We start from the raw sequence: 72089 nt of genomic DNA on the forward strand, positions 1-72089 counted from the left end.
ATGGGGCAAGCTTAGCCCTGAGGGCATCAAGGTATCATGGAAAACCTGAGGACTCGCTCCCCTTGGGAGGCAGTCACACGTCGCCAGTGTGACTTTCACTCAAAACTGTGTTTAAGGGTGTTAAGTGACAGTTATGTCATGATCAGAGTGTGTGGAGCATTAGGTAAGTGAGCACTGCTCCTGTGGTAACCTCTTGTGGGCACAAGAAGTGGTGCCAGGAGGTGAGAGCAAAGCAGAAGTGGGCACTGAATTCAAAATACTCACGATCAACTTAAGCTCTGAGTGTTCAAAGCTGGGCTCAGTGATGGTCCAGGAGACACCAAGGAGGGAAGGGAAGGCAGCCGGAGGGCTCAGGCTTATAATCAGGGTTCTCCAGGGGTCCAACTGTTCCTGCCACCACATGCCTCACTGACCAACACTGACAGTGATCGGCTATGTTTGCAATGCCCCTTCATGCACTGGGGCATCACAGCAACTCTGTGCCCAGGCCCCACTTGGCCAGCCCAATCGCCTCCTCTGCTGTCCAGATTTTCCCGCAGGTCCCTGGGGCTCCTAATGCAACACCTGCCTGGGGCTCGAGGCTGTGGCTGCTCTGCATGGAGGGGGGTGGCCAGGCTGGATCAGGAGGGCAGGGAGGCAGGGCTGGACTGGACTGCATCTGGTGTTGGCCCACAGCACCTGGTGCTGGGACGGCCAGTCTGTCCTTGCTCTGCCTTGTGGGCTCACCCGGGCTGTTGTCCTGGCTTCTTCCTGTGCCTGGGGGGCTGCTCTCCAAGGACAGGAAGAATGGCATCTTTCAGCTGGCCACCCAGGTGCTGGACACCTGGTGCTCCTTCTCTCACTTGCTCACAATGTTCCTGGGTCTGCAGCCCCATTTGCACCCACTGATGCTGCCTGGTGACCAGATCTAGGTCTGCACTGTAAGAGCCCTGGGTAGCCAAGGGTCCATGCAGAAGTGCCTGGGGAGGACAGGCAGGGCTCCCTGAGAGCTGGCTCCCTGCCAGGAAATGGGGTGGCTGCTCCTGACTCCCAGGTGTATCCTGTGGTGGACCAAGTGGCCCATGTGCCACTGGGGGCTGACTCATGCACAAGTTGGAAGGAATGCCACTGGCTGGCCCTCCCCACAGAAGGTAAGGATCAGCTGAGGTAGACCACAAGGGGCTGAAGTGGTCAGGCTGGGCCTCTCCTGCTCCCTGCTCTTCCCCCACTTCCACAGAGACCACTACTGGCTGGCTCTGGACATGAGATTCCCAAATGCTGTCCAAGGAATGGGTGCCACATGGGTTGGCAAAAGATGTGGAGTCTGAGGCATTTGGGGGCCCCTGACACTGACTACTCTATGAGGGTGTCCAGCGAAAGGATTCTTTGCAAAAATCCAGATTCCCAAAGCCTGGTTGAGCCAGGTGTCCAGGGACATTTTGTCCTAAAGGGAGTGAAAGTGCACAGTTTGACTGAAACCTCTGGGCTGACTGGCTCGAGCTGGAGGTCTCAGGCAGTGAGACGAGGTCAAATGGTGTTGGTTTCTTGAACATCCTCAAACTGAGAGGGGCCACCTGGCTGTGCTGAGGCTGCCACCATGGAGGGCTCTGGAGTGTGGAGCTGGAGGTGAGACAATGCTGGGTGTGCGCATGAAGGTAGCCAGGCACTGTGCCTCTGTTCTGAGGTAGAGTTACTGCCATGGCTGGCTGGCCTGCGTCCAGAGAAGATTGTGGCTTCGAGGTCTGTGGAGCAGTTGTGCTGGCTGGTAGGGGCGAGCCATGAAAAAGTGCCTCCTCCTTGCTGTGGGGGCCCCTTTCCTGGCTGGGAGGCCACCAGCAGCAGGTCTGAGACCCTGCAGTGGCTGAGTCTGCCCTCAGAAGGTTCTTTCCCCACAGACTCTGGTCAAGGTCTGTGACACCCAGATGCTGTAGGGTGGAGCAGAGGTCAAGTTGTTCTTCCACGTCCTTCTCTAGCAGGCTCTTGATGAGGGTCAGGAGGGAGCGGTCTTCCTCCTCCTCCTCTTTCTCCTGGTTGTCCTCACATTTGTCATGAGACTCCCACCTCTCCAAAACTGAGCCTTGAGAGGTTGGGGCCAGGCAGGACAAGTACTCAGATTCATCTTGCTGCCTCATAGCTCCAAGGAGAGAGCCTGTGCACACGGAATCCTGGTCAGTGGGGGGGGCCCTTCCTTGCCTTGGTCCTCTTCCTGGCTGGGGGGGCAGGCAGGGGGCTGGGGAGGCTGCTCTCGTACAGGATGGCCTCCCCTGTGGTGAAGGCGAATGGCCTCTGCAGGACTCACTTACGCAGGTGATCCTCCCCCTCTACATCCCTGTAGTTAAGAAAACACAAGACCTAATCTGGGAATCAGTGTACGAATGAGAAAGTGGGTAACCTGGCCAGAAGGCAGCAGCAGCCAAGCAACTAAACAGATGAACAACAGGCAGGGCATCCCCTGTTCTGGTTTTTACACCCAAGAAAGCAGCTCTAATATTGAACTTGCTTCTTTCTTGTATTTTTTGGAGTACAGTTTTGGATTCTGAAATACATGTGGTGTCAGAGGAAACTGCTCATTTCTGGGATGAATATTCTAGACATCCATGTACAATTCCCTAAACTTCAAGTTTACTTTGAAAAGAATAAAGCATTACACAAATACATACATACAACTTTTCTCACCAGGGAAAAATTTCCCTTTTCCTCCCTTTCCAAGAGACTCATGGTACATGTCTGCTCAAAGGCTGCCCCAACAGTCATGTAACACCACACTTAGCAAGGGGAGAGCCTTCCTTCAGTAGGCTGACTCCACCTGGAATCTCACATTTGGTTTGGAGTCCCACAAAAGAAAACTGACCAAACTAAAACAGAGTGTCTTTGGCAGAAGCTGACCAGCATGGCATGGGCACAGGCTGGAGAGACCTTTAGAGAAGCTAGTATCTCATCTAAAGATCTCTGCTCATACCCTTTGTCTACTTTGTCAGATATTACTAGTCACTCTGGCTTTCTGGTGCTTATTGTTTGTATTACATATCTTTTTTTTTTATGTCTGATTATTTCTAATGTATTCATGTCATTATTTTAAAATGTGTGTCTTGTAGAAGACATACAGTTCAGCGCTACTTTTTTGCCCATTCTGACAATCTTTGTCTTTTAATTGCAGTGTTTTATCCATTAACATTTAATAGATTGACTGACAGGCCTAATTTGGGTCTTCTATATTACTGTTTGCTTTCTGTTTGTACCCTCTTTTTTGGAAGGGAGTTGTTTCTTTGTTCATGCCTTTTCTGCATAGGCACATGAATTGTTTTAAAAGTTCATTTGGAGTACACTGGATTTTTTGCTTTATCTTTTGTACTGTATGTTTTATGGTTGCTCTAGGAATTACAATATACACTCTTAACATTTCAATGTCTACTTATAATCAATCTTGTGCCACTTTACATAAAATATATGCACCCTGCAACTGTATAGTTCACGTGCTCTCAACACTCCTCTTTCATGCTAACTTGTCATCTATATTATATCCACATGTAAAAAATTTCATACTATGTTTTCGACTTTAAGCAGTCAGATGTATTTTGAAAAAAAGAGAGAAATGATTTTATGTTTACTCGCATGTTTACTGTCTCCTGTTCTCTCTTCCTTTTCCAGTTTCAAGGCTCTGGCAGGTGTCATTTCCCTTCAGTCTGACAAATTTCCTTCATTTCTGGTAATAAATTCTTGGTTTTTTTTTTTTTTTAAAGGAAAATACCTTTACTAGCTACCATTCTTAAAGGGTATATTTACTGGTCACAGAATTCAGGGTTGAGATTTTAAAAAATACTTTAAAGATATTGTTCTAATGTCTTCAGATTATCGTTGTTTCTGGTGAGAAGTCCACAATAATTTAAATCACTGTTCCCCATATTTAATGTGCCCTCTATCTTAGATTGCTTTCAAAGTTTTCCCTTGATCTTTAGTGTGCAACAGTCTCACCAGAATATGCCTTATTGTGGTTTTCTTTGTACTTATACTGCTTGGAATTCACTGAAGTTCTTGAATCTGTAAAGTTAAAGCTTTCACAAAATTGGGGAGGTTTCTGGTTATTATTTCTTCTAATATGTGTATATATGTACATTATAAGTACTCAAATGAAAATTATATATACATATATATTTTTTCCTGCCCATTCTCTCTGTTACTTTTCAGAGATTTGATTTAACCATATGTTAGACCATTTGGCATTGTTGCACAGATCTCTGAGACTGTTTATATCTTTTTTCAATCTTTTTTCCTCTTTGTTACTCAGATTGGATAATTCTATCAATCTAGCTTTAAGTTCACAAATTCTCCTGTCATCTGAACTTTTACTTTAGACACTGTTAAAAACTTTCTGTTTTTTATAGTTTCTAATCTTCTGCTGAGAATTCTTATTTTTTCACTCATCATAAGCATATTTTCCTTTGTGTCCACAAGCATAAAGTTGCTATGAAATTCTTATCCAATAACTGAGTCATCTTAGGGTTGATCTCTATTACTTTTGAGACTTTCTTTCCTGTTTCTTCATATATCGAGTAATTGTGGACTTTATTCTTGACCAAACGATAAGCAATTTTGGATTTTATATGGACATTGTGATAACATATTGTAGATCTGGATTCTTCTATGTCCTTCCAAAGATTAGGGATATTTTTATTTAACTTGGCTAGACTGAAAATGTGAACTCTATTTCCTGTATGATGGCTGACAGCTGAAATCTTTCTTCAGTTCTTTTGGCCTTAGGTTGGCAGCTTGAATTCTAACCCACACATGCATGGTTCAGGGGCCAGCAGAGATTTGAACTGAGTTTATCCACAGAATTTGAGGGCTCCTCCTTTCTGGCCCTCTTTCTATTAGAAAGAAACTTTTAAAAATAGAAAGTTTTTATTTCTTCATTTGAAGATGCTGCAATTACTATTGTCTTTGTTGTTTGGTTTTAGTGTCATTAAAACCATAAGTTTTCTATTTGAGTTTTTAGCTGTCCAGCCCAAGTGCACTCTTCTTTAGAATGAAAGGAGTATAACCCAGGAAACTCACCCTGTGTCATTCCCTTCTTTCAATCACTGATTCTCCATGACTGAGGTTAATTGTTATTACTGTTGTTAACATTTTGCCCAGAGGTTTCAGTTATAGGTGTTGCTATAGTTTTACTTATGGGAAGGTTGATGCAAAAAGAGCAACTTTACCATTACCAGCAGCAGAACTGTTTCAGGAAATTTAAACAAAAACAAATCAAAACTGGGTAAATTCTCACTGTAAACAGTATGAGGTAGATATTTCATTTTCCCCATCCTCCAAATGGCTAATCTGTTACTGCAACCTCACTACTTTGTTCTGTCCTTTTGGATTTAAAACGCCTCTTTAACTGTACTTTGTGTCCAACTCTTTGTGACCCCATGGACTGTAGCCTGCCAGGTTTCTCTGTTCATGGGATTCTCCAGGCAAAAATACTGGAGTAGGTGGTTGTGCCCTTCTCCTGGGGAATCTTCCTGACCCAGGGATTGAACCCGCAGTCTCTTAAGTCTTCTGCATTCGCAGGCAGGTTCTTTACCAATAGTGCCACCTGGGGAGCCCAAATTGTACTTCATTTTCCATATGTCCATCCAGATCTGTTTCTTGCCACCCTGTCTCTTCATTGCTCTGTCTATCTGATTCTAGGACAACTCTTTGCTAAAACTGGTGTAGCATTAAGCCTGGCCAGAGAATAATTTGGTACAACCTTTTTGAAAAGCAATTTGACAATATTATCAAGAGCCTTTGAAATGTTTAAACACTTTGACCTAAAAATTCTACTCTTGAGAATCCTTCTAAGGAAGTCAGACTAGCAACCAGATATTTATATACAGACATTTCACCACAATATCTCCATAATAATGAAAAACTCTCCTAAGTTTTAATATTTAATGAAAGGCCATGATGTATTCATGTATTATGTTATCATGATAATTATGGATACTTCTGATATGAGAAATTGCTTTTAATTTATTCTTATGTGGAAAAATCAGGACATAAAACTATACAGAGGATATAATTTCAAGTATGAAATTTAAATATGTGCCAAATATACCAGAAGGAAATGCACCAACAGACTGACAATATTCCCTTAATAGGATGACAGCTGATTTTTATATCACTTTTGCAATGTTTTTCATCTTCTACAAGAACAAGTGTTACACACAGCGAAACAAACGTTACTAAATGAACTGCTGGTTACTGAACTTCTTGCTTAGTGAATCCAAAGAATAACATAAAAGTCACAGAAAATGCACACTAAGACCTTCTTATTTTTGCAAGGCAGCAAATTGAGATACATTTACTAAGTGCTTTTCTGAGGCCAGGGTGGAATCAGGCTCAGAATCCAAGTTGTTGGACACATCTTGGAATTTCCCAATGACCTAAATATTACTCAGTGACGCTGCAAGCTCAGAGGCCGAAGAGTTTGTTATATGTGGCATATTTTGGCATTACTAGATCTCTGATCCAGAATACAGTGCTAATGAAACCTGGGCCAGATAACTTATTTGGGCTCTTTCATCATTCCCTACATTTTGAATCCTGACCATCCATTTTATACAAGTATGCCACAGACCCAAATGGGGTCCAGCCATGCAGATTCACAAACTGGAAGAGAACTTTCTGTTGTCTGATATGCTAGCAACATAAAAAAAACCAAAGAAGCCAAAAAACTAGACTTTTATTTGTATGCACATTGCAAAGTATGTTGTGGATCAACAAAGAGGTGGGCACAGAGGATTAAACGTGAAACCCTGGTCTTCTGGAAGTGAAGGGGCAGATGCTGTGTTACTCAGGAAGTGTCCTGGACTTGTACTCAGCCTGCCCCACTGAAGAGCCTTTGATTCCCCTCTTCCCCCCAAAGCCACGCATCACAGATTCACAGAAGCAGGGAAGCAGGGGGTGGAGAAAGCAGGTTGAAGGAATGGCATTTCTGAGGAGAGGCAAGTAGCTTTCTGCACAGTGCAATGGAGCACAGTAACATCCTTTCAGTATAGCTGATGGCAGATTCTATATGAAACTGAATTCTGGGAAAATAGATTCCAAGAATTCTCTGAAACTAGTATTCAGGGCCTCAGTGTGAGCAGCCATTTTGGTACTGGCATGAAGAGACATGAGAGTGAGAACTGGTGATCAAGGAAGATGAGGAGAAAGCCCATCTGGGGGAGCAGACGCAGAGAAGGCCCTCTGTGGGGTTCCTTCAGGGGGAAAAGCATCTGTGTACATGCTTCGATTTACTGTTCAATGGAGAGGCATCCAAAGCCACGCACAAGTTCTCGTGCCAAACTCTGCTTCCCAGACTCCACCGGCCGGCATCCCAACCCTGGCTGGTTCCTATGCATTCACCCCCATGACCACCCGCAGTGGAGTACTCTATCTACTCTACACTTGGAGAAACTGAGGGCCATGCTAGCCTCTCGTCCAAAGTCAAACAGCTGGAGAAAAGCTGCAGGATGCGGAGCACCTCAGAGGTGGCCGGACTCACTGCAGGAGAAAGAGCCCAGCTCACAGGGCACATGGCCCTCACTTCCGGCAAGGCCCGCACTTCCGGCCCTCCTTAGGACAGAGGCCTCCCCTACCTCTGGGTCTTAACTTACTCTCGTGTCCCGCTTTCTCGAATATTTGGGCCTCGTTTACTACGGGCCTCTCATTTACGTCAGGGACCGCTGTCGCGCGACGATGCATTCGGGTCGGCCGCCGCAGAACACCAAGTGGGCATTGGACTGCACCCACAGCCAGCCGGCCCGCTTGGTGAGCAGCCGGAACACCGTGAGCCCGCTCTCGCCGGTCCCCATCACTGCAGAGAGAGAGACACACTCGCTGAGGAGCTGGGCCACACCCTGCCCGCCCCAGGACCCTGGGAACCCGCCCCGCGCAAGGGTCAGTGGGCGGCCAGGAGCCCCTCCAGCTTGCCCGGTCCGGGATGAGCTGGGGGCGCCTCCAAAACTCACTGCGCACGTGATTCTCGGCGCAGTACATGGCGTCGGCCACGTGGATGAACTGGTAGCTGGATACCTGCCTGCAGAGTTCGCTGTCGGTGTAGCCCAGGACCACCTTGCCTCTGCAGAGGAGACGCCACAGTCTGACCTCACAATCTCGAAGTGGAAAGGAACATTTACTGCCCTACCTGGTCCTCTGAAGCAAGACCTGTGTTCGCCCAGCGGATCTCACCCTGGACTCAAGTGCCAAGGACACTCTGGGTTCAGAGAGGGCAGCTCTCCTACAGCAGGGCTGGGGCAGGACCTGTAAGCAGCTTCTACACTGAAAAGGCTGTGGTGCCCTTTTAGAGCCTTGTGCCACACAGGTATTCCAAAATTGTTCTAAGCCTATGTTTTTTTGCCTCGCTGGATCTAAAATTCATAAACGATTCATAAAAATTCAGGGCCGGGGCAATGGGATGACCCAGAGGGATGGGATGGGGAGGGAGGTGGGTGGGGGGTCCAGGAAGGGGAACACATGTAAACCCATGGCTGATTCATGTCAATGTATGGCAAAAACTATTACAATATTGTAAAGTAATTAGCCCCCAACTAAAATAAATAAATTTATAATAAAATAAAATAAAATTCATAAACGAGAATCAGTGGACTTTTTGTTAAGTTCCACAACTTTCATCAGAGGGCTCTGTGACTCCCCTAAAACTTGCAAGTCATAGTACTAAGGATATATTGGGTCACATGTTCTTAAACCAATGCTTTCTAGAACTTTTTCAAAGAGGCATTGATACTGGAGCAGGTTGATTGATGTTTACCCAAAAAAGATCAATGGTCAAATAAATTTGGGAACATCTGAGTCAAACCTAGTTAATTAGATTTCATAGTGGGACCTCGAGGAGTTTCACTATGATCTGTTTCTGGAAGTCTCTGAGGGATTGTCCAGGATTTGCTGTGTGCATCACTCTGACCCAAACCCCATATTCCTGTGTGAAAATTTGCTACATTGCCCCTATAAACAGAGTATTTCCTACTGACTCACTTTGCAGAACCCATTTGGACAAGATTGGACAATTGTTCTTGCCTTTCCTTTGGTTCTAGACCTAGGATTTTGCCTATAACTAGTCGAAGCACTCTCAGGTCTCTGTGAGTCATGATTTCTGGTCACAGGGATGTACCTGGAATCACAGGCTATAGGTGTGAGGTCCAATTTGTGTTTTGTTTGGAAAAATACAGTTTTGTTTTGGAGCTCCTGGATGGTGAATGGCTGGCGAGGTGTTGCAACAGCAAACAGGGTGAGTTGAGGAGATGTGGGGATGCCATCTTCTGAGCTATTGTTCTTTCCAGGGAGGAATTTAAGATGGCCATGGAAATTCAACTCCTAGAAAAAGAAGACTCCCCCCAAACATAATGAGCAGGGAGAAGAGAATGTTAAGTAGCTAAAACAGTGGACATAAATTCCCCCTATGGAACTCAGAGTATCCAGTATCCTTGGGGTTGAACAGGCAGGATCCCTTCCTCCTTCCTCCCCTTTCCACAGAGCACAGGCATGCTCAGTTTTGGAGCCTCCTCAATCTTCTGCTCTGCTCATCAGGTCCTGATCATTTTTCATGGCTTCTTTGTCCTCCCTCAGTGCCCTGACTCATGCAGTCTCTTTAAAAAAAAAAAAAAAGAAAGAACAGAGCTGCATAATATATAGTTAATTGAGCTGTGAGAGGGTATTCAGTTCCAGGAGTTGGTAGCCATTGTTAGCTTATTTTGGTGATGGTGAAGAAGGTGGATGTTAATATCCTGAGTTCACCTGAGCTTCCTCACTTTGGGCTGTACTAGAGGTAACATGCGTGTGTGCTAAGTCGCTTCAGTCGTGTCTGACTCTGCGACCCTATGGACTCGAGTCTGCCAGACTCCTCTGTCTGTGGGATTCTCCAGGCAAGAATACTGGAGCAGATTGCTGTTCTCTCCTCCAGGAGATCTTCCTGACCCAGGAATGGAACCTCTGTCTCTTGCATTGGCAGGTGGGTTCTTTACCACTAGTGCCACCTGGGAAGCCCTACCAGAGGTAACAAGTGTAAATCCCAAGCAAATATATCCCAAGTCTTAACTAGGCAGAGGAAGTTTCAGAAGACAACTGCATCTTAAACAGTCTGACCCTCTGAAATGTTAGTGAGCTGAAGGCCAGAAGGCCTTCCTGGGATAGTGAGGAAGCCTGGCCCAACCCTTGGGCAGTGTTCCATCCAAACAGAGCCATGCATCCGTTTAAGAAGTTCCTGACACTTTAAGTACAGTGTGATTACCAGAAACCCGGAAGAATTGTCCAGCAGGCAGCAGAACCGACAGACAAAGCTTCTCTCAAGGTAAGAGGGTTCCTCCAAGGACAGATGCTGCAGGCTGTCACTGGAGGAGCCACCAAGTAGACAAAACTTCTTCCCAGGTAGAGCTGGGAAGACAGAGACAAATGAAGTCTTCATCAGAAAAGTTACTATCACAGAGCTGAGACATCTGTAGTCTTGGAAGAAGCTGGTGGGTAGAGACAATGCGGAGTCACAAGCCCTGTGGCTAAGTGAAGCTTCCCCTTCCCCAGTAGACTGACCTTGATCAGCCATTCAGGCTGGCTTTCTCTCATCAGATGATCCTAGCACTCCTGCAGGCTTACCTGCCTTATACTGTCATGAGAATCAAGATAAAACTGGGATGATGCACCTAAGTATTAGTTGCTCAGTCATGCCCGACTCTGCAATCCCATGGACTGTAGCCCGCCAGGCTCCTCTGTTCATAGAATTCTCCAGGCAAGAATACTGGAGTGGGTTGTCATTTCCTTCTCCACAGGATCTTCCCAACCTAGGGATCAAACTGGGGTCTCCTGCATTGCAGGCAGATTCTTTACCGTTTGAACCACCAGGGAAGCACATAACATACATCCAGCAACCTTATTGGATCAACTGTTGAAATACACCTTGGAAACAACTACTTCTCACCACTTCCACTTTTATTGTGCTGGGCAGTCATTGTCTGGGAATACATCTCCCCCTTATCAGCTGGGGAAAAACCTTGGTTGTCAAGAGCATGAAGACTGAAGCCTCACCTGTTTTGTGACCCTGGGAGAGTTATTTAACCTCTCTGTGGGCCTTAGTTTTCTTATCTGACTTAACAAGGTTGTAATGAGAATTAAACACATTTATGTATGTAAAGCACTTGGAATGATGCCTGGCATGTTGTAACCTCTATATATAAATTGGCTGCTACGTTCATCATTTTTTCCCTGTTTTAACTTTGCCTCGGCCTTCGAACTGGTGTCCCTGCTTCCACTCTTGCCTACTATGGTCTGTCCTCCACTCAGCACAATAGGTCAGATCATGCCACTTCTCTGCTCAGAACTCTCCACTGACTTCTTACCTCAAAGTCTAGGGTGGCCTGCATGGTCTGTCTGCTCCTCCATCTCCTTCTGTTCTCCCCTTTGCTCTCTCTGCCCTTCTCAGTGGCCTCCTTACCACTCCTCAGCTATGCTGAGCGCACTTCTGCCTCAGGGCCATTGCACCTCTGCTGTTCTTTCACCTGCACTGCTCACTCCCATTTATCCATACCTCTTTAAATGGCAGCATGCCCACCTGATAACTTTTGTCTCTCCTTACTTAATTTTAGTTTCTTCTTGGCACTATATCCCATCAGAAATGGTACAGAGCTATTCATTAAATTTAAGCTCCACTGGAAGAGGAGCTTTGTCTCTTTTGCTCACTACTTTATGCCTAATGCCTGGAACATAGCCTGGCACATAATGGGCACTCATAACACATTAGTTGAATGAAGGGATCAACCAAGTGGAGTAGAAATGATCATTTTTCTCATTCTTATTTTCTTCAGTGAATGTCAGTTACTGCCACTTGTAAGGAAAAGAAAATGCTGTGCACAAAAAAGTGACATGATCATATAACCTACCAGGAAAAAGCACTTTCTGCTTTTCACCTTTTCTTGGTGGGGGCTAGTTCAGCCTCATCTCTTTCCTGTCCCAGGAGTTTTCAGGCAAGTCTTCTCAAAGGGTAATAAGAAGATACTCTTGGGGTTAAAAATCCATCTAAGAACCATCTAAGCTTCATTAGGAAGTCAAGGATGAAAACCCCAAGTCTGTTCTATTTTTCTGTAATTCTTAACCTGGCAAGTCAGATTATATTTATACTGGTAATACTAGTTTTCCCTATGTCACATGAAAATTGATTTATCTAGACTTAAATTCTGCAGAAGAGTAAGAATAGTTTAGCAATAGTCCAGAAACTTAAATGTTTAATGGGAAGAATGAAGGGAAAGGCTTAATCAGAGTGTGATCTGATAAATTTTACTACTGTTCTTTCTTAATCTCATTTGATAAAAGTCCCTAGTCCAGTGCCTAGCACATGGTGGTGTTTTAGTTGCTAAGATGTGTCCAACTCTTTTTGCGACCTACAGACTATAGCCCGCCAGGCTCCTCTGTACATGAGATTTCCCAGGCAAGAATACTGGAGTGGGTTGCTACTTCCACCTCCAGCAGATCTTCCCGACCCAGGGATCGAACCCACGTCTCCTGCATTGGCAGGTGGATTCTTTACCACTGAGCCACCTGGGAAGCCCTAGTACATGGTACACCCTTAGTATACATACATGTATAAAGCATACATCCACTTGAATTTGTTTTAGGTGGGTGGTCTTTAGGCATTTTTCTGGCATATTTATAGCACTGTTATTAAAGTAAGAGCTTCCCTGGTGGCTCAGCTGGCAAAAAATCTGCCTGCAATGCAGGAGACCTGGGTTCGATCCCTGGGTTAGGAAGATCCCCTGGAGGAGGAAACAGCTACCCACTCCAGTATTCTGGTCTGGAGAATTTCATGGACTGTATAGTCCATGGGGTCACAAAGAGTTGGACACGACTGAGTGACTTTCAGTTTATTAAAGTACTACCGTATTTTGTTTTAAATTTAATTTTGGATGCCTTAGATCTCTTGCTGCATGTGGGCTTTCCCCAGTTGTGGTGAGCAAGGGCTACTCCCTTGTTGTGGGGCACAGGCTCTAGGGTGCATGGGCTTAGTTGCCTCTGGGCATATGGGATCTTTCAGACCAGGGATTGAATTTGTGTCCCCTGCACTGGCAGCCAGATTCTTAATCACTGGACCACCAGGGAAGTCCTTTATCTGTATTTTGAAGAATATTGCCATGCATATATTTATAAACATGGGTAGAATGCTGGACAGGGAAGCCTGGCATGCTGCAGTCCATGGGGTCACAAAGAGTCAGACATGACTGAGCGACTGAACTGAGACCACTGTATGGTTTCTGCTACTTCAAGGATGTAAGGGATTAAAAGAAAATTTAAAGGATGAAGTTATATGAAAACTTTCAGAGTATTCATTGTTAAGGGCATAATTTAAGCTTGGCAGTATCAGGAAATATACAAAGTATGAACTTCAGACCTTTGTTCCTTGTCCTCGTGATCCTTGCCAGTCAGAATGGACAGAGGTAGAGACATAGAAGGAGCCCACACAGAGGCATGAAGCTCAGTACTGAGGACAAGATTCCTCCCTTCAAGGAGCTGATAACCTGATGGGAAAGAGAAAAAAAATAGAGATGTATTTCATCAAGTGACTTTAGCTCCTGGACTTAGGCTGGTGGAGATGGAGTCTATGTGGACTGTCTTAGGTGGAGGCTGGCTTCGACGAGAGCAGGACTAGGATCAGAGCAGCCAAAGCTGAATTGAAATAAAGCTGCATGTCGCAAGGTTGTACAACCATACTTGTAAGTTCATTCCTGTTTAGTATTTTAGGCTGTCTACTGCAAAAAGGAAGTCATTATTACTGTGCAAACACTGGCGCATGGCTTCATTCTTTTCTCAAGTGAAACATCTGTCTTTTGAATATTTCTTTCTTTTCTGGCCACACTTCACAACAAAACAGAAGAGCCTTGTGTGCTGGGTGAATGCATTAAATGTGCTCTAAATCCTTGGAGAGTAGACCTGTATGTGGATTTACAAAATGGCATTGACTTGTGAACAACAGTGTTGCCTTTTGCCTATGGTATCCCATCAGTCAGAAGTATGACATGTGGCCAGGCACAGATATGAGCCCCCCACCAGCTCGATCGTTGTTCAGGGATGCACCTTCCTGGGCAGCAGGATGTTCACTCCAGGTTGAGTCTTGTCACTCACAGTTGGATCCATCTGGGCAAACCTCAGTCTCATCCGTACGTTCATTTGTTTAAGGGACTAACCCTTACTGAATTCTACTGTCTCAGGCACTGTTCTAGGCCTTGGGGATACACAGGGGAACCAAACAGTAGGATATCCCTTCCTGCATCATCCTGGTGTAAAGACAACAGAAAGTCACACCCTGTGCATGTTTTCCAGTCGCTCAGAGGATCAGATGAGGCCACAGGTATGAGAAGGTGTAGAAGATGCAGAGTCCTGTGCCAGCATGCTACCTGATTCCCATACAGGTCCTGGCCCTATCCCCCACTCCATCCCTCATGTACCTGAGGCATAGTAGATACGTGATCAGTACTATGAGCTGAGAAAGTCTAAATTCCTGGTCCTATTTCTTCATCAGGGACTACTGAAACACACACAGGGTTGATTTCAGATTCTAGCCCTTCTCCTGAGCCGTGGTAACTTACAGTGGGTGTCCTGCTGCTCTGCTCTGCTGATGGGAGTGGTGTCTGGAGGCCAGAGGAACTGGCTCTGGAACGTGGCTCTGTCCTCCTTGTGGATCAGCTCAAACACGCTCTGATAGATGACGTCTGACTGCAAAGACCAAGAATCCCCGTCACCCTCCTGGGGCTGCTTCCTGCCTTCCTGAGACTAGGAGTGACCTATTCGCTTCCCATGTCCCTGAGCCATGCCAGCCCCTCTGACATCCTCCTAGGCCTCCTTGCCTCACCTGCTCATGCCCCTTCCTGAGTTGGCGGCTGGCCATGTGCTCCCTCACCCTAACCCTCTTCCCTCTTCTGATCTTGCTCAGCCCGTCTTCCTAGGCTGCTGCTGTTCCCAGATCCAGAAAACATCACCCATAGTGTTGGAGGCCAACCCTGTATTGTGTCTTGAAAGGGTGGCAGTTCCTGGGGTCAGTGGGAAGGAGTGATTGGTGAGGAGATGAGTCACAAACCAGCAGCAGGGGGATGCCTGAGGTGGAGCACCTGCAGTAGCCACTGAAACAGCACCGAGAGCTGGCCTGAAGCTCTGTGGAAGTAGAACACTGAGCTTTCCTGGAAGCCAGCTCTTCTGGATGACCAAGTCCAACTGAATTTGAACAAAAATTTCATTTCCAGGGAGATCCAAGTTTGTTCCATCACTTGTTAAAAGAGATGAGGGGATATAAATGCCAATCTAATTTCAAAAGAAATGAGTCAAGAAGCAACAGTTAGAACCGGACACGGAACAATAGACTGGTTCCAAATCGGGAAAGGAATACATCAAGACTATATATTGTCACCCTGCTTATTTAAATTATAGGCAGAGTACATCATGAAAAATGCCGGACTGGATAAAGCACAAGCTGGAATCAAGATTGCCAGGAGAAATATTAATAACCTCAAATATGCAGATGACACCACCCTTATGGCAGAAAGTGAAAAAGAACTAAAGAGCCTCTTGATGAAAGTGAAAGAAGAGAGTGAAAAAGTTTGCTCAACATTAAAAAACTAAGATCATGGCATCCGGTCCCATCACTTCATGGCAAATAGATGGGGAAATAATGGAAACAGTGAGAGACTTTATTTTGGGGGGCTCCAAAATCACTGTAGATGGTGACTGCAGCCATGAGATTAAAAGACGCCTGCTCCTTGGAAGGAAAGTTGTGACCAACCTAGACAGCATATTGAAAAGTAGAGACATTCCTTTGCCAGCAAAGTTCTGTCTGGTCAAAGCTATGGCTTTTCCAGTAGTCATGTATGGATGTGAGAGTTGGACTATAAAGAAAGCTGAGCGCCAAAGAATTAATGCTTTTGAAACTGTGGTGTTGGAGAAGACTCTGAGAGTCCCTTGGATTGCAAGGAGATCCAACCAGTCCATCCTAAAGGAGATCCTAAGTATTCATTGGAAGGACTGATGCTGAAGCTGAAGCTCCAATACTTTGGCCACCTGGTGTGAAGAACTGACTCATTGGAAAAGACCCTGATGCTAGGCAAGATTGAAGGCAGGAGGAGAAGGGGATGACAGAGGATGAGATGGTTGGATGACATCACTGACTCTATGGACATGAGTTTGAGCAAGCTCTGGGAGTTGGTGATGGACAGGGAGGCCTGGCGAGCTGTAGTCCATGGGGTTGCAAAGAGTCAGACACGACTGAGCAACTGAACTGAACTGGTATGGTGACTTGAACAGGAAAGCGAATTAACGTATCCTGTCTCCATATAGATTTTGGAAGTATTTTACACATAGAGAGAATGTTCATCTCCAAGCCAGTTTGCCTTGAGAAGTCTTATGTATTCCTTGAAAATAAAATAGGTTTGATTAAACTTTAGTGAGTCTCTCTACCCTTTGTTGTTGCTGTTCAGTTGGTAAGTCATATCTGACTCTTTGCCACTCCATGGATTACAGCACGACAGGCTTTCTTGTCCTTCAGTCTACTCTTGCCTGTGGTTAATAATTTATTCAACTTATGTTATCTTTAGGTATACTTTGGAATTATTCTTGACCTTTGAGAGGAATTAAGTGCAATTGAAAGTTTTCTGTCAACAGTAAAAATTTTTGCTGAGCCAACTTCTATCCGAAATAAATTACATACTTTTCCCTTTTCCTCCTGCACTCCCACTGCCTACACAGTGTGATTGCCAGCAGCTGCTTGTATGTAACTGCTGTCTGCTATGAAACTCTGTGAAAAAAACTTTGCAGGACCATCTCCACCCAGTATGTGGTATGGTGACAAATATTACAAAGATCTAGTCTAATCTCTGAAAGGACAGAGACAAGGAAGGGCCTGGCAAAAGGGCCTTCAGGCTGGCAGACGGGAAACTCAGGTAGGGGAAGACCCAGGTAACAGGAAAGCCTGAGGGGAGCTAATGGAGAAAGAGGTTTCTGAGATCTTGACCAATGGCAGCCTGGGGCTGAGGCCGAGGGAGGCTTCAGAGACTTCAGGGCAGAACAGAAAAGCACCTGGAGGAGTGAATGGGCCCTGGGAAAGCACAGCCCCACCCCCTCACTTGTGCTCCTTCCTTTAGAAAAACCAGCACTGGTGTTGGGGGGCTCTGCACAGAGGCAGGGGCCACTCCTTCCCCACTGCCCTGCTTGCCCTCCTGTCTGCCTGTGGCTGTCACTCGTCCTGCCATCTGCTCTCTGCTCCTGCAGGCTCTAGGGAGGAAGGCCTTTCAGCAAGGCACCACTCCACCCTCAACATTCCCTGCGCCAAGCGAGGTGTTTCTCTGAGATCAAGGGCTTTACCCAGGTTTGATTTTTTTCTTTCCTTTGGAAGCCTTTTATTTTATAAGGGTCCCTGTTCCTATACCTTCCCCAATCATGCTTGTCCTCAGTGAGGACAAGTGCATCAGAAAGCTGCACATGGATGGTGTGGGTGTGCTGAGCTCAGGGTCTCAGTTCTGTTTTGTCGAATAAAACTCCTTCTCAGAGTTTCAGCTGAGAACCAGCCACCACAGACTGGAATGGACTGACACTTTTTCGAAAGGAAAAGTGAAAAGACTAAAAATTCTCTAGTGTCTTTTCATCAAAGGTAGGGGGTGGGTGCTCCCAGATCCACTGGTGGGCAGGCTGTGCCCTGCATGGGAATGTGCTGGGGTGAAGAGCGGGATCCGGAGTCCTCTTGCTGCCTGGCTTTCAGAAAACCGTCTGTTGCCACGGCATTTATCAAGCCCCTCACTTGCTCCTGGTGAGTAAGGCATTAGCCATGTGGGTTTTCAGGCTGCAGAACAGGTCTGTGAGGCATGGAATGTCTTCCTTCAGTGGGGCTGTGGGGACAGCCCTCAGGTCTCCCACTGGCCCTCAGGTCTCTGTTCACTCAAGTCCATGGGGCAGTGGCTCTGAGGCAAATGTGTCCTGGGAGACAGGGCTCCTCCAAGGGGCAGCTGGGCCTCCACACACTTCCTTGGAGCCACTCCATAGGCTTACCTATTTCCTCCTAGTGGTCAGATCAGAATTTTCAGAACACAGAATTTCACACCCTGGCAAGGACCCCAAGAAATGGGATGAACTTATTGTTGGGAGCAGGGGGGCTCTTAGAAGCTGGAAAAAGCCAATGGCCAGTGAGGTGGCAGAGGGCAGTGTGTGCTCAGTCATGTCTGACTCTTGGCGACCGTATGGACTGTGGTTCACCAGGCTCCTCTGTCCATGGGATTTTCCAGGCAAGAATACTGGAGTGGGTTGCCATTTCCTTCTCTGGGCAGAGGAAGGGACAAAAAGGCTGAGGGAAACAGGTCCAGAGGTGACATGCCATGGGAGGCCAGGGCCAGTGCTTCCCAAGGCCATGGAGGTGCACCAGTGGAGGGCCCAGCATCACTGAGAAGCTTGGCGACTGTGCTCTGTGGTCAGAGCTGATGGCAGAGAGGAAGGCACTGGGTTGGGCTCATTAACATCCATCAGGATGATGGAGCCATGAGGTACCAGAGGCCAGGTGGCAGCACTTATTGATCAGAAGTCAGTGGGCTTTAGTCAGTGACAACCAGCAAGGCCAGAGGGGTACCTTGGGTCTTGGGGGCTGTGGAGATGGTTGCAGAGCACAATGTCCTTAGGGAAAAGTGATGGGCAGCCAACAACGATGCTGCTTAACATGTATAAAAGAAAATGAGGATGGAGGCCCAGGAGGCTGAGAGCCATCACCTCCACGAGAAATGATCATCCTTTGCTCAGTTTCTGAACTTGAGACAGTTTTAAGGTCTGGAGCCCACTGACTGGAGAAGTGGCAGGGTCCCTAGGAGATACTCAGGTGACCACACCTTCTGTCCAACAGACCTCAAAATGCCTGGTCATTCTCCTTTCCCCAGAGTGTGGTAACCTTCCACCAAGTGAGGAAGCCAGTGTTTTGGGAAGGCTCAGGTGGGGACATGCAGTGTGTATGTGTGGGATTGAAACCTTGGTTCCCACAGTCACCCCACCGAGATTAGCATAACATGGCCCCACCTACCCCCTAACTACTCAACTGAAAGATAACCACTCACCTGATGGAAACCCAGGTAGTCTTGGACCGTGGGAGAGCATAGAAAACACAGGCGTCTTCTGTGACCGCAAGGAGGAAGCCGACGAGGGCCTGGCTAGAGGCAGAGAGGGCTCAGTTCACTGAGTGTGCAGGCAGGTGGCGCTCCTGAGGCCAGGTCCAGGTCCGGAGGGGCTTCGGCTGAGCTTCCTTTTGGTGTGGGAGTCGCACACATACTGAATTGTCACTTTGTAAGCAGGGCCCAGGATATCCTGCTGGGCTGCTCAGTGCAAATACCCCTCACTCACTTGGGCTCTGGAGGAAAGGCGCGCGTGTGTGCATATGTGTGGGTGTGTGGGTGTGCACAAGTGTGCACATGCATGTCTGAGACAGCAGAGTCAAATTCCAACTTCCGTCAGTTGAGAACACTGCAAACTGAACAGCAAATAAACAAACACACACACATTTTTGTTTGTTTGTTCTCTCCTCATCTGTCTTCTTGGCTAAACTGATCCATTCAGTGCCCTCGTCAGGAGACAGACAGAGCAGACTAGTGCTCTCCACCCACTGACGCCGTGGCTGGGTTCGCCTGGCAGGTGGCAAAAATGGAGCTCATCACCCTCCCAGCCCTCCTGGAGCCACCCAGTTGGAAACTCCAGGAATACAAAATTTTAACCATTTTCCCAGGAGAGTCTGAAGAGGCATCAAGCCTCAGGAAAAACATTTTTTTGGTTGTGGTTGCGATGAGTTTTAATTTTAAGCTTTCAGTTGGAAACAGTTTTTTATACTTATATTAAGGAAACATGTGGTGTTGGAGAAGACTCTTGAGAGTCTCTTGGACTGCAAGAAGATCCAACTAGTCCATCCTAAAGGAGATCATTCCTGGGTGTTCATTGGAAGGACTGATGCTGAAGCTGAAACTCCAATACTTTGGCCACCTCATGCGAAGAGTTGACTCATTGGAAAAGACCCTGATGCTGGGAAAGATTGGGGGTGGGAGGAGAAGGGGACGACAGAGGATGAGATGGTTGGTTGGCATCACCGACTTGATGAACATGGGTTTGGGTAAACTCTGGGAGTTGGTGATGGACAGGGAGGCCTGGCGTGCTGCGATTCATGGGATCGCAAAGAGTCGGACACGACTGAGCGACTGAACTGAAGGAAACATGTACCTATGGCTTTAAGCCACCCCTCACTGCCCCCAGCATTTCCAAGTAAATGACAGTGATAATGACAACAACAGTGGTAATCGTAATACTGCTGGAGGATGCCATATTCTCCTTGCTCCTTATCACACCTTTACTATATGCTAATATCAATTATTGTAATGGTTGCTTCGTGTACACTCTCCAGTTCTGTACTCCTCTCTTGATTCATTGAGCTCAACTGGGTGAGTTCCAAACCTGGCTAAATTCAGCCTTCTGTTCACTCCATGTCTGCACCCTTACAGCTGAGCACGACGTTTCCACATGACATTCCTGACTGTGAATCTTATATGATCCCAGATGCTGCTTAAGCATTCTGTTACATTTTCCTTGGTCTATTCAGTCTCTGGTTCTCTTAGATGACCGTTTCACACCCCTCTCTCTCCCCTCACATCTCTGACACCTCCTCCCCTGTCATCACGTTCAGCCTTGCTACATTGCACTGAAAATAAAGAGCAGTGGGAAGAGGACTTCTACAGGGTCCCGCCACCCTGCAACCTATGTTTGCATGCTCAGTCATTCAGCATCCGACTCTCTGCAACCCCATGGACAGTAGCCTGCCAGGCTCCTCTGTCCATGGGATTTCCCAGGCAAGAATACTGGAGTGGGTTGCCATTTTCTACTCTAGGGGATCTTGCCAACCCATGGATCAAACCTGAATCTCCTTCAGTTCAGTTCAGTTCAGTCGCTCAGTCATGTCCAACTCTTTGCGACCCCATGAACCCCAGCACGCCATGCCTCCCTGTCTATCACCAACTCCCGGAGTCCACCCAAACCCATGTCCATCGAGTCAATGATGCCATCCAGCCATCTTACCCTCTGTCGTTCCCTTCTTCTCCTGCCCTCAATCTTTCCCAGCATCAGGGTCTTTTCCAATGAGTCAGCTCTTCACATCAGGTGGCCAAAGTATTGGAGTTTCAGCTTCAACATCAGTCTTTCCAATGAACACCCAGGACTGATTTCCTTTAGGATGGACTGGTTGGATCTCCTTACAGTCCAAGGGACTCTCAAGAGTCTTCTCTAACACCACAGTTCAAAAGCATCAATTCTTCTGCGCTCAGCTTTCTTTATAGTTCAACTCTCACATTCATACATGACCACTGGAGAAACCATAGCCTTGACTAGATGGATCTTTGTTGGCAAAGTAATGTCTCTGCTTTATAATATGCTGTCTAGATTGGTCATAACTTTCCTTCCAAGGAGTAAGTGTCTTTTAATTTCACGGCTGCAATCACCATCTGCAGTGATTTTGGAGCCCAGGAAAATAAAGTCAGCCACTGTTTCCACTGTTGTCCCATCTATCTGCCATGAAGTGATGGGACCGGATGCCATGATCTTAGTTTTCTGAATGTTGAGCTTTAAGCCAACTGTTTCACTCTCCTCTTTCACTTTCATCAAGAGGCTCTTTAGTTCTTCTTCACTTTCTGCCATAAGGGTGGTGTCATCTGCACATCTGAGGTTATTGATATTTCTCCTGGCAATCTTGATTCCAGCTTGTGCTTCCTTCAGCCCAGTGTTTCTCATGATGTACTCTGCATATAAGTTAAATAAGCAGGGTGGCAATATACAGCCTTGATGTACACCTTTTCCTATTTGGAACCAGTCTGTTGTTCCATGTCCAGTTCTAACTGCTGCTTCCTGACCTGCATACAGGTTTCTCAAGAGGCAGGTCAGGTGGTCTGGTATTCCCATCTCTTTCAGAATTTTCCACAGTTTATTGTGATCCACACAGTCAAATGCATTGGCATAGTCAATAAAGCAGAAATAGATGTTTTTCTGGAACTCTCTTGCTTTTTCAATGATCCATTGGATGTTGGCAATTTGATCTCTGATTCCTCTGCCTTTTCTAAAACCAGCCTGAACATCTGGAAGTTCACGGTTCACATATTACTGAAGCCTGGCTTGGAGAATTTTAAGCATTACTTTGCAGGATTTTTTTTACCACTGCACCCCCTGGGGGTCTCGCAGCATATGTTTATCTGGTTCCATAAACTTTGCTTTTCTGCTGGTTAAAATGGGTGAACTCTTCAGCTTGCAAACCAAGCCCAGCCCCTCCACCCACTGATACACTAGATTCCACCCCCATTTCTTGGGCAATCAAACAACATGGAAATACGTCTTAATGTACCATTATTCTAGTAACATGGATCAGTGGAAGTAAAATTCAAACAATTAAGCAGTTATTATAGAAACCCTGGAGTATGAAGTCAAGTGGGCCTTAGGAAGCATTACTACGAACAAAGCTAGTGGAGGTGATGGAATTCCAGCTATTTCAAATCCTAAAAGATGATACTTTTACAGTGCTGCACTCAATATGACAGCAAATTTGGAAAACTTAGCTGTGGCCATGGAACTAGAAAAGGTCAGTTTTCATTCCAATCCCAAAGAAAGGCAATGCTAAAGAATGTTCAAACTACCATACAATTGCGCTCATTTCACATGCTAGCAAGGTAATGCTCAAAACCTTTCAAGCTAGGCTTCAATAGTATGTGAACCAAGAACTTCCAGATGTACAATCTGGATTTAGAAAAGGCAGAGGAACCAGGAATCAAATTGCCAACATTCTTTGGATCATAGAGAAAGCAAGGGAATTTCAGAAAAACGTCTACTTATGCTTCATTGACAATGATAAAGCCTTTGACTGTGTGGATCACAACAAACTGTGGAAAATTCTTCAAGAGATAGGTATATCAGATCACCTTACTTGTCTCCTGAGAAACCTGTATGGAGGTCAAGAAGCAATAGTTAGAACTGGACATGGAACAATGGACTGTTGAAAATTGGGAAAGGAGTACATCAAGACTATATATTGTCACCCTGCTTATTTAACTTATATGCAGAGTACATCATGCAAAATGTTGGGCTGGATGAATCACAAGCTGAAATCAAGATTGCCAGAAGAAGTATCAGCAACCTCAGATATGCAAATGATAACACTCTGATGGCAGAAAGGAAAAGGAACTAAAGGCCTCTTGATGAGAGCAAAAGAGGAGAGTGAAAAAGCTGGCTTAAAACTCAACATTAAAAAACTAAGATCATGGCATCTGGTCCCATGATATTCCTTCCTATCTCTTTTCTAAGAATTTTCCAGTTTGTTGTGACCCACACAGTCAAAGCTTTTAATACAGTCACGGAAGCAAAAGTAGATGTTTTTCTGGAATTCCCTTGCTTTCTCTATGATCCAACAAACGTTGGCAATTTGATTCCTGGTTCCTCTGCCTTCTCTAAACCCAGCTTGTACATCTGGAAGTTCTCGGTTCACATATTGCTAAAGTCTAGCTTGAAGAATTTTGAGCATAATCTTGAGTGTGATCCAGTTACAGTTGAATCCTTTCCAGGAGCAGGATTTTGCTGTTTTGAGGCTTGTTCTGACTCCAGGCTTTTTCTAAGCTGTCTGTTTCTCTGGTTTTCTCTGTTAAACTTTAGCTGTTATACTATTTCACCCCTCTGAATTGGTAACTATCAAAATTACCATCATTTTTGAGAGTGCCATTATACTGAACTTCCCCAAGCTCTGTTCCAAACTAATTTGGTCCCCTTAGGGAGAGCTTCAGAACTCCCTATGCTTATGGCCTATTTCTCTCCAGAGCCCCTGTATTGGAGCTGGGAGCATGGTTGGTGGCCACTTCTCTGGAATTATATCTTTTCTCTATGAGTGAGTCCTAGGCAAGGATGGTAATCTCTGGTCATCTTGACTAGACCCTTTGAGTATGGATCCTCTTCAACTAAAAGGGAACTGAGTTAGGGAAATTTTCAGCCTGCCATTTCTGTGACAGACTTTCTACCCTATAAATGGGGCCTTGATGTGGGAAGGGAAGCCCAGGATTTTGGGCCATACTTTCTTAGAACAGAGCTTTGGCAACATGAGCTGGGGTGATACGAGCTGACAGAAGCCTGCCACTCCCAGAGTGAAACCACAACCATAGATTGGGAACTGAGGAGAGAAGGAGCCTTGTCTTACTTGCTGCACGCATCCAGAGTAGAGCCTCTGGCGCACTGAACTGGGGCCGGAGGGCCATCTGCCAAGCTCTTTCCACTGCCAGTCTAGAAGTCCCAATTCTCCATACACAACCAAAGAAACAGAGAAAACATCAGTTATTCTATTTGGATAGCATTAGATTTTTACCATTTATTATTTTTTATATTTTATGCCTGGTCTTACTGCATCCTTTCTTTGTCTAGCGTATTTTTAGAAAATGGAATTATTTAAATTTGATTTGTTCTTGAATGCCAAACATCTTAAAGGGCACCTACAAAATGTCAAATATTTCTTCACCAACTGAAACAAGTTTTTTTCCTTCAGTAACTGAAACTGATTCTTACTGGCAGTCATTTAAAATGTTATTAAATATGAAGCTGTGATGGTTCATTTTTATGTATCAACTTGGCTAGGTATGGTGCCCAAGAGTTTGATCAAATACTAATCTAGATGTTGCTGTGAAAGTATTCATTTTTGAGATGTGAGAGTAAAAGTGAAAGTTGCTCAGTCCTATCTGACTCTTTGTGACCCCATGGACTACAGTCCATGGAATTTTCCTGGAGTGGGTAGCCTTTCCCTCCTCCAGGGGATCTTCCCAACCCAGGGATCAAACTCAGGTCTCCTGCATTGCAGGCGAATCTTTACCAGCTGAGCCACCAGGGAAGCCCAAGAATACTGGAGTGGGCAGCCTATCCCTTCTCCAGTGGATCTTCCTGACCCAGGAATCAAACCGGAGTCTCCTGCATTACAGGTGGATTCTTTACCAACTGAGCTATCAGGGAAGCCCCTTTGAGATGTGAATAACGTTTAAATAAATAGACTCTGAGTAACGCAGATTGCCCTCCATAAGGTGAGTGGGTCACAACCAATTAGTTAAAGGACTTAAAGGAAAAAGTTTGAAATCTCTAAGAAAAAATTCTGTTTTCAGAATTTTTGGACTTTAGCCTTTGAACTGAAGATTGTAACATTAACTTTGGCCTGGGTCTATCAGCTTCTAGCCTTCCTGCTAATTTCAGATTTGCTACACTCCACATTCACATGAACCAATTTCTTAAAATCTTTCTCTCTCTCTCCACACACACATCCTACTGGTTCTGTTTCTCTGGGGAACTGTGACTAATACAGAATTTTGGTAATTTTCAATTAAACAAGCTAATTTAAAATTATTCTTTAGGCATTTCATTTCAAGAGATTTTTGGTTAAAATTCCTATTTTAAAGGTATAGATACAAAGCAGTTCAAATTCACTACAAAGTAAAGTAATCAATGTAATCAACCATCATACATCCAGATTTATGGTAACATTTTTACAGAGCTTTTGTAGCAGGTCTCTTTCTAAGTTTTTTAAAGTATGAAGTATTAAAAAAATTGTACTCTTCAGTGGAGAGAATAACTGACTTTTAAGATTTTAAGATAGAGTGAATGTGCTGAGACTGAATCCTCAGCAGATAAAGAAGCCAACACCATATAAATAAGGATGCAGTGATCTCTTCTTCACTGAAGAAGAGGCCCAACTGCTTCTATGGCCAGTTGCCCAGGGTCCTGCATGTTCTCCACGCTCAGGGCCTAAGAAGCTCGGATGGGGAACTCCTCTTCGGGAGAGGCATCCACACTTGACTAGCAAGTGGCCACCAGGGCCTGGCATCCATGGTTCCCAACTCTTCCTGCCCATATGTGGCTCCCACCCATATGACAATATGAGTATAGAACTGTCCAAAGTGGAAAACTAGATATAGAATACTCACACAGGATTTTGACACAATAATTAAAGACAAATTCAACAAGAGTTGAAACAGTGTTTTCTGGAAAACTCTGGAGCTTGATTCTGTTACAATTAATAACCACTGATACAAAGTAGAGATGTCAATTCATACAATACCTGAAGAAGCAAGTCCACTTCAGAAAACAATTCTCCATGGACCTGTGCAAAAGGGTGCTCTCTTCTGGGGTTCATGGATGGGTCAGCAGAGCAGTTCACACTGCTGTCCTTTAGGGTGGCTGAGAAAGAGAATAGGTGTTATTATGAATATGTTCTGTCCACCTGGGATAGACAGGAGGACCCAGGTGATCCTGGTTCTCAGCTCAGAATGGCAGATGTGGCTCTGTACCCTGGCACCTTGTGCTCTTCTCCAAAGGTTCCAGCGAGAGTGACCATGTAATTAAAACCTGCCCCTCCACCTGAGAATAGGGCATCATTTCACTCTTTGAACAGTTCTTACTGAAAGCTTCTCTGCAGGCAAAGTATTAATTCAATTCCAAATGCTGCCTCCTCTGAGGAAGACTTGCCATTTCTCCTGATGAAAGTTACTTGCTCCTCCGTTTCCTGGTAGCATGCAGATATCGTGTGCTGTTTCTGCCTGACCCGTAAGACCAGGCGGAAGCAACTGACACAGCCTGTGATAAGAAGCTGCCTTTGTTTCATCACCTCCACCTATCTTGGTCTGAAACACCAGCTCTCGCTGGACCAAGACACCAGCCTCCTCACTGGTCTCCCTACTTCTACTTTTCTCCCAGGCAATCAAGCTTCTGAACAGCAGCTGATGTAGCATCTCTTGCACTTGCACAGCACATGACGCCACTTCCCTGCTCAGAAGCATCCAGAAGCCTCACATCACAGGACAAAATCATAATCCGGACCATGATGTATCAGTTTGATTTTGAGTAATCGGAGTTACCAAGGAAACGGCTTCTCTTGTACAATCTCAGAGGTTGCAGTCAGGACTGTGCGCGGCTGTGTTCCATGAGGTTTCCTGGGACCGGCTCCTTGGAGCTCACCTTCTGCCTTTCTGGGCCCCAGTCTTTTCACTGTTTCCAGAACAGTCCATGCTCCTCCTGTGCCAGGAACCCTGCAGGCACTGCCCTCTGCCAGAGGGCTCCTTCTTCACGTCCTGTATGGGCCCAGCTGTCCTCCTCAAGTGGCCTCCCCCTCCACAGCGTTGATCAGCAGCACCTGACACACTCTGCTCTGGCCCCCTCAGAGCCCCTCTGAACCTGCATCTGATGTCATATTGTGCATCTTTCTCTGGATTCAGTCTGCGTCCTCCACTCCATCCAACCTCTGTGTTGACAGGTCTTTGCTCCCCTTGAGCCCCAGCACCTGCAGAAGAGCCCAAGGTATGATGTGCCTCCATGTGCTCTGCAGGGTGAGGCGGGCAGGCAGATGTCACATGCTAGGCCTTTATCCTGGCACTGCCAAGGGCTGAGATCATTGTCATGTTTGTACACAAGGAAAGCAATGGGACTTGGGTTCAGGGGTCACAGGCAAGGGAAGGAGCAGCTTCCCTGGACAGGCCTCAGGGTTTGGGGGTCACCTTTTCTCTATCTTTGTCCTCTATTCCACAAATCTAAGATGAGTGTCATCCAACCATAAATTCCAAACCCCGTTTCCCTGTATCTGTAAAAACAAAGAGAACCCCATGAGGTACACAGCTCCATTCTATACAAACCACCCTGAATTCTAGCAGTGAGCCAGAAAAATGAGCCAAGATTTTTCCATTTCACATTTCTTGGTGTTCTCTTTAGGTAAGACTGACTGTATGAGTCCCAGAGATATTTAGCTGGGTAAACACAAGATTTATTACTAATGCAGATAAGGAAGTAATTTCACGATTTTTTTTGACAGTGAATGACTCACCAGTGCAAACTCTGGAAAATCCTCCCCTTAGAATCATCAGCAATATTGGTGACTGTATTTTTTTACCTCAGAGACGAAGTCTGAAATCAAAAAAGCCTTATCTAAAAAACCCTATTGGACCAGAACATGCATAAGTAGTGGAACAGTGTCTGACAGAAACACAGGTCTGTACTTGCCTCATAAACAAGTCGTCCTTTAGTTTACACAGAAAACAGCATCACATGTGAACTTCTAAAGTCTTTAGGAAAGTGGCAAAGATGCACTAGCAAGCTTGTTAAAAATCCTCAGGAAGAGGGCTTTCCTTTTATTACATGGACTTGGCCGCAGAACGCCAACACGACAGCTTCTGGACATCAGAGCAACATGGACTGATACAAGGCATGGTTTGTATAGCATGGAGCTGTGTACCTCGTGGGGCCGTGTTCTCTTTGTTTTTACAGATATAGGGAAATGGGGTTTGGAATTTATGGTTGGATGACACTCATCTTAGATTTGTGGAATAGAGGACAAGGACAGAGAAAAGGTGACCCCCAAACCCTGGGGCCTGTCCAGGGAAGCTGCTCCTTCCCTTGCCTGTGACCCCCGAACCCAAGTCCTGTCAGAGGCAGGACAGATGGCTGCCTTGTTCCCCAGACTCTGAAGACTGTTTTTGTAATCAAGGTTTTTAAGGCTCAAAATGCCCACTAGTCCAGGTATCACTGTATTATGTTCATATGTAAGTATTATTCCTCAGGGACAAGAGCTTCCTGAAGGAGAGAAAACCTGGCCCCCGTAGATAAGCCCCTTCCCACCCTTCTTTTTCCTCTGTTCCTCTCATTAAGCTTCTTCCAGCCAAAGAGTCAACACATTCCTCTTTATCTACAAACTTAATGTCTTGACAGATTTTTTTTTTCCTTCCCCAAACCTCCTGAAGCACCTGAAATTTGGTAAGACAAACTACTATTAAGTTGTCTGGCTTTCGTTGGCCAGATATTTCACTCAAGCCTCCAAATGATTTCCCTCCGTTCCTCTCAAATGTTTACCAAAGACGGGCTGTGCTTAAGGCTACGTGAAGAACACGGGAATGGCAAGAGAGGCACTGTTGGGCTTGGAGGTGGTGGGTAGAGAGCACCACCTGAAGTGTTGTGGCCTGAGGTGCCCCATCCAGCGGAAGGGGCCCCGAGAGCCAGGATGTCTTCTTGGAAGAAACAGCATTGTGAAATAGACCTTGAATGATGGGCAAGATGCCGACTGCCTGTGCTTTCTGTCAGAGCTCACCCCAGGATGTCCCCAAATGCACGGCTTGTGTGCACCTCCCTGCTGTGCGCTCAGGGTCCCGTTCTTCGTCACGGGGCCTAGAACCTTCCTCCTGTTCCAGTCTCTGAGGCCACACACAGCCTGAAGGGGGTGAAAAGCTGCTCCCATTTCCATCCTTTTGTCTCCAGGTGAGTCCCACCCCAGCCCAAGGTTTCACCAATCCTTCCCAAGGAGACCCAGGCTGTTGCCTGCAAACATAGAAGGAAGCGAGAGATGAATAAAAATCCAAACTGTAGGAAGGGGCCTCGAAGACACATCTCTCTGGTGAACTGCACTTAGTGCCTTTCAGATTTCAGGAAATATGGGGGAAAAGCAAGATGAAAATCCAAAAGCCACAGAGAGATCTTACACTTCACTGTTTTGGTAGCATTTTCTTTTCGGTATCAAATGAGAGGGGGTGATGGGCTGTTAACAACTGGTGCAGAAATCATCCTTCATTGGGGTGGCTCAGCCCATCCCAAAGTCCCCAAGCTCCTGTGCTCTGCTGAGGATTCGGGGTGGTGGTTCATGTCACTCACAGAGCGAACTGCTGGTGATGTGGGAACTGCTGGAGAGCAGTGATGGCAGGGACTGAAAAAAGCGGGAAACTTGGTCCTGAGGGGTCAGCTGAGCAGCTGCATATCACACGCTCTGCTTCAGGATGTTCAGAAAAAAGGAAAGTATGTCCTGGTCAAGAAACAATGGAAGGGTGAAGGGACTTGAGGACAGGATGCCACAGGCAGCTGGAGGCGGAGTAGACGCACCGGGGAGGAGATGCCAGGGTCTTGGGTCACAGGAACACATAAGATTCCAGCCTCTCAGAACACATACCGATCGCATGAGTCCTCTAGCAGAGCAGAAGCCCTCAGTGATGCTCCAAGCCTCTTTTCTACTTTCAAGGGATGGATCACCACCTCTATGTTTGTAGTGAACACCTCTTCAGAAATATTTGATAAGAAAAAAGATCCAAAGAATAAAATTAAATAAACAAATGTTTAATGATCTCATTGGCATCACTGTCAGATGAAATACCTGCACAGAAGGCCTGGTTCAGAGGGGATGCTCAGAAATGGCATTTCTTTTTCATGGATGCTGAGTCACAAAGAGTAAGAAACTGGACTGATGAGCATGTATCAGGTAACAAGGGCTAACCTTTACTCATGACATTGTTGGCACATGGCACTTCTGGAGGTGAGGGCACAGGGAAATGCCCCCCGAAGCAGGTGGACACATGTACTCCACTTACTGACCATCCAGTGGCTGGACAGAGAAATGGCATAAGGGGAGGTGGTACTGAGGGTGGGAGAGGAAGATCATGATTGACACGACACAGTCAGAATAAATCACAATATTCCCAGAGCCACACAGATCTCGAGTCAAAGCCCATTACATCAACTTCAGACTTTAGGTCAGCGACTTCATTAGAGAGGTCAGAAGAAGAAATGTGCCAGTGAGGGAGCTCTCCTTGTGGTGGGAGGTGGCTCCCCTTGTGCTGGGAGGGGTGCCACAGGAACGTGAAGAGACTCTGCTCATACCCCTTGCTCCCGGGAAGCTCTGCACTCTCTGCCAGCTTCTGGGGCCTTGGGGCAAGGTCGTGGGAGGGGAGTAGGGAGTGAGAGGAGGGAAATCCCCCAGCCACGTCCAAGCAGATGGTTGCTCTGCAGTCCTGGTCTGCAGAGCCTCTCCTGGCATCTCCACAGTCCCTGGGGGGATGAGTGTCTGTCTAATTGCAGGACTAGAGGTCCAGGCCCATCTTAGCTTTTATTATTGCTGCTTCTCAAGTGACCAGCAAAAGGCTGGGTGTGGACCCTCGATGCTCAAGGTGTGGTCTGGGGCTGGGCCCCGAGAGCCTGTCTGAGATGCAGGTGCAAAGCCAACACCCCACACCCCCATGGTGACTGAGATCTGTCCCATGGGCAAGTGCATGTCACAGTCTGGGACATTGTGTGTACTTGGCCTACTCCTCTACCCTGCTGCCTACCTTCCCACCTCCTGGGGTTTGCACGCTCCTCATTGCCCACCTGGTGAACAGCCTCTGCAGGAGGGAGCACATTTAGGGTCCCCTCCTCTCTGCCCCCAGTGAACAAGTCTCCTCATTGCTGGTCCCAGTCTGGGACTGAGTTGACATCCAGCCCAGAGCAGTTGGAGTTGTGGTTTCTGCTACTGGCAGCCCAGAGTGTCCTGACTGAAATGCACCTACTGATTGTTGTTCAGCTGTTAAGTCATGTCTGATTCTTTGCAACAACCTCGACTGCAGCACACCAGGCTCCCTGTCCTTCACTATCACCCAGAGTTAGCTCAAACTCAGGTCCATTAAATTGGTGATGCCATCAAACTATCTTACGTTCTGCCGCCCTCTTCTCTTGCCCTCATTTTTTTCCCCAGCATCAGGGTCTTTTCAAATGACTCACCTCTTCGCACCAGGTGGCCAAAGTATTGGAGCTTCAGCATCAGCATCAGGCCTTCCAATCTATATTCAGAGTTGACTTCCTTTAGGACTGCTGGTTTGATCTCCTTGCAGTCCAAGGGACTCTCAAGAGTCTTATCCAACACCACAATTCAAAAGCATCAATTCTTCGGTGCTCAGCTTTCTTCCTAGTCCAAATCTCACATCCATACATGACTACTGGAAAAACCATAACTTTGACCAGACAGACCTTTATTGGCAAAGTGATGTCTCTGCTTTTTAATACACTGTCTAGGTTTGTCAAAGTTTTCCTTCCAAGGAGCAAGGGTCTTTCAAATTCATGGTTGCAATCACCGTCCACAGTGATTTTGGAAAACAAAATCTGTCACTGTTTCCACTTTTTCCTCTTCTACTTTCCGTGAAGTGATGGGACTGGATGCCATGATCTTAGTTGTTTGAATGTTGAATTTTAAGCCAGCTTTTTCACTCTCCTCTTTCACCTTCATCAAGAAGCTCTTTAGTTCCTCTTTGCTTTCTGCCATTAAAGTAGTATTATTTGCATATCTGAGGTTGCTGATATTTTCCCCAGCAATCTCGATTCCAGCTTGTGCTTCATCCAGCCTGGCATTGAGCATGATGTTCTCTGCATCTAAGTTAAATAAACAGCCAATGACAATATACAGCCTTGACGAATTCCTTTCCCAGTTTGGAACCAGTCCGTTGTTCCATGTCCGGTTCTAACTGTTGTTTCTTGACCTGCATAGAGGTTTCTCAAAAGGCAGGTACCGTGGTCTGGTATTTCCATCTTTTAAAGAATTTTCCAGTTTGTTGCGATCCACACAGTCAAAGAATTTAGCATAGTCAGTGAAGCAGAAGTAGATGTTTTTCTGGAATTCCCTTGCTTTCTCTATAGTTTGATGAATATTGGCAATTTGATTCCTGGTTCCTCTGCATCTTCTAAACCCAACTTGTACATCTGGAAGTTCTTGGTTCACATACTGTTGAAGCCTGACTTGGAGAATTTTGAGCATTACTTCACTAGCATCTGAAATGAGTGCAATTGTATGGTAGTTTGAACATTCCTTGACTCTGACTTTCTTTGGAATTGAAATGAAAACTGACCTTTTCCAGTCCTGTGACTACTGCTGAGTTTTCCAAATTTGCTGATATATTGAGTGAAACACTTTCATAGCATCATCTTTTAGGATTTGAAACAGCTCAGCTGGAATTCCATCACCTCCACTAGCTTTGTTTGTAGTAATGCTTCCTAATGCCCACTTGACTTCACACTCCAGGATGTCTGGCTCTAGGTGAGTGACCACTCCATTGTGGTTATCCTGGTCATTAAGACCTTTTGTATAGTTCTTCTGTGTACTCCTGCCACCTCTTCTTAATTTCTTTGCCTCTGTTAGGTCCTTACTTTTTCTGTCCTGTATTGTGCCCATCCTTACATGAAATATTCCCTTGATATCTCCAATTTTCTTGAAGAGATCTCTAGTCTTTCCCATTATGTTGTTTTCCCCTCTCGCTACGACAAGGCCATGATCCACGAAGAGGCTCTCTTTGTTTACTGTGGACAGTAAATGATGAAGGCAAACTAGCCACTGCTCTTTCAGGCATCTTGGGAAGAACACAAGGACAGTCACAGAATCTTCTTGGCTGCATGGCCAGAGCCATCAAGGATGTCAGAAAGGGCCAGGAGGCAGGAGAGGAGGAGAAGAGGAAGTACGAGGCGAGGAGGGCAGGGGACTCTGGGGGTGCTGGGGTAAGGCAGGGGATGAAGACAAGAGGTCACAGCCATGAGCAGTCTGGAGGTGGGGGACAGGAGAAAGGCCAGGCGACGCCTTGAAGGGCAGGCTTTTACGTAATCCAGAATGGGAAAGAGGGCCCTAGCCCCCGGTCTCAGGCCATGGTAGGAAGATGCTAGGCTCTTAGAGTGGCAGCCAAGTGGATTGCATAGCTGGCGTGGGCCAGGACCCAGTGGACAGCGACATGTCCTCAAAGGAACCCCTGTAGGTGTGGATCCTGGGCCCAGCCCTCCCGCCCTCTTGAGGGTCCAGCAGGAGTGAGGACTGTTTTCCCAGGCTGGCTCCTGAGATGACACACCTGTCTCCCAGGCTCTCCCACTCCTGCCTGGATGAGAAACGGCTGTCCCCTCGCCATTCGGATGAGGGATCCAGGGAAGAATGTGCACTTAGTGGGAGAGCCAGGAACTGGACACAGAGCTCTGAGCAGACCAGATTTGGTCTAGGGTAACGACCATGGTGTCTCACGTGAAAACAGTTCACAACACGTGACACTATGAAGACCCGCGGGGAGGTCAGACCCAGGGCAGAGTTGGGTCTGTAGCTGTTGGCAGCCTGCCACAGGGCTGAGTGGGTGAGGACCATCCCCCATGCTCCTTGGCCCCTCCTGGGGATGTCTGGAGGTGGACAGGCCCTGGCACTGCAGCCTGGAGATGGAGAGAGGTGAGCAGAGGGCAAGACATTCAGGGCCTTCAAGTGCCTCATGAGAGGGCTGGGCCCTCTGCCTCTCTCTCTACAAAGAATTCCAGCCCTCTTGGAATTCACATGACATGAAATGAGCCAACTTAAACTAGCAGTTCAGTGGCATTTAGCACATTCAAAACACCGCAACCACTACTGCTATCTAGTCCTCAAACACTGTCAGCACCCAAATGAAAGCTGCTACCTCCTCAGCAGCACCTGCAGCCACTGCCCCAGCCCGTGGCCACCACCTCAAAGGTGGGTGACCGTGGTGTGGACATTCCACATCATTATTGTACAGCATTAAACAGTTACTCCCTGGAGGAGAAAATGGCAACCCGCTCCAGTATTCTTGCCTGGAGAATCCCATGGACAGGGGAGCCTGGCTGGCTACAGTCCATGGGGTTGCAAAGAGTCGGACACGACTTAGCAACTATACAGAAATAGTTACCCCTGCATTTTGGGTAAAGTTTCATAATTCTCAGTGTATTATCAAGGTCAACCAGATCTAATCAATTTTTGAGTTTCACTTTTGAGCAGCTGTAACAATTCATACTCTTGCCTGGAAAATCCCATGGACAGAGGAGCCTGGCGGGCTGCAGTCCATGGGGTCACTGAGTCGGACACGACTGAGCGACTCCACTTTCACTTTTCACTTTCATGCCCTGGAGAAGGAAATGGCAACCCACTCCAGTACTCTTGCCTGGAGAATCCCAGGGACGGGGGAGCCTAGTGGGCTGCCGTCTATGGGGTTGCACAGAGTCGGACATGACTGACGCGACTTAGCAGCAGCAGCAACAATTCATAACACATCATCCTATCCAAGAAGTTCTCTGTTCATTTTCCCAGAACTTGGCTCCCAGAGTAGGAAGGGCACACATTCTCCTCCAGAGGACATGGGAACAACAACCTTGTCTGTGCTCACCCACATCACCCAATCCCTGGAACACAAGTTTCATTTGCAGGAAGGGGTTAAGACCACCTTGTCTTTCAGCAACAGCACACAGAAGTGAATGGGCAGTGGGTCCAGGAGCAGGACACTGTGCCCACCACATGATAGAGAAGTTTAGAAGAGTAAGTTGCCCAGAAGACAAGAAAAAATATCCTGGTTTCAGAAGAATGAGCCCTTCTTTCTGAGCCAAAGTGCTGCAAGGTGGTGGAACACTTGGATTCTCACAAGAAATGACAAAGCAGAGGAAGGATAGAAGACAGGTGTCCACTCAGGCTGCTCTGCAGAAGACAGCTAGGCGAGGACCCTGCATGCCTCTTCTGTGGGCGGCCTGAGACATGATGTGGAGCCTGGGATTCGCACATCAGGTTGGACACTGACACACCTGTGTTCTGGTTCACCCATCACACCTGTGTTGGGCATGGTGCCTCCCACCTCCATCTGAGATTCAAAGCCAATGATGCAGCTTTTGCCTGGACAGAAGGCTAACCCCAAGTGCTAGTGTCCATGGCCTCTTCTCATGTCTTGTCTTGGAATCACAGCTGCCACCTACCTGTGAAGTAGGTCTTTACCTTCCGGTAGCCCACGATCAGCCTGAGGACAGAGAGCTTGTCAAGTCCGGCTCACACATCTTCCGGGAAGGGCAGCAAGCTGCTGAGTTTGCCCAGCTCTTGATTGAGGCGGTCCCTGTGTCGTTTAGAAGGGTTGGACTTAGCACCCTCTGGAGGTTGTGGCCTAGGACTTGCAGAAAGAGAAAAGTGATCATTGTCCCATCCTCCTCTGCAATTTATTTAAAAAAAAATAAATTTTTATTGGAGTGTAGTTGATTGACAATGTTGTATTAGTTTCAAATGTACAGCAAAGTGAATCAGTTACACATGTACATATATCCACTCTTTTTTAGATTTTATTAGGTCATTACGGAGTGTTGAGTAGAGTTCCCTGTGTATTAAGTTATCTCCTTTATGTACAGTTGTGTGTATGCCTCCCAATTTATCCTTCCCCCTTGCGATTTCACTTCTGCATTAGCCACGAGACTCCTGGAATTCTAAAATCCCTGGAGTTTCTGAGGCAGGAGCCCTGTCTATAGTTTCAGGTTCTGTTGGTCTATGAAGCCCTGTTGCAGCTCTGCCCACTGCCCTCACAGCCTTGGTCACAGACGGGGCTGCCTCACATGGTGCATGCAGGTTAGACCTGGTGGCCCTCAGAGCACCAGGACGGGTGCTTTGATTATTTGTCCCTCCTCATTCCCCGTGGCCTGACACATTTGCATTCATATTAAACTAGGAAATCTCTATATTGCAATCAACACAGAGAAGGTGGAAACTCCATTTGGAAATCATACTTTATTAATAATTGAGCCACACACACAAGCATATAGTCTGTATCTATATCCATCAATATGTAGACTTTCTTTACACACACACACACACACACACACACACACACACACACCCCAGATCAAAATACATCATAATCAAATTGCTGAAAACCAGTGATGGAGAGAAAATTCTTAAAAGCAGCCAGTGGAAAAAGATTACACACAGATGAATAAAGAGAATGGATGCTGGCTTATCATCAGGAAGTACGTGCTCCAGAAGGCAACACCCTGGGAGAAGGAGATAACCCAGAATTCCAATCTGGAGAAGATCATTCAAAAGTGAGGGCAAAGTAAAGACATTCTCGGACAAATAAAAATGTAAAGAATGTATCTACAGAATATCTGAGCTACAATAATACTAAAGAATATCTTAAACTGAAGGGAAATGTTACTAGACAAAAATGTGGATCTACGTGTAAGAATGTACAATGCTGCTGATGATAAAAATGAGGTTAAGAACTAGACTAATTTAATTTAAAAGATACTTGACTGCTCAAAGAAAAATTAATAGTGTTACCTGTGGGGTAGAAGGGAAACGTATCAAAACAACAGCACAAAGACTGGGACAGGAAACAGCAGGTTACTGAGTGAGGTGTGTACAACACCCATGGAGGTATTTAGTAATAAGATTTACATTTAAACCTTATGGCAACCACTGAAAAATAAAGTATAGTTGATAAGTCACAAAAAGACATGAAGTGCTAACAGCATTAAATCCAGAGGAAGAAAGGAAAGAGGACAGTTACCAAAGTACTGTGGATAGAGATAACTTTACCACATTGAATTTTAACCTTTCTTCTAGCTTTGTATCTGGTCGATTTACTACCATTACTGTATATTTACCTTTACCAAGAAGATTTTTCCTTTTGTAACTTTCATATATCTTGTTGTGTCCTTTACTGTTCTGCTTGGAGAAGCCCCTTTCACATTTTTTACAAAACTGGTTTGATGGTGGTTAGCTCTTAGTTTCTGCTTGTCTGTAAACTTTTGATCTCTCCATCAAATCCAAATGAGAGCCTTGCCAAGTTGAGTATTGAATATAGGTCCTTCCCTTTCATGATTTTATCTATATTGTGCCACTCCCTTCTGGTTTGCAGGGTTTTTGCTGAAAAAGTCACCTAATAGCCTCATGGGGGTTTCTTGTATGTTACTTGTTGCTTTTCCCTGCTGCTTATAACCCCTATATTTAACTTTTGCCATTTTAAGTACAGGGTGTCTTGGCATGGTCTTGTTTGGGTTGATCTTGTTTGGGACTCTCTGAGCCTCCTGGACTTGAGTATTTCTCTCTTTTCCCAGGTTAGGCAAGTTTTCAGCTATCATGTTTTCACATGTGTTCTCTGTCCCTTATTCTCTCTTTTTTCCTTTTCATACCCCTATAATGTGAATGTTAGTACCTTTGATGTTGTCCCAGAAGTCTCTTAAATTGTCCTCACTTCTTTTTATTTTTTTCTTCTTTTTTTCTGTTCAGCTTCAGTGATTTCTACTACTCTGTCTTCCAGTTCATTGATCTGTCCCCTGTATCATCTAATCTACTGTTGATTCCTTCTAGTGTATTTTTATTTCAGTTATTGTATTCTTCATCTCTCTTCTTTATATTTTCTAATCCTTTGTTAAAACTCTTAACTTCTCTTTTATTCTTCTCCCCAGTTCTTTGCCCATCTTTGATCATTACCTTGAACTCTTCAGCAGGTAGATTTTTCATCTCCATTTCACTGCCACTGAACATTCATTGTCCAAGCTCAGAGTAAAATATAGATAATCTGTGTTTCTCGCTCATATGACAAGCTTACAAGGCTGAGTACTTTCATTTGGAATAGATTCCTCTGTCACCCCATGTTTTCAATTTTATGCATTTCATAAGTTGGTTATGTTTGCTGACCTTGAATAAGTGGTCTTTTGTAGGAGATGTCCTATGTGTCCCAGAGGTGCACTCCCCTCTGGCCCAAGGATACCAACTGTGGGCTGCATGGGTCCTTCTGTTGTGGTGGGCTGTGTGGGAGGTCTGGTAGACTTGACTGGTCCCTCGTCTGGTTGACTGCCAGACCCTGCCTTGTGTTGAGGCTGCTGGCTACTGGCATGTGGAGTTAGATTCTGAGATTCCTGGATCTAGTGTCCACCTGCTGGTGGGCTGGGCTGGTTCCTGACACAGCTGGCTCTGGGTTCAGGAGTATCCCAAAGATGGTGTTGGTACTCTGGTGGGTGAGTTCAGATCCTAGGGCAGTTGGTTGAGGGTCCAAGGTGCCCCACCATTGAAGTTTGTCTGCTGGTGGGTGGGCTGTGTCCTATGCAGCAGGCTTATACTGAGGCTCCCAGTATTGGTTCCAACAGGCTGGTGTGTGGGACTGGTCCTAGCACTACTAAGCTAGAGGGAGGATTCCACAATGGTACTTGTCGGTACCAGTGCTAGAGCAAACTCCCCAAAATGGCTGCTCCCTTGTCTGTGTCCCCAGGGTGAGTTGCAGTTGCTTTCTGTCTTTCCAGGAGACTCTCTAAGACCAGCAGGTGGGTCTGACCAAGTGTCCTTCAAATGACTGCTCCTGTCTAGGGTCCTGGAGTGTACAAGACTTTTTGTGTGCCCTTTGAGAGTGGGGTCTCTATTTTCTATAGCCCTCTGGCTCTCCTGAAAGTAAATCCTGCTGGCCTTCAAAGCTAAACTTCTGGAAGCTTGTCTGCCCAGTGCAGGAGCCCCAGGACTCCTCACTCCTTAGGGAGAACCTCTTGCAACTGCAATTATCCTCCCATATGTGAGCTGCCGACCTGGGATGTTGGACTTGACTAAACCCCGACTCTGACTCCTCACATCTTGTTGTGGTTCCTTCTTTATATCTTTAGTTGTAGAAGATATTTTCTGCTAGCCTTCAGACCTTTCTTATCAATAGCTGCTCTGTAAACAGTTGTAACTTTGGTGTTCCTGTGGGAGAAGGTGAGCTTAGGGTCTTCCTACTCTGCCATCTTGGCCACCCCCTAAAGCAACTGGAATTCTCATTCATTGGAAATCTATTTCACAGTTTCTTAAAATGTTAAATATGACCTAACAATTATACTCCTGGGTACTTATTGGAATGAAACAAAAACATATGTCCACAAAAGCCTTATACAAGAATGTTCATAGCAGTTTATTCATATTGGCCCCAAGCTTGAGTCAGTCCAGATGTCAAACTATAAAAAAATGGATCTTAAAACTCTAAGACATTAATGAAATAAAATAATTGACCATGGAAAGGAGCAAATCACCTATACTCACAGCAACACAGATGAAATTTAATTGTAAAAGAAGTCAGACTCAAAAAGTACACATTGTATGATTCTACTTCTAGGAAATTCTAGATTGGGAAAAACCTAATCGCTTGTGGTAAGAGCCAGATCAAAGGTTACTCTGAGGAGCTGGAAGAACTTTCTGGGGTTAAGGAAATGTTCTATATTTTGATATCTTTTCATTAAGTTGACTGAATGGTTAACTTTGCTGCTGCTGCTGCTAAGTCACGTCAGTCGTGTCCGACTCTGTGAGACCCCATAGACAGCAGCCTACCAGGCTCCATTGTCTCTGGGATTCTCTAGGCAAGAACACTGGAGTGGGTTGCCATGTCCTTCTCCAATGCATGAAAGTGAAAAGTGAAAGTGAAGTCGCTCAGTCGTGTCCGACTCTTTGTGACCCCATGGACTGCAGCCCACCAGGCTCCTCCGTCCATGGGATTTTCCAGGCAAGAGTACTGGAGTGGGTTGCCATTGCCTTCTCCGATGGTTAACTCAGATCTGACCATTTCTCCATAGGTAAATCACATCAATAAAAATGATAGATAGGAAAACATTTTAAAATTCTTACTCAAAAAACATTCTTCCCACAAAGAATTCCTAGGCTTGGATGTCTCAAAGGTGAATTCTGTCAGCTACCTAAGGAATGCATGTGTGTGTTAGTTGCTTAGTTATGTCCGACTCTTTGCCACCCCATGGACTGTAGCCTGTCAGGCTCCTCGGTCCATGGGATTTTCCAGGCAAGAGTACTGGAGTGGGTTGCCATTCCCTTCTCCAGGGGATCTTCCCAACACAGGTATAAAACCCATGTCTCCTGCATTGCAAGCAGACTCTTTACTGTCTGAGCCACCATGAATACCTAAGGAATAAAGGTCCAAATTTACACAAACATGGAGAATTGAAAAGAGCAAATATCCCCAAATGGTTTTTATGAGGCTAGCATAACCTTCATCCCTAAATTTAACAGAACAGTTCAAGAAACAAAAGTACAGGCAAATCTCATTAACAAACAGACAAGTTGAATCATAAGTTTAAAAGTAATAAACCAGGACTAGCACAGTGGTCCAGTGGTTAAGAATCTGCCTGCCAGTGTAGAGGATGTGGGTTCATTCCCTGATCCAGAAGATTCCACATGCCACAGAGCAACTAAGCCCAGGCACCAAAACTGTGGAAGCCTGTGCTCTGCAACAAGAGAAGCCACTGCAATAAGAAGTCCGCACACGGCAACTGGAGATTAGCCCCTGCTTGCAACAGCTAGAGAAAGCCCTTGTGCAGCAACGAAGGCCCAGCACAGCCAAAAATAAATAAATAAATAAGAAATAACAAACCAAATGCACCAATATATGAAAAAACAATGCCTTGTGATCAGATTGAACTTATCTCAAGATGCAATTTGGTTCAACACCAGAAATCATTAAGGTAGTTCATTATATTAAAAAGTTAAAGTATAATTGCCTCAAGAGATGAAGGAAAGTATTTGATAAAGTGTGACATCCCTTAGTAACACAAAACTATTAACAAAGTTGGGATAGAGGGGAACGCCCACCTCCCCACACAGCGTACAAAGGGCACTTCCAAAAAACTTACACCAAATAGCACAGTTAGTGGTTAAACACTAAGACACCAGAGCATAAGAATGCCTGCCACCCTCACTGTCTCAATGCTGCACTGAAGGACCTAGCCCGTTCAGTGGAGAAGAAACACAGACGATGATGACTGAGGTGGAAAAAGAAAAGCAGCCACTAGAGCAGATTATCTCTTGTGCCCACAGGCAGAGCCAAATGCCATCTTTGGGTGAGTGGCCCCACCTCTACACTGGGAGGTACTGGAGAGTTCCCAGGGGATCCAGGGCTGCTGTTCTGGAAAACCGCACTTTGGGAACCACTGCTCTCCATGGAAGATCCGCAGGTTGTTATGGGCTGAATGGTGTTCTCTCCCTCAAATTTATACACTGAAGCTCTAACCCTCAACCCTAACCCTCAGAATGTGACTGTACTGGGGGATGATTTGGGGGTTAATTAACCTAAAATGAAGTCATTAGAGTGCGCCCTAATCCAATCTAATCGGTGTCCTTAGAGAGAAAAGTGCAGATGACTGTGACAGAAGGTGGGGCAGAGAAAGGCCCTCTGGAGAAGAGTAGGTGAAGGTGAGCCCCAGGATACCGGCTGGTGGGGAGGAAAGCCTTGCAGTGAAAAGTGCTGAGGGCTCTAAGGGATGGGGACGTGACTGCAGAAGGGTGGAGTCCAGGGCCAGCATGGAGTCTCAGATCCTTTCACGGGGAGCGGTGAGTGATGGCTTACTGAGTGCAGGGTTTCCTTTTGGGGTGATGACAATGTTCTGCAACTAGACAGTGATGTGGCTGCACCACATTGCACAGGGAAAATATTTGGTTGGTGAGTGAATGGCTGCAACAGTGCCACTCACAAGACCCAGCTCAGGCCATTTGGAAACCAGTGTCAGGAGAGCCTGGTTCTCTTGTAGCAGTGAATCCTTGTATGGAAGTTTGGGTGTGTAGAGCACCTGGATTTGACTGTGCACTGATGTAGGGGTTTAAACTGAGGTTTACGTTCAAACACACACACACACACACACACAAACCCTGCATCACTGGAGAAGCCTGCCCCCAAGCTGAAGGGATGCCTTGCATTAAAATCAGTAGCTCCTGAACTGAGGCTGCCAACACTTCTCACGGGAGGGTACGTGTCTCTGGGGGAGGGGCTCTCCATGCTCAGACCCAGGGTCATTTCACAGATTTAAAGGGCAGATGGAGGAAGAGTTCTTGACACTGTCAGCAACACTTCCAGATTGACAAAACGGTGCCACAGAAGTCTCTGGAGCATCCTGTGTGTCACGTGTGCTCAGTCGTGTCCGACTCTTTGAGACCCCATGGACTGCAGCCCTCCAGGCTCCTCTGTCCCTGGAATTATCCCAGCAAGAATATTGGAGTGGGTTGCCACTTCCTCCTCCAGGGGATTTTCCCCAGCCAGGATCAAACCCTTGTCTCCTGAAGCTTCTCAAATTGCAGGCGGATTCTTTACCCACTAAGCAAGCATCCTGAACACAGTACTGAACCAGGTGTTGGCAGCTGTGTTCTGCTCTACACACCTCCCCAGGGCCCTTATTCAAAGTTTATGCACATTTAACAAGTAAATTGACTCAAAGTCCAAGGTCCTAATTCTTTCACATGTGAACTTAAACTATGCGTATTTCCATACAATACAATGACAGAACACACAGACTAAGGTTATCAGCAAGCCACACAAAGCAGGTGCAGGTTCTGCATCACAGCTCCACAGGAGAGAGTGGCTGGAGCATGGATGCTACCATCAACTGTGACCCAGTTTCTGGGGAAGATCAGTCAGCCAAGGGGGTGGGGAGGGGATTCAGTACTCAGCCCTCTACCTCCCAAAGCGGAGTGTGCTCACCAGGTGATCTGTCCCACAAGATCTGCCCTGGTCTGTAGGTAGGATCCCAGACTCTTCAACAAATTTCAGAGATGGGCTGGGTCCAAGTGAGGTGGCAGGCAAGGGTGCAGCCTTCTTACCATCCAGCCTGAGGATCAAGTACAATAGTACATTTGAAATCATTCTGAAAGCAAGAGTGTAAGGTTTTTGCAAACAAGAAGGGTGTTACTCCAGTAAATGACTCTGACGTGGCAGCCAACGAGCTGTGTGCTAACCGAGAATCATTGTTCAAAGTCCTCAGATCATCTCATGTCAGCTCTTGTTTATCATGATTAAGGAAACAAGAGTACAGTTTCTAAGAAAACAATCCTGGGTACTTTGGAAAGAGTCAAGGAAGCCTGGTTGAAAAAAATAGTTGCTTTTGGATTAGGTGTTCCTGTGAAACACGGGAGAAAACTGTCTCATATCTGGATTGTGATCCAAGCTCTTTAAACTGTAGACAGTACATTATGGGAACGATTTATGCAGTAAAATGGACCAGCGTCACGAGATTGGCAAATTCATATATGTTGGTGCGTTCACTTAAAATGTGTAAGTTATTCGCAACATTCTTTTCCGATTAACCAGTGATTAGAGGCTCGCTGACCTGGAGAGAGAACGTCTGACAGGCTTCGTTCTGGGATACTGGCGCTCCCTCGGAGAAGCTGAGCGGTAGCTTTTTGTGTGTGTATGTGGTAAAATCCACATAACAAAAAACGCTGCCATTTTAGTAATTGTAAAGTATGCCATTCAGTGGCATTAAGTATACGCACGATATTGGGTCCCCAGTACCACTGTCTAGTTCCAGGACTTTTTCATCCCCCAAAGGAAACCCCTTACCTTCTATCAGTCGCTCCCCCGGCCCCACTTCCTGGCTGCTATGGGTAGATGACACGATGTAAATGGAATCATCGAACAGCTCCTCTTTTGTATCTTCCTTCTCTCAAGGCATTTTTTTGTATTTAAAATATAGATGTAACTAGAAAATTCTCAGATATGGACGCGCCTCTGGCGCTGAGAACACTGCGCCCCCTGAGTGAGAAGCGCGGGTCTCCAGGGCCTGGGAAGAGCTTGGAAGACCGCGCGGCTTCTTGCAGCCTCGGGGGCCGCCCCAGCACTCGGCGCCGCGCAAAGACCCTCGGAGTCTGGCCAGGGTCTCTGACCAAGGAGCGTCTCCTCCACTGGACTTCCGATCCATTGTCCTCAGAAGCGTCCTCCCGCCACCCCCACAGGGCCTGGAGGGGCCCCTTCCGGGTCAGTTCGGGCCAGACGCGCACCTGCAGGGGTCCTCACCCCCTAGGGGTCCTCTCCCAGCAGGTCTCGGCATCTAGTCTGTAAAGGGGTAGGGTCTCCCATACCTGGAGACCTGTCCCTTCCAGCCGCACTGTGATCCGGGACCCCTACGGCACGTGTGTTCGCTCAGAAAACCCAGCCTTAGTCGCGAGCGCCGGCCCCCGAGGCACACGTCACAAATCCCGAAACCCGGTGATTCCCGGAACTAGGGTCGCTAGCCCGACCCCAGGCCGAATTCGGCTTTGAACTTGTGAAGAACCCAGCAGGGGTGTCAGGGGTGAGGAGGGGACTCTAAAATGAAATCTATTCTTCCCGAGTCGATAAAGCCGGCGATCGAACCCCCGGGAGACCCGCAGAGAGCTGGGTTGAGGGCCGCGGGAGGACTAAGTCTCCCTCCGCACCCCCAACCAGGTTTCCGGGTCTTCGCTGCCCTCCCACCCCCCACCTCTGCCACGCACATACCTCTTGGGCACGGGTTTTCTCCTCTTCTTTAGAGCGTACTGGCCCCCGGTGGATAGCATGGGGCCCGCAGGCGGCCTCACAAAGGGGCGCGGGGCGGAGATGCTGCCCAGCGCCCGGAAGGTAGTCCGCCCCCCGAAGCCTGTTTGCCCCGGCTGGTCACTCCTGGGGGTCGTCAGCGCGGAGGTCTGGGAGCGCCCCTTCAGACTGTGACCCCACAGGACACGAGCGCCGAACTCGCGTGCACCTTGGAAGGATCTGCACTCGCCAGTCCCAGGGCGACTGGAAGGATCTCCAGGAGTCCCTCCTGGGTGCCGGAGACCGAGGGGCGTCCGCCGGGCTTGCAAGGGTTGGCCTCGGGCGAGAGATAAGGAAGAGGCTCAGCGTGGCGGCTCCCAGGGGCTCTCTGCCAGGCTTTCCATACGCAGGTGCGCGCCACAGTCGCAGGGACCAGGCTAATTTGGAAACCGCGCGTCTCTGGACGAAGACATGCCCGGAAGGAGTCGAGAGAAGTCCTTGTCCCCGCTCGCGGCCCCTCCTCACGCGTGTCCTTGGATCAAGAAGAATCCAGACCCCAGACTGACTCCCTTTTCCCGCAGCGTCGCGTCCAGAAACTGCGCTCTCCCGGACAGCATGTCGCCAAGGCGCAAACGCGGGCAAGACGCAAACGCGGGACAGGAGCCCTTGGAACACGGTGAGGTGTCGGAGATGGAGGGGGGCGGAGGGAAGAGCTGACAGGATCCGCCCTGCCCTGCCCACCGACTCGCTCCGCAGCCGGCAGTCCAGCCGCCTGGAGAGTCCAGATCAGACCAAGGAAGCAGACGCGCATCTCCGGGAAGCGAAGGCCTGGTGGGTGCGTAAGTCTGTGCCCAGGAGCCTTTATACTTAATTCTGCTGGATGCGTCTATGTGTGTGAGGCTCTTTGGGTGTTTTTCCGAGCGAGGTATTGTATAAATACTGGAAATGCCTTGGGATTGTCCACATCACCAGTGACTGGTGAGGTGCGATTACCCCAGCGTGTGGTGTGTGTGTGTGCTCGAGAGAAAGCACACATGCATGCCTACTCTGGAACCAAGGGGTAGACTGTTGTGAATATGTCTCGTTTTCTGTTTACAGAAAACAAAACAAACCAATAAAATAATGCCAGGTAATTGTATCTTGTTTTCAATCTCAAGGAGAAAGAATTTAAGATTTGACCAGCAAGTGTGATGGTTGGTATAAGTGTGATGTAGATGCACTATCAGATTAAGTACATTTCCATCTATTCGTAGTTTCCCAAATCTTTTTCTTTTTTATCAAAAATAGATGTGTAGTTTTCACTGTGATATTTCTTTTTTTAAGTTTTTTTGATGTGGATCATTTTTAAAGATTTTTTTTTGATGTGGACCATTTTTAAAGTTTCTACTGAATTTGTTACTATGCTGTTTCTGTTTTGTTTTGGTTTTTGGCCCAGACACATGTGGGATCTTAGTTGTGTGACCAGGGTTGAACCCCCACTCTCTGCACTGGAAGGTGAAATATTAACCATTGGACCTCCAGGGAAGTCCCTACAGTGATATTTTTGCATTGAAATGCTATGATTTATTTGTTTGTTCTGTTGATATGGTTAATTGCTTAAGTTGATTTTTGAACACTGAATCAATTTGCTTTTCAGGAATAAATCCATTTAATCTCCATGTACTATCCTTTATTGTTCTATGTTGTTAAATTTAATTTTTTAATATTGTTTAGGAATTATATACTTGACCTTTAATTTTTATTTCCCTTTCCATCAATGTCTTTGTAAAATTTTATATCAAAGTTATGCCAGTCTTATACGCTGAGTTAGGATTGTTCCCATTTTTCACTTTCTCTGGAAGAATTAAAGTTTTTTTATTTCTGCAATCCAGGCTAGTGAGAAGCTGACCTAGGTGGGAGGGAGGCAGAACCTACCTGTAACAGAACTGAGGAGTAGAGAGAGGGTCATCTGAAGGAAACAAAGATAGAATGTGTAGGACTTTTACACCTGGCCCTTTTCCACACAAAAAAAGACACAGTGTCCAGTCTGGAGGCCTGGGGAAACTTCCTGACCCTGTGTCCATGCATGGCTGTCTTCCCTCCTACACCAACCAACACCAACCATTAGAACTGTGTGAACTCCATTCTTTGCCCATTCTGGGTCCTTTGTTGTAATTGTGGGATCCAAATAATTGAGGGACCCAAATCTCGATTCCTGCTGCCTCCCCCTCAAAGCACTCACTATTTCAGGGCTGGAAATAGTGCACTGAGTGTGGCTGATCATTTTTAGAAAATAAAGGAAGGAATACTTCCCAAGGAATTTTGGGGCCCGGCACAACCCTGATACCCAACTACACAAGGACATAGCAAGGAAATAAAATTGCAGGCAGTATCTCTCATGAACATGGAACAAAAATCTCAACAAAACATTAGCAAATTCATACATGAAAAGAATGACATACAATCACTTTCTTGTTGTGCGACGTTTGTAGTTTACTTAACTGCTCTGAATGCCGTGTTAAGTCACTCAGTCCCAGCCAACTCCTTGCAACCCCGTGGACTATAGCCCTCCAGAATTCTCTGTCCTTGGGATTTTCCAGGCACGAATATTGGAATGGGTTGCCATTTCCTTCTCCAGGGGATTTTCCTAACCTAGGGATCAAACCCATATCTCCTATGTCTCCTGCATTGGTAGGTGGATTCTTTACCACTGAGCAACCTGGGAAGTCCATTTACCAAAAAAAAAAACAACCTTTCTGCGGACAGTGCTTGGAGACCTGTTACAGTCTTTACTTTCCTCAGTAGTAGATACAGGGTTTGGGCCTGTAGCAGAACTCCACATCCAACTGGGAATGGCCACTGGACGAAAGTAGGCACATCACCTAAGGAGAGATAAGAAAACCTCCTTAAGTGCAAAATACAAAGAAACAGAGGAAAACAATAGTAGAATGGGAAAGACTAGAGATATCTTGAAGAGAATTAGAGATACTAAGGGTACATTTCGTGCAAAGATGGTCACAATAAAGGACAGAAATTATATAGACTTAATAGAAACAGAAGCTAGTAAGAACAGGTGGCAAGAATACACAGAAGGACCATACAAAAAAAGGTCTTAATGACCCAGATAACCATGATGGTGTGATCACTTACCTAGAGCCAGACCGCCTGTAGTGTGAAGTCAAGTGGGTCTTAGGAAGCATTACTACAAACAAAGCTAGTGGAGGTGTTGGAATTCCAGCTGAGCTATTTCAAATCCTAAAAGAGGATGCTGTGAAAGTGCTGCACTCAATATACCAGCGAATTTGGAAAACTCAGCAGTGGCCACAGGACTGGAAAACGTCAGTTTTCATTCCAATCCCAAAGAAAGGCAGACCACCTTACTTGTCTCCTGAGAAACCTGTACGTGGGTCAAAATGCAACAGTAAGAACCAGGCATGAAACAACGGACCGCTTCCAAATTGGGAAAGGAGTACATCAAGGCTGTATATTGTCACCCTGCTTATGTAACTTATATAGAGTACATCTTGCTAAATGCCAGGTTTAATGAAGCACAAGCTGGAATCAAAATTGGAGGGAGAAATATCAATAACCTCAGTTATGCAGATGACATCACCCTTATGACAGAAAGTGAAGAGGAACTAAAGAGCCTCTTGATGAAGGTGAATGAGGAGAGCGAAAAAGCTGGCCTAAAACTCAACATTCAAAAAACTAAGATGATGGCATCCAATCCCATCATTTCATGGCAAATAGATGAGGAAACAATGGAAACTGTGACACACTTTATTTTCTTGGGCTCCAAAATCACTGTGGTTGGTGACGGCAGTCATGAAATTCAAAGACACTTGCTCCTTCGAAGAAAAGCTATGACAAACCTAGACAATGTATTAAAAAGAGACATCACTTTGCCAACAAAGGTCTATGTAGTCAAAGCTATGGTTTTTCCAGTAGTCATGGATGGATGTGAGAGTTGGACCATAAAGAAGGCTGAGTGCCAAAGACCTGATGCCTTCAAACTGTGGTGTTGGAGAAGACTTAACAGTCCCTTCAACAGCAAGGAGATTAAACTGGTCAATCCTAAAGGAATCAACCCTGAATATTCTTTGGAAGGCCTAAAGCTGAAGCTGAAGCTCCAATACTTTGGCCACATGATATGAAGAGCTGACTCTCTGGAAAAGACCCCGATACTGAGAAACGTTGAAGGCAGGAGGAGAAGTGGACGACAGAGGACAAGATGGTTGGATGGCATCACCGACTCAATGGACATGAGTTTGAGCAAACTCAGGGAGATGGTGAAGGACAAGGAAGCCTGGTGTGCTGCAGTCCATGGGGTTGTAAAGAGTTGGACACAACTGAGTGACTGAACAACAACGTTGCCTGTAATGGGTATAGTTTTTTTCATAAGATATAAGAGTTCCATCCATCAAGAGGTGGATGCTAGTGATAGTAGCATAGCATTATGAATATATCCAATACCACTGAACTGTATACTATAAAACGAGCAAGGTGGGAAATTTTGTATAAGGTATGTTTTACCAAAAGAAAAAAAAATAGAAAATACTTAGAGAAGAATGAAAAAAGAACATGAAAACTTTGCAAAAGAGCGAAGAAGTGCTCAGAGAGAAATTTATAAGGGTAAATACGAGGTTTTTTTTTTTTTTAAAAGAAGCCTCCCAATCCAATAAATAACTTTACTCCTTAAAGGTGTAGAAAAAGAAGAGCAAACTTAACCCCAGGAAGCAGAAGGATTGAGCTCTTGAGAAATACAAGAGCTCAGATGGATCCAGAAAATAATGTTATGTGACAAAAGCAAATCCCCTAAGATTGTACGTGGCAAAATTATATGATTATATTTAGATAATGTTCTTGAAAAAATTAAATTGTAGTGAATAAGAGGGAGCATGAAGGAAAACTTTGTGTGAATGGAACAGTTTCATTTTATTTTTTTTTTACACTGCAGCTTGTGGGATATTAGTTTCCCGACCAGGTAGAGAATCCAGGTCCATGGCAGTGAAAGCCCAAGTCTTCACCACCGGGCCCCCAGCTTTGCATCTTGATGGAGATGATGGTTACATGAATCTACACAGGTGACAAAATGATATGACTATACATACACATCAATATAAAAATTTTATATTATAATTATGAAAGATGCAACACTGGGAAGGTTAATGGGACTTCTCTGGACTATTTTTACAACTGCCTGTGAATACATTTATTTAAAACTAAAAGGTTTACATTTTAAAATGTAAATTTTTCATGTGTTTGAAACTGCATAAATTGTATCACTGTTTTATACTGCAAATTCAAATAAAAATTAGTTTGGTCAATGAATAAGATAAAGCAATACATTCGCTTTATATGGAAATTTCAGAAACCTGAAATTCAGCTCTGAACAGTCAGTGCTCCAGCCTGAAGGATGATACATGGTGACCAGTGTAACACTGAATATTGACATAATTTTTGTCAGCTGAGAGAATTAACTTATGATTATCTTCCTGGCATTGTTCTAGAACCCTGAGGGATAATTACCAAGCTTAGTCCAATTCAGCAACAATCTATTACCTCAGAAGGTAATGGCACATTTGAAAATGATGAATCTAATAACTAACAGGAGACACATGGCATCAGAGAGGGCAATTTAGGCTCCCCTGGGCGTGCCAGACTGAGTCCCTGTACTTGAGGCCATTTCCACTTTGGATAACAAACAACTTAGTGCCCAGGGGGAGATGAAATCACACAGCCCCTTCCCCATAACTCTGGCTGCCTGTCTTTACTTTTCAGCGCAGCGTGTGAGAGTTAACCTGCCTGCACTGGGCCACTGAGACCAGCTTTGGTAAGGATGCTGGTGTGACTGGGGTCTCAGGGCTGCAAGGAGATACTCAGACTTTTCTGGAATCTCTCCTACTCATTCTATTCTCCTGTTTCCAAATCTAAACTCATGCTCCCATCTCATATATCTCCCATTTCAATTTATTCTTTGTATTGCTTTTATAAAAACTTTTTTATGGTATGATTACATTGTGGTTTACTACATCAACTTTTAAAACTTCTTCAGTTTATCTTTGTTTTCTATTGTATTAGTAATTCCCCTTTTACTGAATTCTTCTTTTCTCTTAAAATTTCTTCCTTGGCTTCTTTGATCATTTCCATTTCTCTTCTTTAATTTTTGTTCATTTCCCCCCCAAAAAAACCCTCTTCTATGTAATTAAGATAATCATGTATACTTGATTATAGATCAAAATATCATGAATTTATTGGGTAACCTTTTTGCCCTTTTTCTTTTGTTATTTTTTTCTCGTCCTTTACACTTTAAGAGTGTGTCTTAACCCCTATTCTATTTCTATTCCTTGTCTCTTTTCTTGGTGGCATTTTCTCTTCAACTTGCATGAGTTCATTTTTTAGAGTTTTTAAGTATATATTCAATGATTTTTCCTACCAATTAATATTTCAAGTCCTTTTTGTAATTCTTTCTTTTATCTACTTCTGCAATGTATATCACTCTATTTTCTTTCTGCTACTAATTACAGTATTTCTGCTGTTTCCATGATCTTCTCCACCATCATCTATTTTCAGAAGAGTATTTGTTGTCCTTTTATTTCTCTTTCCCTTGTCCTTTGGTTTATATTTAATTCTATTATCTTTTTTCCTAACTAAATTTTGCTTATCCTAATATAGCTGCATATCAGAATTTGCAGTTACGTTGTGGCAGATATCTTCCTCCTCCATTGTTTTTGTTGTTCAGTTGCTAAGTCATGTCTGACTCTTTGTGACCCCATGGACTGCAGCACGCCACCAGGCTTTCCTCCTCCATAGGACTGCTTATTACATTCACTTCATATTAATTGTAACATGGTCAAATTTTTAAAATATTTTTATTTGTATTTCTTTTTTTAAACATTTGAGAAAAATGTATCTGGCCTAAACTCTTGAAGATATTCTCTATATTAATTCCAAAATATTTAATAGATTTGTTTGTATAAAACAGATGTTCAGTGCATTTTCTGATAAAATAATGGCATTATATCAGAAATATCTAAGATCATTTGTAGAAAAGAGCATTGTTTTTGTGAAAGACTCTTTTCCCTCTTTACTTCCTCCATCATATATCAGGATGAGGAGAATGTGTAGATTGATTTCCAGGAATTCTAATATGTTTCATAGGGACTTCCTGGACTAAAATCATTGTATTTAATGATTTAGCTTTATAATGATTTATTTTGATATATCCTAGAACAACTATTTACACATTCTCCTTCTTACAAATTTCTTTGACTATTCTTGACATTGTGCATGTCATTCTATAGTTGGAATAATCATTTTTCAGAAATAGTTTTTATTCTGTAATATTCGTATATTATTTCTGAAACTTGTCATCACTAACATATTATAGCTTTGAGTCTCTGAATATAAGGTATATTAACATTTATTTAGGGCTTTAATATTTCTTAACAGAGTAATATACTTTTTCTCTTAGTGCTCTCATGTCTTTTGTCTTTGTATTTATAGTTGCTTGACATTTCTATGCTATTTAGAGAGTATCTCAACCTTAAACTTTATCCTATAGAAATAGAGTTTGTTTCTGACATCAACAAATTTACTGCTTATTATATAGTGATATTTTTATCCACTTGTGAAGCTCTCTTAGGTAAGGTATGGAGTTAGAGTAGGCAAGGTTCAGAAAAAGAATGAGACTGGCACTCTACAGGAACAGATCACCTTTAATGAGGCAAGAAGGGGCAGCAGTCAGATTAGCGAGCTGCTGCACTTATCTAAGAAAAGAGTAAGTATATATAGGCATGTATGTAGAAAGCTACTGTCTTAAGGGGGCCTGTTCTTCTCCAAGGTTGCTGGGAGTAGTTGTCTCTTAAATGGCTGGAGCAAGGAGTTCTGGAGATGGGCCAGAGGCTGGGCTGCCTTGGAGCTGGGCGTAATCAACCTAATATCTATTTTTTCTTCCAGTGAGAGAGTTCTTTGTTTTGCCTAGAATGGTGGGGAGGACCTGGAGGGGAGTTTTAACTCCAGGCTACCTTGAGCCATGCAACTTTCTTTCATCTTACCTCTATTTTTTTGAACCCTAGGTTCTTTGGACTTTATATACATAAAATAATGACATCTAATTGGGAAAATATGTTTCTTCCTTTCCCAAACTTATGCTAGTCCTTTTCTTGCCCTGTTTTGTGGATCATCTCCTCTGGTACAAAGATGATGAAAAATTACCCTGTTTTCTTCCTGCTCAGAAAGAGTAAGTTCACAGGGTTTAACCATTATACAAGATGATTATGGACAATGGGTATAATTACTTTTACTAGGTTAAGCAGGTACAATGCTTATCCTTACTTTTCTACAAGTTGTTTTACTTTTGAATGCATTTTGGATTTTATCAAGAAATTTTGATGCAAGTACTGGGATGGTCAAACTTTAACTTGTGAACATAGTTATTTCATTGAGTAATTTCTTTTTAATATTAAGGTAAATTTGTTTTCTTGAGACAAAGCTAATTTTTGGAAACTATCTTTTATATATTATTGGATTAATTAACTGATTTGTTCAGGATTCCATCTTCATGGATAATATTGATATGTCTTTTCATTTTTATGTATTATCAGACTTATGTTTTATTTCAATGTTATAGTGAAAGTGTGAAAGTGGAGTTGCTTAGTCGTGTCCGACTCTTCGCGACCCCATGGACTGCAGCCCACCAGGCTTATCCGACCACAGGATTCTCCAGGCAAGAATACTGTAGTGGGTTGCCATTTCCCTCTCCAGGAGATCTTCCCGACCCAGGGTTTGAACCCGGGTCTCCCACACTGTAGGCAGACGCTTTACCATCTGAGCCACCAGGGAAGTTACACAAAATACATGCCTACCAGGCAAATCATATGTAGATGTCATTTTATAAAACTAACATTTGTCTACCACATATCTAGCAGCTTCACAATATTCTCCAGCAATAAATAAAGCTCATAAGCTAAAGCTTCCTACATCATCTGCCCTCAAACAACCCGAAGAACCTAAGACTAAAGCCAAATGATAAGTGGCCCCCAAAATATTTCCAGTGTTATACCACTTCAATAAAATGAGTTGTGGAATTACTTGTACCATGCTGTTTTGACAGAATTCACTATGACATTCTCTGGTTCTAGAAGTTACTTGTGGAAAGGTTTCTGACAACCTCATTGTAAGGGCTGCTTTTTAAGAATTCAATTTAGGACATAATCCATCAGCAGTCACTTTTTTGTCTGAAAAAATGATTGAAAGCATTCTTTAGAATATTTTTGTAGTGACTGGGATGGTTTAGGGCTGTGTAAGTGTGTGTGTACATGTATGTGATGTGTGTCTTAAAATATTCTTATTATACCTTTATAGTGATATTTTCATTTATATTCAGTTTCTAGAACACCAGTTGTTTTCCTTTATCACACCAATTCTATAATTCTGTTTTTTGTGACTTCGATTATGGTTAAAAGATTCTCAAGAATGATAGTCTGTCTCTACCTAGAGCTAAATTCTTTCATTTCTTAACTTTCTTTTTAAATTGTGGTAAAGGTGGCTCGGATAGTTAAGAATCCATCTGCAATGTGGGAGACCTGGGTTTGATCCCTGTGTTGGGAAGATCCCCTGGAGAAGAGAATAGCTACCCACTCCAGTGTTCTGGCCTGGAGAATTTCATGGACAGAAGAGCCTGGCAGGCTACAGTCCATGGGGTTGCAAAGAGTCAGATACGACTGAGCTACTTTTCACACCACATACACAAAATACACATAACTTGCTAGGTGGCTTTGTGGTAAAGGATCTTCCTGTCAATGCAGAAGATGTGAGTTTGATCCCTGGGTCAGGAAGATCTCCTAAAGTAGGAAATGGCAACCCACTTCAGTATTCTTGCCTGGAGAATTTCATGGACAGAGGAGCCTGATGGGTTAGAGTCCATGGGATCGCAAAGAGTTGGATTCGCTGAGCACGCACGCATGCAAGCAAAATACATATAATTCACCTTTTGGACCTTTTTTAGGTCTACAGTTCAGTGACCGTACATACATTCACAATGGTAGATGATTGTCACCAGACTACTGAATTCCAAAACTTTTCTATTCTTCCAAATGAAAACCTCATGCCCGTAAAAGCAGTCACTCCCCATTTCCTCTTCCCCATAGCTTCTGGCAACCGCTAATCTGCTCTCACGGTGAGCTTGCATATTTATGTCAATAAAATATTGACTGGAAAAGGTCAGTTTTCATTCCAGTCCCAAAGAAAAGCAATGCCAAGGAATGCTCAAACTACTGCACAATTGCACTCATCTCACACGCTAGTAAAGTAATGCTCAAAATTCTCCAAGCCAGGCTTCAGCAATACGTGAGCCGTGAACTTCCAGACGTTCAAGCTGGTTTTAGAACAAGCAGAGGAACCAGAGATCAAATTGCCAACATCCAATGGATCATTGAAAAAGCAAGAGAGTTCCAGAAAAACATCTACTTCTGCTTTATTGACTATGCCAAAGCCTTTGACTGTGTGGATCACAATAAACTGTGGAAAATTCTGAAAGAGATGGGAATACCAGACCATCTCACCTGTCTCTTGAGGAACCTGTATGCACGTCAGGAAACAACAGTTCAAACTGGACATGGAACAACAGACTGGTTCCAAATAGGAAAAGGAGTACGTCAAGGCTGTATATTGTCACCCTGCTTATTTAACTTATATGCAGAGTACATCATGAGAAACGCTGGGCTGGAAGAAACACAAGCTGGAATCAAGATTGCCGGGAGAAATATCAATAACCTCAGATATGCAGATGATACCACCCTTATGGCAGAAAGTGAAGAAGAACTAAAGAGCCTCTTGATGAAAGTGAAAGAGGAGAGTGAAAAAGTTGGCTTAAAGCTCAACATTCAGAAAACTGAGATCATGGCATCTGGTCCCATCACTTCATGGGAAGTAGATGGGGAAACAGTGGAAACAGTGTCAGACTTTATTTTTGGGGGCTCCAAAATCACTGCAGATGGTGATTGCAGCCATGAAATTAAAAGACACTTACTCCTTGGAAGGAAGGTTATGACCAAACTAGATAGCATGTTTAAAAGCAGAGACATTACTTTGCCAACAAAGGTCCATCTAGTCAAGGCTATGGTTTTTCCAGTGGTCATGTATGAATGTGAGAGTTGGACTGAGAAGAAAGCTGAGCACCACAGAATTGATGCTTTTGAACTATGGTGTTGGAGAAGACTCTTGAGAGTCCCTTGGACTGCAAGGAGATCCAACCAGTCCATCCTAAAGGAGATCAGTCCTGGGTGTTCATTGGAAGGACTGATGTTGAAGCTGAAACACCAATACTTTGGCCACCTCATGCGAAGAGTTGACTCACTGGAAAAGACCCTAATGCTGGGAAGGATTGGGGGCAGAAGGAGAAGGGGACGACAGAGGATGAGATGGTTGGATGACATCACCGACTTGATGGACATGGGTTTGGGTAAACTCCGGGAGTTGGTGATGGACAGGGAGGCCTGGTGTGCTGCGATTCATGGGGTCGCAAAGAGTCAGACAAGACTGAGTGACTGAATTGAACTGAACTTTGTATCTGATTTCTTTTATGAGCATAATGTTTGCCAGGTTCATCTATGTTGCAGCATATATCGGTGTTTCATTCCTTTCAATAGCTAAAAACTACATTTTGCTTATTCACTCCTCCATTGATGGGCCTTTCGACTATTTCCACCTTTTGGCCATTTCAACTCTATATGCTACAAATATTTGGGTACAAGTTTTTGTTTGAATACCTGTTTCCATTTATTTACAGGGATTCCCTGATAGCTCAGTTGGTAAAGAATCCACCTGCAATACAGGAGACCCTGGTTCAATTCCTAGGTTGGTAAGATCCACTGGAGAAGGGTTAGGCTACCCACTCCAGTATTCTTGGGTCCCTTGTGGCTCAGCTGGTAAAGAATCCACCTGCACTGTGGGAGACCTGGGTTTGATCCCTGGGTTGGGAAGATCCCCTGGAAAAATACCCACTTCAGTATCCCAGCCTGGAGAATTCCATTGACTGTATAGTCCCTGGGGTCACAAAGAGTCGAACACGACTGAGCGACTTTCACTTTCACTTTTTCCATTTATTTGAGAATATGCATAGGAGTACTATTGCTAGATCATGTAGTACTTCTTTATTTTATTTATGGAAGAATCACTAAATTATTTCTTGTGAAGGCTAAACCACTTTAAATTTCCAGCAGTTTGGAGACTTCCAACTTCTCCACACACCTGTCATTTTTTTTTCCTTCTTTTGGATTATTATAAACCTAACGGATTTGAAGTGGCACCTCATTGCAGCTTTGATTTGCATTTCGCTAAAGAATAATGGTATTGAACATATTTTCATGTTCTTCTTGGCCATACGCATATCATTTTGGGAGAAGTGTCCAAGTTCTTTACCCATAATTAATTGGGTTATTTGTCTTTTTGTTACTGAATTGTAACAGTTTATCTTTTTATATATATATACTGCAGCTACTAGACCCTTATCAGAGATATTATTTGCTAAAACTTTCTCCCACTTTGTGGGTAGTCCCTTCAATTGCTTGATCATGTCCTTCGATGTACAGAAAATTTTAATTTATAAAGTCCCATTTTATATTTTGTTGTTTTGTGGTCTCAGTTCACTTCAGTTCAGTCGCTCAGTCATGTCCAACTCTTTGCGACCCTATGAATCGCAGCATGCCAGGCCTCCCTGTCCATCACCAACTCCCGGAGTTTACCCAAACCCATGTCCATCAAGTCGGTGATGTCATCCAACCATCTCATCCTCTGTCGTCCCCTTCTCCTTCTGCCCCCAATCCTTCCCAGCATTAGGGTCTTTTCCAGTGAGTCAACTCTTCGCATGAGGTGGCCAAAGTATTGGTGTTTCAGCTTCAACATCAGTCCTTCCAATGAACACCCAGGACTGATCTCCTTTAGGATGGACTGGTTGGATCTCCTTGCAGTCCAAGGGACTCTCAAGAGTCTTCTCCAACACCATAGTTCAAAAGCATCAATTCTGTGGTGCTCAGCTTTCTTCTCAGTCCAACTCTCACATTCATACATGACCACTGGAAAAACCATAGCCTTGACTAGACGGACCTTTGTTGGCAAAGTAATGTCTCTGCTTTTAAATATGCTATCTAGTTTGGTCATAACCTTCCTTCCAAGGAGTAAGCGTCTTTTAATTTCATGGCTGCAGTCACCATCTGCAGTGATTTTTGAGCCCAAAAAAATAAAGTCTGACACTGTTTCCACTGTTTCCCCATCTACTTCCCATGAAGTGATGGGACCAGATGCCATGATCTCAGTTTTCTGAATGTTGAGCTTTAAGCCAACTTCTTCACTCTCCTCTTTCACTTTCATCAAGAGGCTCTTTAGTTCTTCTTCACTTTCTGCCATAAGGGTGATGTCATCTGCATATCTGAGGTTATTGATATTTCTCCCGGCAATCTTGATTCCACTTGTGTTTCTTCCAGCCCAGCGTTTCTCATGATGTACTCTGCCTATAAGTTAAATAAGCAGGGTGACAATATACAGCCTTGACGTACTCCTTTTCCTATTTGGAACCAGTCTGTTGTTCCATGTCCAGTTTGAACTGTTGTTTCCTGACGTGCATACAGGTTCCTCATGAGACAGGTGAGATGGTCTGGTATTCCCATCTCTTTCAGAATTTTCCACAGTTTATTGTGATCCACACAGTCAAAGGCTTTGGCATAGTCAATAAAGCAGAAGTAGATGTTTTTCTGGAACTCTCTTGCTTTTTCAATGATCCATTGGATGTTGGCAATTTGATCTCTGGTTCCTCTGCTTGTTCTAAAACCAGCTTGAACGTCTGGAAGTTCACGGCTCACGTATTGCTGAAGCCTGGCTTGGAGAATTTTGAGCATTACTTTACTAGCGTGTGAGATGAGTGCAATTGTACAGTAGTTTGAGTATTCTTTGGCATTGCCTTTCTTTGGGATTGGAATGAAAACTGACCTTTTCCAGTCCTGTGGCCACTGGTGAGTTTTCCAGATTTGTTGACATATCAAGTGCAGCACTTTCACAGCATCATCTTTCAGGATTTGAAATAGCTTAACTGAAATTCCATCAGCTCCACTAGCTTTGTTCATAGTGATGCTTTCTAATGCCCACTTTTCTTCACATTCCAGGATGTCTGGCTCTAGGTGAGTGATCACACCATCATGATTATCTGGGTCATGAAGATCTTTCTTGCATAGTTCTTCTGTGTATTCTTCTTAATACACCTCTTCTTAATATATTTTGCTTCTGTTAGGTCCATATAATTTCTGTCCTTTACTGTGCCCATCTTTGCATGAAATGTCCCCTTGGTATCTCTAATTTTCTTGAAGAGATCTCTAGCCTTTCCCATTCTATTGTTTTCCTGTTTCTTTGCGTTGATCACTGAGGAAGGCTTTCTTATCTCTCCTTGATATTCTTTGGAACTATGCGTTTAGATGGATATATCTGTCCCTTTCTCCTTTGCCTTTAGCTTCTCTTTTTTTCTCAGCTATTTGTAAGGCCTCCTCAGACAACCATTTTGCCTTTTTGCATTTCTTTTTCTTGGGCATTGTCTTAATCAGTGCCTCCTGTACAATGTCACGAACCTCCATCCATAGTTCTTCAGGCACTCTGTCTATCAGATCTAATCCCTTGAATCTGTTTGTCACTTCCACTGTATAATCATTAGGGATTTGAGTTAGGTCATACTTGAATGGTCTGGTGGTTTTCCCTACTTTCTTCAATATAAGTCTGAATTTGGCAATAAGGAATTTAAGTCTGAATTTGGTAATAAGGAGTTCATGGTCTGAGCCACAGCCAGCTCCCAGTCTTGTTTTTGTTGACTATCTAGAACTTCTCCATCTTCGGCTGTAAAGAATATAATCAATCTGACTTCAGTGTTGACCATATGGAATGTCCACATATAGAATTGTCTTTTGTGTTGTTGGAAGAGGGTGTTTGCTATGACCAATGCGTTTTCTTGGCAAAAGTCTGTTAGCTTTTGCCCTGCTTCATTTTGTACTCCGAGGCCAAACTTGCCTGTTGCTCCGGGTATCTTGACTTCCTACTTTTTTCAATCCAGTTCCCTGTGATGAAAAGGGCATCGTCTTTTTGGTGTTAGTTCTAGAAGGTCTTCAACTTCAGCTTCTTTGGCATTACTGGTTGGGGCATAGACTTGGATTACTGTGATACTGAATGGTTTTCCTTGGAAACAAACAGAGATCATTCTGTCATTTCTGAGATTGCACCCAAGTACTGTATTTTGGACTCTTGTTGACTATAAGGGTTACTCCATTTCTTCTAAGGGATTCTTGCCCACAGTAGCAGATATAATGGTTATCTGAATTAAATTTGCCCATTCCAGTCCATTATAATTCACTGATTTCTAAAATGTTGATGTCCACTCTTGCCATCTCCTGTTTGACCACTTTCAACTTACCTTGATTCATGGACCTAACATTCCAGGTTCCTATGCAATATTGTTCTTTACAGCATAGAACTTTACTTCCATCACCAGTCACATCCAAAACTGGGTGTTGTTTTCGCCATGATCTTAGTTTTTTTTTTAATAATTAGTTTTACACAGGCTCTCTCAATCTCCTCCTTCATCCTCATCAAGAGGCTCTTTAGTTCCTCTTAATTTTTTGCCATTAGAGAGGTGTCATTCGCACATCTAACATTGTTAATATTTCTGCCACCTATCTTGATTCCAGCTTGTAGCTCATCCAGCCAGGAATTTCTTATGATGTGCTCAGTGTATAGACTAAACAAACAGGGTGACAGCAGACAGCCCTGTTGTACTCCTTCTCAATCTTGAACCAATCAGTTGTTCCATACAGGGCTCTGACTGTTGCTTCTTGAATTGCCTCATATAGGTTTCTCAGAAGACAGGTAAGCTGGCCTGGTATTCCCATTTCTTTAAGAGCTTTCCACAGTTTATTATGGTTCACTCAGTCAAAAGCTTTGGTGTTGTCAATGAAACAGAGGTAAACGTTTTTCTGGAATTCCCTAGCTTTCTCCATAATCCAATGAATGTTAGCAATTTGGTCTCTGTTTCCTATTCCTTTTCTAAATCCAGCTTGGACATCCAGAAGTTCTTGGTTTGCATAATGCTGAGGCCTAGTATGCAAGATTTAAAGCATGACCATACTAGCATGGGAGATGAGTGCAATTGTCCAATGGTTAGCACATTCTTTAGTACTACTCTTCTTGGGATTTGGGATGAGGATTGACCTTTTCCAGTCCTATGGCCATTGATGGGTCTTCCAGATTTGCTGACATATTGGATGTAACACCTTGATGGCATCATTCTTTAGGGTTTTTAATAGTTCTACTGGAATTCCATCACATCTACTAGCTTTATTAGCAGCTGTGCTTCCTAAGGCCCACTTGACTTCAGTCTCTAGAATATCTGGCTCTGTGTGGTGGACCACACCATGTGGTTCATTTTGATCTTTTTTATACAATTCTTCTGTCTATTCATTCCATCTACTCTTGATCTCTTCTGCATCTACTAGGTCTCTACTATTTATGTCTTTTATTGTGCCCATCCTTGGGCAAAATGTTCCCATGATATCTCCAATTTTCCTGAAGAGATCTCTGGTTTTTCTGCTTCTGTTGTTTTCTTCTAGTTTTATACACTGTCCATTGAAGAAGGCCTTCTTGTCTCTCCGTGCTGTTCTTTGGAAATCTGCATTTAGTTGGATGTAACTTTCCCTTTCTCCCTTGCTTTTCACTTCTCTTCCGTCTTTAGCTATTGGTAAGTCCTCCTCAGATAACTACTTTGCCTTGTTGCTTTTCTTTTTCTTTGGGATGGTTTTGTTTGCGCCTCCTGTACAATATTATGGACCTCCATCTTCAGGCACACTGTTAGCTAGATATAATCCCTTGAATCTATTTGGTACCTCTACTGCATACTCATAGGGTATTCAATTTAAGTCATACCTGGCTGGCCTAGTGGCTTTCCCCACTTTCTTTAGTTTAACCCTGAATTCTGCTATGAGAAGCTGGTGATCTGAGTCACAGTCAGCTCCAGGTCTTGTTTTTCCTGACTGTGTATAGCTTCTCCATCTTTGGCTACAAAGAATGGAATAAATTTGATTTTGGTATTGGCCATTTGGTGATATTCCATGTGTCTGGTGGTAGAAGTAAAGTACGATACTGTAAAGAACAATATTGCATAAGAACGTGGAATGTTAGGTCCATGAATCAAGGTAAACTGTGTCAACTACAAGTTGGCACTTACCAAGAGTGAGTGAACAATAAAGGCATTTGCCATCTGCCTCTATGGAGATTGAATCCCATGCTGCTATAACTGTTGACCTTCAACAGCCCTGGAGGGAGTTCAGGGTGGGGTGAGGCATCTTGTGCTCCAGGGAATCTGGTGGGTCAGGCCTTTAGATAGTTGGATGTTTTTAGGAACAGATTTTATGATCTCCATTCTTGCATCTCCTCATAACTAAAGAAGCACTAAATCCCTTCATGTTGACATCAGATCCTCATGACTAACAAAAAATCTTTTGTAAAATGAGTGCTTCATGGTATTGTACTCCCCTTTCACCAAAACATATATTAACCTTCCCCCAACTGCCACTTTGGAGCAGACTCTCAGAGCTTAATGAGATGTTGCTTCCCAGGCTGCAGTCCTAATTTTGGCCCAAACAAAACTTAACTTTCAACTCTCAATTTGTACATCGTTTTTAGTCAACAACTGGAAGTGATCAAACAGGAGATGGCAAGAATGAACATTGACATTTTAGGAATCAGTGAACTAAAATTCCAGAATGGGTGAATTTAATTCAGAAGATGATTATATCTGCTATTATGGGCAAGAATCCCTTAGAAGAAATGGAATAACCCTTATAGTCAACAAGAGTCCAAAATACAGTACTTGGGTGCAATCTCAAAAATGACAGAATGATCTCCGTTTGTTTCCAAGGAAAACCATTCAGTATCACAGTAATCCAATTCTATGACCCAACCAGTGACGGAGTAGTCCTCATAATCAACAAAAGAGTCCAAAATGCCATATTACCTGCCTCCTGAGAAACCAATATGCAGGTCAAGAAGCAACAGTTATAACTGGACATGAAAAAACGGACTGGCTCCAAACTGGGAAAGGAGTATGTCAAAGAGTATGTCAAGGCTGTACATTGTCACCCTGCTTATTTAACTTATATGTAGACTACATCATGTGAAATGCCAGGCTGGATGAAGCACAAACTGGAATCAAGATTGCTGGGAGAAATATCTATAACCTCAGATATGCAGATGACACCACCCTTATTGCAGAAAGTGAAGAGGAACTAAAGAGCCTCTTGATGGAGGTGAAAGTTCAGTTCAGTTCAGTTAAGTTCAGTCACTCAGTTGTGTCTGATTCTTTGCAACCCCATGAACTGCAGCATGCCAGGCTTCCCTGTCCGTCACCAATTCCTGGCGTTTACCCAAACTCATGTCCAACTCTCATATCCATACATAACTACTGGAAAAACCATAGCCTTGACTAGATGGATCTTTGTTGACAAAGTAATGTCTCTGCTTTTTATTTTTTATTTTATTTTTATTTTTAAAATAAATTTATTTATTTTAATTGGAGGCTAATTATTTTACAATATTGTAGTGGTTTTGCCATACACTGACATGAATCCGCCACCTGTGTACATGTGTTCCCCATCCTGAACCCCCCTCTCACCTCCCTCTCCATCCCATCCCTCTGGGTCATCTCAGTGCACCAGCCCAGAGCACCCTGTCTCATGCATTGAACCTGGACTGGCGATCTGTTTCACATATGATAATATACATGTTTCAATGCCATTCTCCCAAATCATCCCACCCTCGCCCTCTCCCACAGAGTCCAAAAGACTGTTCTTTTATCTGTGTCTCTTTTGCTGTCTCGCATATAGGGTCATCATTACCATCTTCTAAATTCCATACATGTGTGTTAGTATACTGTATTGGTGTTTTCCTTTCTGGCTTACTTCACTCTCTCTAACGGGCTCCAGTTTCATCCACCTCATTAGAACTGATTCAAATGTGTCCTTTTTAATGGCTGAGTAATATTCCATTGTGTATATGTACCACAGCTTCCTTATCCATTCGTCTGCTGATGGACATCTAGGTTGCTTCCATGTCCTGGTGATTATAAACAGTGCTGTGATGAACACTGGAGTACATGTGTCTCTTTCAATTCTGGTTTCCTCAGTGTGTATGCCCAGCAGTGGAATTGCTGGGTCATATGGCAGCTCTATTTCCAGTTTTTTAAGGAATCTCCACACTGTTCTCCATAGTGGCTGTACTAGTTTGCATTCCCACCAACAGTGTAAGTGGGTTCTCTTTTCTCCACACCTTCTCCAGCATTTATTGCTTGTAGACTTTTGGATAGCAGCCATTCTGACTGGCATGAAATGGTACCCCGTTGTGGTTTTGATTTGCATTTCTCTGATAATGAGTGATGTTGATCTTTCTCCCTTTGTTTCTTGATGAGTCTGGCTAATGGTTTGTCAATTTTATTTATCTTCTCAAAGAACCAGTTTTTAGCTTTGTTGATTTTTGCTATGGTCTCTTTTGTTTCTTTTGTAATTATTTCTGCCCTAATTTTTAAGATTTCTTTCCTTCTACTAACCCTGGGGTTCTTCATTTCTTCCTTCTCTAGTTGCTTTAGGTGTAGAATTAGGTTATTTATTTGACTTTTTTTCTTGTTTCTTGAGGTAAGCCTGTATTGCTATGAACCTTCCCCTTAACACTGCTTTTACAGTGTCCCATTGGTGTTGGGTTGTTGTGTTTTCATTTTCATTCATTTCTATGCATATTTTGATTTCTTTTTTGATTTCTTCTGTGATTTGTTGGTTTTTCAGCAGCGTGTTGCTCAGCCTCCATATGTAGGAATTTTTAAATAGTTTTTCTCCTGTAAGTGACATCTCATCTAATCTTACTGCATTGTGATCAGAAAAGATGCTTGGAAAGATTTCAATTTTTTTTGAATTTACCAAAGCTAGATTTATGGCCCAGGATGTGATCTATCCTGGAGAATGTTCCACATGCACTTGAGAAAAAGGTGAAATTCATTGTTTTGGGGTGAAATGTCCTATAGATATCAATTAGGTCTAACTGATCTATTGTATCATTTAAAGTTTGTGTTTCCTTGTTAATTTTCAGTTTAGTTGATCTATCCATAGGTGTGAGTGGGTTACAAAGTCTCCCACTATTATTATGTTATTGTTAATTTCCCCTTTCATACTTGTTTGCATTTGCCTTACATATTGCGGTGCTCTTATGTTGGGTACATATATATTTATAATTGTTATATCTTCTTGGATTGATCCTTTGATCATTATGTTGTGTCCTTCTTTGTCTCTTTTCACAGCCCTTATTTTAAAGTCTATTTTATCTGATATGAGTATTACGACTCCTGCTTTCTTTTGGTCTCCATTTGCGTGAAGTATCTTTTTCGAGCCCTTCACTTTCAGTCTGTATGTGTCCCTTGTTTTGAGGTGGGTCTCTTGTAGACAACATATATAGGGGTCTTGTTTTTGTATCCATTCAGCCAGTCTTTGTCTTTTGGTTGGGGCATTCAACCACCATTTAAGGTAATTGTAGATAAGTATGATCCCATTGCCATTTACTTTGTTGTTTTGGGTTCAAGTTTATATACCCTTTCTGTGTTTTCTGTCTAGAGAAGATCCTTTGGCATTTGTTGGAGAGCTGGTTTGGTGGTGCTGAACTCTCTGAGTTTTGCTTGTCTGTAAAGCTTTTGATTTCTCCTTCATATTTGAATGAGATCCTTGCTGGGTACAGTAATCTGGGTTGTAGGTTTTTCTCTTTCATCACTTTAGGTATGTCCTGCCATTTCCTTCTGGCCTGAGAGTTTCTATTGAAAGATCAGCTGTTATCCTTATGCTAATCCCCTTGTGTGTTATTTGTTGTTTTCCCCTTGCTGCTTTTAATATCTGTTCTTTGTGTTTGATCTTTATTAATTTGATTAATATGTGTCTTGGGGTGTTTTGCCTTGGGTTTACCCTGTTTGGGTCTCTCTGGGTTCCTTGGACTTGGATGACTATTTCCTTCCCCATTTTAGGGAAGTTTTCAACTATTATCCTCAAGTATTCTCTTATGGCCTTTCTTTTTGTCTTCTTCTGGGACTCCTCTGATTCGAATGTTGGGGTGTTTAACATTGCCCCAGAGGTCTCTGAGGTTGTTCTCATTTCTTTTAATTCTTTTTTTCTTCTTTCCTCTCTGCTTCATTTATTTCTACCATTCTATCTTCTACCTCACTTATCCTATCTTCTGCCTCTGTTATTCTACTGTTGGTTCCCTCCAGAGTGTTTTTGATCTCATTTATTGCATTATTCATTATATATTGACTCTTTTTTTTTTTTTCTTCTAGGTCCTTGTTAAATATTTCTTGCATCTTCTCAATCCTTGTCTCCAGACTATTTATCTGTAACTCCATTTTGTTTTCAAGATTTTGGATCATTTTCCTTTTTCAGATAGATTCTGTATCTCTTCCTCTTTTGTTTGGTTTGGTGGGCATTTATCCTGCTCCTTTACCTGCTGAGTATTTCTCTGTCTTTTCATCTTGTGTATATTGCTGTGTTTTGAGTGGCCTTTCCATATTCTGGCAATTTGTGGTTCCTCTTTATTGTGGAGGTTCCTTACTGTGAGTGGGGTTGGATGGGTGGCTTGTCAAGGTTTCCTGGTTAGGAAAGCTTGTGTTGGTGTTCTGGTGGGTGGAGCTGGATTTCTTCTCTCTAGAGTGCAATGAAGCGCCCAGTTGTGAGTTTTGAGATGTGAATGGTTTTGGTGTGACTTTGGGCAGCCTGTATATTGAAGCTCAGGGCTATGTTCCTGCGTTGCTGGAGAATTTGCGTGGTATGTTTTGCTCTGGAACTTGTTGGCTCTTGGGTGGAGCTTGGTTTCAGTGTAGGTATGGAGGCTTTTGGATGAGCTCTTATCAATTAATGTTCCCTGGAGTCAGGAGCTCTTTAGTGTTCTCAGGTTTTGGATTTAAGCTTCCTGCCTCTGATTTTCAGTCTTATTCTTACAGTAGTCTTAAGACTTCTCCTACCATACAGCACCAATGATAAAACATCTAGGTTAATGGAGAAAAGATTCTCCACAGTGAGGGACACCCAGAAAGGTTTGCTGAGTTACATGGAGAAGAGAAGAGGGAGGAAGGAGATAGAGGTGACCAGGAGGAGAAGAGGGGGAATCAAAAGGGGAGAGAGCAAGCTAGCCAGTAATCAATTCCCTATGTGCTCTCCACAGTCTGGACCCCTCAGAGATGTTCACGGAGTTACACAGAGAAGAGAACAGGGAGGAAGGAGACAGAGGTGACCAGGAGGAAAAAAGGGGGAATCAAAAGGAGAGAGACAGATCCAGCCAGTAATCAGTTCCATAAGTGTTCTCCACAGCCTGGAACACACAAAGAGATTCACAGAGTTGGGTAGAGAAGAGAAGGGGAGGGAGGAGATAGAGGCAACCTGGTGGAGAAAAAGGAGAATCAAAAGGGGGAGAGAGCAATCAAGCCAGTAATCACACTCCCAAGTAAAAATGGGTACTGAAGATTGGGTTCTTAAAGATACACAATTGATAACAAATAGCAAAAAGCAAAGATTAAAAATGTACAGTAGAGGTTAAACTCTCAAAAATATAATATTAAAAAAATGAAACAAAGTCAGAAAAATTATAAAATATATATATGAAGTTTGCTTTAAAAATAGGGTCTTTTTTTGCAAGGTAATAGTAGGTTATAAAAATGAAAATTAAAGGAGTAATAGAGGACTTACAAATAAAAAAATTTTTAATTAAAAATGATAATAGTAAAAATATATCTAGGAATTTCTCTGGAGCTGTTGCAGACAGTGTAGGGTCAGTTCATTTCCAGATAGTTCCTTGATCTGGCTTATACTTCTCAAGATCCATAGGCCCCTTCCGATGTAGTTGGTGTAACTGCAGGGTTTTAATCTATTGCACCTGTCACTTCCAAAGCAATTCCCTCTGTTTATTTGGTTTCTTCTGTTTGCTGGTCTCTTTGGTGTCTAATTTCCACCCTGACACAAGGGGGCGATGATAGTCACTTTTTTAGGCTCACTTGTTCAGTCCTGCTGTGGGAGGGAGGAACACTGCAAACAAATATCACTGGCGTGTGTGGGGAGTGCTCAGTGTCTCGGCCACACTGGGTTTGCCCCTGCTCACAGCGTGTGTGTTTTCCCGGTCTCCACTGCTCAGGCTCCAGGTTGCTCTTCTGGTAACTGTCTGAGGCGGGCCCTGGGTTGCGTGCACTTCCCAGGTCTAAGCCACTCAGGTTCAAGTTCTTGGGTACTCCACAAAGGCACAGACTCGGTTGGGCCTGTGTTTTGTGCCCTTCCCAGGTCTGAGCAGCTCAGGTGACCAGGTGCTTGGCGAGTGTAGTCACCCCCAGGTGGGGGGTGCATCTTATCCCTTCCCCCGTCCCAGCCGCTTGGTTTTCTGGGTGTACAACGGGCGCATCTTCTCAGGTGTGCCATGTGTCTCTTCTGGGAGCTGATCTCTGGCTGCGACCCTCCTGGAGGATGTTAACTGTCTAAAATCCCAAGAAGTCTTGGTTAGCAATGAAGCCTGCTTGCAGTTTGGTAGAGGATGCCTCTCTGGGGCAGCTATTGCCCCTTTCTGGCTCTGGCCTGCTGCCCCGCCCCTCCGCCTGCTTGTTTCTGGTGGGGAATGGGCCAGTCCTCAGCCGGCTAGCTCTCCTCTGGTATTCACTCTGTACTTTGTTCTGTGAGCAAGCCTGACGGTGTCTTAGGTTAGGGCTTTTTGCAGGATAGTTCTCTCTCTCTCTCTTTTTTTTTTTCTCTCTCTCTCTGGCTATCCCACAGTCTGGGTTGCTATCTCACGTTAGTTCCCTCAGATTGCCCTCAGGGCATTCGGGCCTGGTCCTTACTCTAAGCAATGCAGCCCATGCCTCCTTGTTCAGCCCCTGCTTGCTGGTGGCGGCTGCGAGCACTAGGAGTTGCTGTTAGGCAGGTAATCTGTGGGTTTTAATTATTTACTTATTTATTTTTCCTCCAGGTTATGTTGCCCTCTGAGATTTCAAAACTCCCCAGAGACCCGCGGGTGAGAGTGTTTGCTGGTGTTTGGAAACTTCTCTCTTTTTTAAGACTCCCTTCCTGGGATGGATCTCTGTCCCTACCTCTTTTGTCTCTCTTTTTATCTTTTATATTTTGTCCTACCTCTTTTTGAAGACAATGGGCTGCCTTTCTGGGTGCCTGATGTCCTCTGTCAGCATTCAGAAGTTGTTTTGTGGAATTTTCTCAGCATTCAAATGTTCTTTAGATGAATATGTGGGGGAGAAAGTGGTCTCCCTGTCCTATTCCTCCACCTTCTTCTCTCTGCTTTTTAATATGCTGTCTAGGTTGATCATAACTTTCCTTCCAAGGAGTAAGTGTCTTTTAATTTCATGGTTGCAATCACCATCCGCTGTGATTTTGGAGCCCAAAAAAGTAAAGTCAGCCACTGTTTCCACTGTTTCCCTATCTATTTGCCATGAAGTGATGGGACCAGATGCCATGATCTTAGTTTTCTGAATGTTGAGCTTTAAGCCAACTTTTTCACTCTCCTCTTTCACTTTCATCAAGAGGCTCTTTAGTTTTCCTTCACTTTCTGCCATAAGGTTGGTGTCATGTGCATATCTGAGGTTATTGATATTTCTTCTGGCAATCTTGATTCCAGCTTGTGCTTCTTCTAGCCTAGCGTTTCTCATGATGTACTCTGCATATAATTTAAATAAGCAGGGTGACAATATACAGCCTTGACATACTCCTTTTCCTATTTGGAACCAGTCTGTTGTTCCATGTCCAGAGGTGAAAGAGGAGAGTGAAAAAGTTGGCTTAAAACTCAACATTCAAAAAATGAAGATCATGGCATCTTGTCCCATCACTTCATGACAAATAGATGGGGAAATGATGGAAACAGTGCTTTATTTTCTTCGGCTCCAAAATCACCACAGATGATCACCACTGCAGCCATGAAATTAAAAGAGGCTTGCTTCTTGGAAGGAAAGCTATGAAAAACCTAGACAGCATATTATAAAGCAGAGACATTACTTTGCTGACAAAGGCCAATCTAGTCAAAGCTATGGTTTTTCCAGTAGTCATGTATGGATGTGAGAGTTGGACCATAAGGAAAGCTGAGCACTGAAGAATTGATGCTTTTGAACTGTGTGTAGTGTTGGAGAAGACTATTGAGAGTAACTTGGACTGCAGGGAGATCCAACCAGTAAATCCTAAAGGAAATCAATCCTGTATATTCATTGGAAGGACTGATGCTGAAGCTGAAGCTCCAATACTTTGGCCACCTGATGTGAAGAACGGACTCATTGGAAAAGACCCTGATGCTGAGGAAGATTGAAGGCTGGAGGAAAGGGGGCTGACAGAGAATGAGATGGTTGGATGGCATCACAGTGGATGGACATGAATTTGAGCAAGCTCCAGGATTTGGTGATGGACAGCGAAGCCTGGTGTGCCTTAGTCCATGGGGTTGCAGAGTCAGACATGGCTGAGTGGCTGAACTGAACTGAACTGAGGGTGGGCTTGCTCCATGAGAACTCATTCCCAATGAACCAGTTCAGGGTAGAGTACAACAACACCTCCCCTCTGCAAATGGTTACCCCAACCAAAATGGCTTATCCAGTAAAGGAGAAGCCCAGATTGAGGGGAAAAAATGTTCCTGATGTGCACATTGGAGCCACTTACCCTCCAGAATCAGCCCATAGGCTCTTAACACAGAAGGGCACACAAAACGAATGAACTGGCTGAATTTGACAGACTTAACTTACAGTTCAGTTCAATTCAGTTGCTCAATTGTGTCCGACTCTTTGAGACCACATGAACTGCAGCACGCCAGGCCTCTCTGTCCATCACCAACTCCCGGAGTTTACCCATACTCCTGTCCATTGAGTCATTGATACCATCCAACCATCTCATCCTCTGTTGTCCCCTTCTCCTCCTGCCCCCAATCCTTCCCAGCATCAGGGTCTTTTCAAATGAGTCAGCTCTTCACATCAGGTGGCCAAAATATTGGAGTTTCAGCTTCAGCATCAGTCCTTCCAATGAACACCCAGGACTGATCTCCTTGAGGATGGACTGATTGGATCTCCTTGCAGTCCAAGGGACTCTCAGGGGTCTTCTCCAATACCACAGTTCAAAACCATCAATTCTTTGGCGATCAGCTTTCTTTATAGCCCAACTCTCACATCCATACATGACTATTGGAAAAACCGTAGCCTTGACTAGACGGACCTTTGTTGACAAAGTAATGTTTCTGATTTTTAATATGCTGTCTAGGTTGGTTATAACTTTCCTTTTAAGGAGTAAGTGTCTTTTAATTGATGTTCAAGCTGGTTTTAGAAAAGGCAGAGTAACCAGAGATCAAATTGCCAACATCTGCTGGATCATTGGAAAAGCAAGAGAGTTCAAGAAAGACATCTATTTCTGCTTTATTGACTATGCCAAAGCCTTTGACTGTGTGGATCAAAATAAACTGTGGAAAATTCTGAAAGAGATGGGCATACACGACTTAACTTACAAACCGAGTCTGAATCTGGAAGTTTGTCCATTCCTTGTCTCAAATGCCAAGCCCTCGGGGCAGCTGGCTCTGCTTCAGGGAATCTTGAAGGAAAAAATCTCAGCACAACAAATGGTCCCAGCAGCTTCTAGGGTCTTGCCCCTATGTTCCCTGATCGGGGCCAGCGAGCCATGAGTAGCAAGGCTTTTGGCAGGCTAAGCCAAATTTTTACCAAGTCCAAGCTCTCTCTGATCACTGCTCGACAGGCCAATGAATTCGTTGAGAGATGAGGTGTTGCAGCAAGGAAGAGACTTTAATTGGGGAGCCAGCTGACTGAGAAGGCAGGCTAGTGCCCCAAAATAACCATCTTGTCAGGTCCTGGTTGCCAGGTCCTCTATGGATCAGAGATGGCAGGGAAGTGAGGTAATAAAGAAAAAAGACTATTCAATCCTTGAAAATGTCCCCTAGAATGGAAAGCCTCAGGGAGGAGAATTTGTTAGTTTCACTTCCTACAGCCCTTCACAGGTGGGCGGCTCAGGTCACAGGCCATTATGTATGCTTACTGTTACAAAAAGGGTTAAAGTCACAGAAGCAGATCCAGTGTAAATTTAAAATTAACCCTTCTGGGTTATACTTCCAATAGCAAAGACACAACCAGAAAAATCTCGGATGAGAGGTTAAAGCTGGAACAAGATGTGGTATATATATACAGTGGGCTATTTTTTATTCATTAAAAACAGCTACTGAAAT

At 44.3% G+C, this 72089-nt stretch overlaps 1 protein-coding gene and 1 long non-coding RNA gene across 2 annotated transcripts; both read right to left on the bottom strand.

Moving 5' to 3' along the window:
* Positions 1–466: 466 nt before the first annotated feature.
* Positions 467–44483, bottom strand: LOC145539574 (aryl hydrocarbon receptor-like). Its single transcript, XM_081573641.1, is given in 14 exon segments — positions 467–592; positions 1674–2159; positions 2161–2308; positions 7663–7804; positions 7959–8068; positions 9119–9321; positions 10235–10377; positions 14571–14697; positions 19059–19096; positions 19099–19147; positions 26096–27930; positions 35521–35708; positions 43026–43152; positions 43884–44483. Coding segments are annotated over 11 exon segments (1647 nt in total). The 5' UTR covers positions 26171–27930; positions 35521–35708; positions 43026–43152; positions 43884–44483.
* A 2777-nt stretch (positions 44484–47260) lies between these two features.
* Positions 47261–49793, bottom strand: LOC145539919 (uncharacterized). The gene is made up of 2 exons (XR_014078056.1): positions 47943–49793; positions 47261–47674 (listed from the first exon to the last, which is right to left on the bottom strand). It is a non-coding gene; the product is annotated as an uncharacterized LOC145539919 (long non-coding RNA).
* Between the last annotated feature and the right edge of the window lie 22296 nt (positions 49794–72089).

Source organism: Giraffa tippelskirchi, chromosome 2 (genome assembly GCF_054371585.1).
Source record: "Giraffa tippelskirchi isolate mGirTip1 chromosome 2, T2T-mGirTip1v1.2.pri, whole genome shotgun sequence".
Lineage (NCBI taxonomy): Eukaryota > Metazoa > Chordata > Mammalia > Artiodactyla > Giraffidae > Giraffa > Giraffa tippelskirchi.